We start from the raw sequence: 62,011 nt of genomic DNA on the forward strand, positions 1-62,011 counted from the left end.
GAGTAAACACATGCAAGTACTTCCTGCTGAGAGAGCAATCATACAGTACAGTATCTATCTATCTATCTATCTATCTATCTATCTATCTATCTATCTATCTATCTATCTATCTATCTATCTATACCTACCTACCTACCTACCTACCTACCTACCTACCTATCGATCTATCGATCTATCGATCTATCGATCTATCGATCTATCGATCTATCGATCTATCTATCTATCTATCTATCTATCTATCTATCTATCTATCTATCTATCTATCTATCTATCTATCTATCTATCTATTATATATAACAGTAGCAGCCAGTGATTCGGAAGTATCACATCAAGGATAAATCACCCTAATCTTCTAAGTAAACATGTCATCCTTCCTGATATTCATGAACAGGGATCCACCCCCATGTTCCCCCTCCATGTTCCCCCTCCATGTCCCCCCTCCATGTTCCCCCTCCATGTTCCCCCTCCATGTTCCCCCTCCATGTTCCCCCTCCATGTTCCTCCATGTTCCCCCTCCATGTTCCCCCTCCATGTTCCTCCTCCATGTTCCTCCTCCATGTTCCCCCTCCATGTTCCTCCTCCAAGTTCCCCCTCCATGTTCCCCCTCCATGTTCCCCCTCCATGTTCCCCCTCCATGTTCCCCCTCCATGTTCCTCCTCCATGTTCCCCCTCCATGTTCCCCCTCCATGTTCCTCCTCCATGTTCCCCCTCCATGTTCCTCCTCCATGTTCCTCCTCCATGTTCCCCCTCCATGTTCCCCCTCCATGTTCCCCCTCCATGTTCCCCCTCCATGTTCCTCCTCCATGTTCCTCCTCCATGTTCCCCCTCCATGTTCCTCCTCCATGTTCCTCCTCCATGTTCCTCCTCCATGTTCCCCCTCCATGTTCCCCCTCCATGTTCCTCCTCCATGTTCCCCCTCCATGTTCCCCCTCCATGTTCCCCCTCCATGTTCCTCCTCCATGTTCCCCCTCCATGTTCCCCCTCCATGTTCCCCCTCCTCCATGTTCCCCCTCCATGTTCCCCCTCCATGTTCCTCCTCCATGTTCCTCCTCCATGTTCCTCCTCCATGTTCCCCCTCCATGTTCCCCCTCCATGTTCCCCCTCCATGTTCCCCCTCCATGTTCCCCCTCCATGTTCCCCCTCCATGTTCCCCCTCCATGTTCCCCCTCCATGTTCCCCCTCCAGTGTTCCGCCTCCTTGCGGCAGCCATACATGAGATGTGAGGTCAGGGTTCCAAAGGGGGCAGGATCCTGTCCTTACAGTAAAAGGCGAGCAGGCTCAGCCATGTGACGCACGCTCAGCCCAGATCAGATGAAACCTTGGGCTTGAAGCCAAGAGCCCTGGGAAGCCAGGGAGGAGTAACCAGCAGCACCCTTGGAAAGGTGAGCAGATCACAAGACCCTGCGGTCATTTGAATCCAAATCCCACAATCCTCTCCTGTGCCACACAGAACCAGTTTTCCCCTCTCGAAAACAGATGGAGGATAGAGAATCGTGTTGGACTCGACTGCTTCTGTACCTCGTTAATAACACAGGTGAAGACAGATTGATCCTCCCACCGCAAAACAACATGGCAGCCTGAATTTGCTGTGGTATCAAGGCAGCTACTGTTGATGCGGCTTGGTAAAGTCCCGTGTCTAATTAAGAAATACAGTATTGCAACTTAACACAATGGCAGAATAAACTTGACTTGAAGCAACGTTCTTGTCATTTCTTGACTATGGTGATCTGCTATAGACATAAATGCATCAGTCCATTGTCTCCGTACTGTATGATGGATTCTGTACAGTATATCATGGCACTTTAAGGTTTGAAGCGCTCACTCATCACTGTATATTGTATTAATGTCAATTGGCCTGCTCTGTCAAGTTGGCTTAGACATTGGCATTTTATCTATAAGGCCATTCTCGGATGGATGGATGGATGGATGGATGGATGGATGGCCATTCTCGGCAGATATTTATCTGTCTTTCTAACCAGAAAAGTTGCAAATCATGGGTTACGGTCTCAGGAAAATATGCTTATGACTGTTCATAGTTTGGACTGAGCTGGGAAAGAGTGTAATTGTTTTAATTGAAATAGCATGATATGGTTTCCCTGCACTTTTACTGTACTATGGCACTTTTGAGTTGATCTATTGTTTTTTTAATGCGTTTACTGTATAAACAGTTTGTACTCCTGCCATTCTTGACCAAGTCACTCTTGAAAAAGAGATTCTAATCTCAATGGGAGATTTTAAACTCAATTTTAATCTCAAACCTGGTTAAATAATTCATGTAAAATTTGCCATCCAACCCAATGCCTAAGAGTTTGTTATTTTAATCTCTGAACTGATTCTGTGGGTGACATGCTGTTTGAGACTTGTCACTTACTTCACTGATACTGCCACTTCTCAGTGGCAGTAGCTCAGGAGTTAGAGCGGGTCGTCCAATGATCGTAGGGGTCAGAGGTCAGAATCCTGGCTCCTCCCGACGACATGTTGAAGTCTCCTTGGGCAAAACACTGAGGCCCAAATTGCTCCCAGTGAGCAGGCTAACACCTTGCATGGCAGCTGCCAACATTGGCGTGTGAATGTGTGTGTGTGAAAGAGAGGCTTTCATTATAAAGCGTTTTGGATAAAAGCGCTATATAAGTGTAGTCCATTTACTATTCTCAACAGATGTATTCTAGAGACACAAGCATTTGCCTCACAAACAGGAAGGAAGTGGGTATCATACTTTCCTTTGAACCAACACTTCTATGTGCCACTTTCCTGCATTCAAAACAGTGTGGATTCACCTGACTGCAACATTACATGCAGGCCCACAGTACTCAGCTACGAAGTTGCTGAGGTTTCAGACCACCAGGAATAGATTCAAACTCAGAACAGGGGTCATTCAAGAGAGAGTCAGTATCAGACTCTCTGGAGCTAATTCCAGTGATGGGGTCATTTGGGGTTGGGCCTAGCGTACTTGTTGGGGGTGAGATTTCCTTTTTTCTCCCTCCAGCACACAGTTCCTGAGTTCCTGTTGGAAATGGGAGGGTATGCTTTTCATAATGCCTTTCAGGGTGACTAAGGACACAGTGATGACCTTTGACTTGGGGAAGTGGAGCTCCATGACCAGTGATACAGTACAAACCTATCAAGGTGTGTAGGCTGAATGGCTTCCTGTATGTAATAGCCCTACTTGTAGAATTGTACTATTCAAAACACATTCATCACAGATTTGACCTGTATATAGGATGCATACAGAATTGATTAAAAAACAGAGTTTCTATACCAATGTATGGCTTCAAAATGGTGCTGTTGTTCTTGTAAAATAATTTCAATTGGAGAAGGACAAATGTAATCATTAGAACCGAGATACTCTAAGCTTGAAGTCCTGTCGGAATAAACATGACTGATACCTGAACCTGATCTCAAGAAAACGAGGGATGAGTGAGGTGTGTAATTATGAAGATGACACATATGGAAACTTTTAAAGCAGACACTTTAAATCTGTGTGTGTGTGTGTGTGTGTGTGTGTGTGTGTGTGTGTGTGTGTGTGTGTGTGCGTGTGTGTATGTGTGTGTGTGTGACAACTGATCTTAGGGTATCTCTTAAACATCATCAGTGCCAAACACTGCATTCAGTAACAATTCAGCTGTTGACTGGTGGCGAGTGGTGTGTTGCTCTTGGACACTGGCTTGGTACTATCTCACCACTGCCCCTCCACGCCACACACCCCCCCCCTCCATCTCCTCCCACACCCCCCCCCCCCCACCCCGTCAACCCAGCCCCCGAAAAGTCTAGGTGCTCCAAAAGGAATGAGCCCCTGTAACTGAGCCTGGGGGACAGATGGCGTCTATTTATAGGCCCCTGCAGAGAGGTGTGAAGTTTCTTGGGATTTCTCAGAGAGGGGCCATGGCTCCTTAAGGGGTCTGATGCAGTGTCTCTGGCCTGCTGCTCTGAGCCCTCCTGTGGCTCAGGGCAGGGATTATACAGGGCCAGGCTAAACAAAGCAGCACTCTGCCCTTTTCCTGTGTCACTGCATCCACTACGGAGAGAGAGAGAGAGAGAGAGAGAGAGAGAGGAGAGAGAGAGAGAGAGAGAGAGAGAGAGAGAGAGAGAGAGAGAGGGGGGCCTGGCGTTACCCGATACCGCTGCACTGACTGACAGCTTGTACTGTACTATCAACCTTCTCCTCCTCTTCCTCCATGACTTTACTGGTTATTGCACGGCGAAGATGAGCACTACTCCTCTGTCTATGAAGGAGGAAGGTTTGTCACTGGGGAACTGGGTTCCTATGGTGCCGCCACTGGGAGTTACCCACAATGCACTCCACAAAACGAGAGCAACCATCAAGCCTATCGGAAGGCTTCAATGTGTTTAATACTCGTGAAAATCCATGAATAGGGTAAAGCAGATTAGTAAGCACATTCAAGTCTTTACTGATAACAGTCTAATGTGGCCACAGTGTACTGAAAACGAATAGCTATATTAGAACACAGCCAGGCCAGAGCCAATCAGGGCTTGTTCATTATTCATGCCAGTACATTTCCCCCAAATCACATTATTCAAGACTCCCTTCTTATCCTGTTGATTGGGCTGAGAGCTACAGTAGCTCATGTGTGAATCAGGTTAGCTTTGATAAAGACACCCCTGCTGATCTACTATAGATAGATAGATAGATAGATAGATAGATAGATAGATAGATAGATAGATAGATAGATAGATAGATAGATAGATAGATAGATAGATAGATAGATAGATAGATAGATAGATAGATAGATAGATAGATAAACCATGAGTGGACATCTTACTTTGACCCATCCAGTCATGTTAGATCTGTGATTATTATTCAAAGAAAGGCAGGAGGAGGTGTACAGTATATTTCAAGAGTAGTCACAGAGGGCCAAGATCTTGACGGTTACACTATTCCCACTCGTTGAAAACAACTACTGTAGCTAATCTGACTACTGCCATCTAGTGCTACAGTATACTACAGTACAGTAGGCTATGTAGTTCAGTAGCACATGTCATACAAAGACTGAACATAGACCTCATACTCAAATATGGAAGAGCATAGTTTACAATGTATAAAATACATCATAATTTCCAATACTAATCATGCTATGCTATTCATCCAATACTTCCAAATGCTGATTTGTGTACTTCGCCAGCATAGTGAATAAAATGAACAGCGAATGCTGTTTGGAAGTGTTGCGGAAACAATGCAACAATAAGACATTCGTCAAAGGTGGATGTCTGGAACCAGGCCAAGGACCAGGGCTGTATTTGGAAAGCTGGCAAGTGGGGGATGGCTATTTCAGTCCCTCGTACGTGGCATGTGTCTGAAAAGTGCACTTGGGACTGCAGACAATGTGAAGTCCCCATCATCAAAACAGTCACTGGACCCTCGTTAGAACCTACACCAGCCAATCAAAGGGCTCCAGCCAGTAACTAGTCACAACCCCAGTAATAAAGGGATGCATTTCATTGCCTACGGCCTCCAATCAGCCAAACTATTTTCCATCTTATGCGCTATATTATGGTCAGCATTGCGCTGGCTGCTTTCTAGAGAAACACATCTCTGAGAATAGCAACAGCTTGAGCCCACCAGCAAGTAAAAAGGGAACCTCATTTAGCTTCATGGCACCAGCAAGGATAAAGGGAACCTCATTAGCTTCCCAGCATGCTCTGCTCTCCACTCAACAATAACCCTTTCAACCCTGCCCAGCCCGGCTGCTAGCGGCAAATCATATGTTGTAGTGTCAGAACATGTCAAATTAACAATTAAGGACTGGATTAATTGATTCCCTCTTGTTGTTTTGTGTTTGATGATTTTGTCTAGACTGTATTCCCCCCAGCTTTCTTTGCACGGGTCATCATTACAAAGAAGAAATTGTTATTAATACTGTATAAATAAAGGTTAATAACACATTTGTAAATACTTGTATTATGCATCAGCTGAGCACTGGTGCTCGATCTCAGGCTTGGTCAGACTCACACGGCAGCTGGCTGAGTCAACTCTGAAAATGACAACTGGGGGGCACCATCGCTCTACTAATAAACCTGAGGATAAAATTAGACAGAGGAAACCTGAGCCGGTGGTGGTGGAAGCCGACTATATAACTGAACGCACGCAAGAGGTCCAAACTCACCGCCCTGAGAGGACACTGGGCTCAGCGGCAGAGAGGAAGGGAGTTATGGGGCGTGAAGTATACCGTGACTCTCCTTGGTTTGAACAATTCACTCATCATCGTATACCTAATGAGTGATTGTGCAAGATATGTCAGTCAGTGATTGTGCAAGATATCTGTCATACAGTAAGTCCTTGCCAGTGCCCTGCAGAGGAGGGAGAGAAGAGGGTGTTATAGGGGTACGTTTTGACTTTCATTGGTTTGAGGAATTGACTCATCGTCAATAGCATTGATTGCCCAAGGCATCCGTACAAGACAAGACACATCCGAAATTATACAAAACACGAGGACAATAACAAATCATGATTCATGCCGTACAGTTGTGAGTCAATAGTTGGCTCCATGTCCCTCTGAACACATGGATGAGGGATTCACCCACTGTGTCTGTTTACCTTGTGGGGTCAGAGGTTATCCTGGGTCACGCGGAGCTGGTGGTGTCTATTGTGGTGCGGGTCATTGTCTAGGTGGCAGAGCGCTGGCGGTCCATCCTGACACGGGCCTGTAGGTCTCGTTACTCACGGCCTGCAGCTGACCCCGGCCCCAGACTGCTGAACCCAGCAGAGAGCCAGGCGGCCAGCCCTGGTCCCTGACCGCCCGATCCCACATTCATCAGCAAATACAGCCACCTCTTCTAATCCCACTCCAGCATGCTGGAGCCCCCTATTGTCAAGCACCAGGCGGAGAAGAAAAGACCAAAGATCAACATAAAAAGAAGTGATTGTAAACAAGCAACGGTGATTGAATATACATCAGAATATAATGTGAAGCTTATAAAATGAATTCAACTTTGAAGCTCACACTAGGGATGTGACCAGTTTTTCTCCACCTGAGGAAAATGCCATTTCTCATGTCATTTCTTTCTCTGGCTGACAATAATGTCCATGCTTGTATTACAAGCAGGCTGTATAAGATAAGATACGACTTCATCTGATTCATTATCTTATCTTATTCAGGTGAATTAGGCCTACTGGATGCTCTCCTGTCTGGAAAAAGGATATAGGTCTCACTAAGACCAGAGTAGGCTACACATTACACTGGTTTGGTTTGCCTGTGAGTTTTAGAATAGATTTTAAGATGATTGTTATTGGTCTTTAAAACTCAGTTGACCATTTAGTGCTTTTATTTTTTGTGTTTTATGTAGGCCTATTGTGTCTGCTTTTTATTGTGGTTTATTGTTTTGTTTATATCTTTATTTATTTATTGTTTTTATTAATGTGTTTCTCTTCATTCTTTTTTTCTGTGAAGCTCATTGAGTTGTGTTGTCTCTGAAATGTGGTACACAAATAAAGATGGATTTGATGAGGAGATCCAACCTTATTGCATCATGGTTGCAGGGAAAGGCAATGGTTAAAAACAGTAAAGTGAAAGTGAAAAACAAATGAAAAACAATGAAAATAATTTCAAACTCTGAAAGTGTTGCCAACTCCTCTGTAAGGGAAGTAGCTGTTGGTTCTCCCTAAAGTAGCTAGAAGTAGCTAGATGATGTAATCAGCTAATTTGCATAATATGCAATTCTGAAAGAGGCAAAATTAATAGAAAAGGTTGACCAGGTAGTTTACAAACTAACTATTTTGTCCAGGGGCCAATCCAGATGTTGGTACCACCTAAGGACACCAAAGAATATTAGTATTTTTGTCTTCCTTCATGTGTGTAGTTCATATTTTGGTATGATAACAATGCATATATGGTAGCTTAATGCTGGATCAAAACACATTTTCAGCACCCCACACCCCAGTACCTGACTTATAGTACAATAGGCACTAGCACTAAATGTTAACAAACCTTAACTCGATCCATATGTTAAAAACAGACTTTATGGAATACCACTCAATTTATGTATTTAATATCAATGTTTAATCGACTGGAATTAGGAGTAATGTGAACTACAGTAGCCAAAACACACGGTTGAAGCCCTATGAAGAATGTAACAAACTGGTCCAAGCAGCAGTGGGAGGAGTTAAGGTTGATTATGATCATTAGTTGTTAATGTAGAGAGCAAAACAACTGCAGTTTCTCATACATAAAAGGTGTTCATACCTAAAACATGTCATGAGACATCCCTGAACCCAAAGGGATGAAGCGGAGTCGATGAAGATCATAACAGGTGATCGTTAGATCAAAAAGGACGTAGAGAGGCTGGTATCTGGTTTCTGTCTTCAGAAGGGTTTGTTTGGAAGTGAACCCACAGATAGATAAACAGAACAGGGAATGGAGTTAACATGATTAATCCTTCTTTTTGGGACAGAAAGACCGATAGACAGGCAGGCAGACAGACAGGCCGACAGACAGGCAGGCAGATAGACAGGCAGACAGACAGGTAGACAGACAGGCACACATCAGTGTTTTGATACACTCACCTGTCATTTGGATGAACTCTGAGCATTTACCCTTTCAATTTCTTTCATTCACACCAAAGCTGTTTACACGCATACTTTAAACAACAGGACAATTTAGTTTAGGATAACCCAAAGTCACTCCACCTCTAGGCCACAAACTCGGGTGTTTTGGGAGTCAGATTGTTGCATGGGCCAATTTAGAACCCATTTAAATTTTGGAGTGGATCTGAATTACGGGCAGATCGAATTAAAACAAAACTTTGAGCAAAGCCAGCTCCCCATGTGGGGTCTCTAGAGGACTTGGGGGTGCGGGGGAGAGCCAGGAGAGCACCGAACTGCCCCCCCGCCAGCTCCGACCGGAGGCACCCTAACGTCATTGTACATGCTGACCACATGCATTCATGGGTGGACGCATGTGCTGCTGTGTCGCCAGATATAGGCCTAGTGGCAAAGTCGTCAAGATGGCAGCACTGAATACCGACCACGTCATTTGACATCATTTGTGGAGTTTTTTGAAAGTGTGAAAACTAGGCCCAGCTGGGAAACATGGAGGGGAGGAAAACCCCATTAATTGTAGCGTAGCCTGCAGATTTTGGAATGATACAAAGCTGATTGCTCAGGAAAGTACACCTTTAAATAACTTACTTCACTTACTATCACTTAGTATAGCTAATGAAATATCTAATAGGCTATTTAACTTTATGGACCGACGCCAGATTCGATGCCTAACCGTGTACTAACACACCCACACATCAACCAATCAAATACACGACCGACTCGGGTGCGATGAGAAAAACAACGGTGGGAAACAACCCACGTGGACTGGCTCATCTGGTGACTGTCCCATCAGGAGGAGGAAACATTGGGTCTGCTGGGACACGCACACACACAGGCTCAAAACTCATTCATTCACTGGATCTTTGTGAGTTAAATAGTAAAACGCAGATAACAGATTTCAAGTAAGATACTTTGCTCTCCCTGTCACTGTCCCAGACAGTGAAAGTCGGGTCCTAAAAGAGGAACATGCCGCATATACTGTCCGCGTCCAGCGTGGTCAGATCTCTGAAGCATGGGTTCCTCCTGCAGAGGAGATTCAGTAACTCGACCTGCTTGAGATCCTCCTCCAGACTCTTCAGCGTGAAGGTATGTGAGCGGCTTGTGGTTTTTATTTGAGAAAAACAAAGTATGTTACGAATGATCTTGATGTTGTTCGTGGTAGGTAAGGATAGTTCGTTATAAATTGCATAGTTAACTGGTTAGCTAGGTGGCTAGCTGTTAGCTAGAACTGGGAGAATCACCCGAGAGTCTTCCTCTAATAAACACCCCAGCAAACACGCCACGTCAGGGAGACGTTCAGATCACGTCTTAATAACGTCCGTCGGTCCTGAACCCCGTGTTCGTCTGCTGGACCCCTCAATATTCACACGTCTGGCTTGGACCCCTCTAAGACGTCTGTGGACGTGCAGAAGGGGTTCAATATCTGAACGTCTAAAAAAAACTTTCATTCTGGCTCCTAATTGGATGTCTTTGGACGTCCGAAAAAGATGAAGAAGACATCTAAAAGACGTCTTTCAGACGTGTCTTTGCTCAGTGGGAGAGATTATGGGATAACTTATGTAGCTGTGTATTGATACAGTCTGCCATGGTAGTAGTCCTACAACATTTTGATTTAGTTAGAGAAACATTGGACTGCAATAGGCAGTGGTATTACATCATGTGCAATTATGGCAACACATGGCAATTACATTTCTCTCTCTTTCTCTCTCTCTCTCTCTCTCTCTCTCTCTCTCTCTCTCTCTCTCTCTCTCTCTCTGTCGCACGCACGCGCACGCGCGCCAGTCCAGGATAATTGTCTGTCCTCCTCTTCCCAAATACCGTGTCATAGGTCAATAGGTCTAAACAGGGGACAAAATATGAGAAATGGTTTGAAAAAGACATAAAATACATCATTTTTATTTGTAAAATTATAAAAAAGTTTGATACTGTACTCGCAGTTTCAAGCTGCCATAGTTTTGACCATTGTAATGGGTGTGATTGCTTCCCTGTGTGTTCTGACCCGACCCCCAGGCCCAGACAGCCCACCTGGTCCTGGAGGATGGCACCCGGATGAAGGGGATCTCCTTCGGGCATGCACAGTCAGCGGCCGGGGAGATGGTCTTCAACACTGGCCTGGTGGGGTAAGATGGAGATCCAACCGCAGCATCCTAGACCAAGCGCCATGATTAGGATGTTGCTCGTTAGTGTACATGGACACCTACTGTGCCATAGGTGGTCTTGGGACTGGAACAGTTTGTGTGTGTGTGTGTTATGTGTAAGCATGTGTGTGTGTGTGTGTGAGAGAGAGAGAGAGAGAGAGAGAGAGAAACACATTATACATAGATTTATGGCACAATTGCTGTCTGAAAGCCATCCTGTGTTCAAAAACATCTCTTTTCCATAGAGAAAGTTAATCTGATGTAGATGAGACAGACACAGTCTTCCACAGTAGAAATGTAATCTTCTGTCCCGGCCCTCTCTAGGTACCCCGAAACCTTGACAGATCCCAGCTACCGAGGGCAGATTCTGACCCTGACCTACCCCATCGTGGGTAACTACGGGGTGCCCAACACCCAGGAGGTGGACGAGCTGGGTCTGAGGAAGAATGTGGAGTCAGAGCGCATCCAGGTGAGCCAGGGAGAGCTACATATACACAGATAATAACAGGATTATACAATTAGAACAGGGATTATCGCAGGATTAGAACCATTTATTTACTTCTTTTTTTTAAAGATATTTTTTAGGGCTTTTCAGCTTTAATGGTATAGGACAGTGTAGAGAGACAGGAAACGTGGGAGAGAGAGAGGGGAGGACATGCGGCACAGGACCCGAGCCGGGAATCGAACCCCGGTCTGCCGCGCGAAAGACTAGCTCCTTCATATGGTGCGCACTTTACCCAGTGAGCTACCGGTGGCGCCTTCATATGGTGCGCACTTTACCCAGTGAGCTACCGGGGTGCCCGATTAGAACCATTTAATAGCAGACTAATAGCATAAGCACAGTGTAATAGTGGTGGACTGATGTCAGGGTTTTTCCTCCATTCAAATTTGAGTCAAGCGCCTTCAAGATTTATAGAGAAATTGTTGGGAAAAACCATGCAAATTTATGCTTTTAATGCGCTAATTTAGTGGCTGTGATGGGTGAGTTACATGGCTGGTTCTACCTACGTAAAGAAAATCAACACGCTATATAGAATCCCCCCAATTATAAGAGTTCACTTTATGAATTTATCACACCATTTTTCAGCAAGAGGCTAAAGCCTAATTTATACTTTGTGAGCCGTGAGCCACATTTTTTCACAAACAAGTTGCCACCGTGTACCTATTTCCCATCAGGAATAACCCTGGATATTGTAGTAAAAGATGAATGATATATTAATTTCATGAATGAACGAAAGGCACAGATGTGATCCAGATAGCCAAGGAAGAATAGGCTGATGTTTATCAGGGCGACGGCCTGAATGTTGCACTCTAGATTACAGCAAATAAATCCATGGCTCTTTGAGCCTGACTTTACTAATGTGTGTGACGTTGGTTGTGAACGGTCCTGTGTTTACGCTGTGTCCTGTGCAGGTTTCAGGGCTCCTGGTGCAAGACTACAGTCATGAGTACAGCCACTGGAACTCCGTCAAGTCCCTGGCTCAGTGGTTGGAGGAGGAGAAGGTTGGGGGCGGGGTCTATTCCGCTTGTATTTCCATGCTTTGTAACGCACTACAGTAAATGCGCTGTAAATTTAGGCCTGTGCCATGTTTTTTTTAATAAAGAGGCAAGTCCACATTCAAGTCCTCATCATCTACTTGTCTTGAGAGCTAACAGGGGGTGTATATATCTGCGCTGAGAATGTCTGCTATTCAGAATCTTTTTGCTTGTCCTAAGGTCCCTGCGTTGTTTGGAGTGGATACCAGGATGCTGACTAAAATAATCAGAGACAGGGTCGGTCAATTTCCTCTTTTTTTCTTTTCACAGCTTAGAAATAACGTTGACTTCTGATAAGCCGCGTCCTAAAAAAATCTTGTGATTTTAAAAGTGTGTTTGATTCTCTCCCCAGGGGACGGTGTTGGGGAAAATAGAGTTCGAGGGGCAGCCTGTGGAGTTAACTGACCCCAACCAGAAGAACCTGATGGCAGAGGTGTCAACAAAGGTAACATCTAACTCCAGACACACTGCTTCACACACACACATGCGCAGACATGCATACGCACACACACACAACCCGGTATCCCTCCTGTGTCCAGTTTCGTAAATCAGCCTGATCCTTGTTTTATTTATTATTAGACCTTTATTTAACCAGGTAAGCTTATTGGGATAAAGAATCTCTTTTTCAAAAGCGACCTTGCCAAGAGGCAGCAAATTACAATACAAAAGGTTACAATACAAATAGCATACATACAATAAATAAAATAAGCTCAAGTTAGAAGTATAACAACTGATCTAAAAGCAGTGACAAACCCCAATACCTTCAAGTTCCTTATCCTTGAGAATGTCAACAAAGCTGTCAAACAGGATCAGTTCAGGCAATTTTAAGTCAGCTTGCAAGGAATTCCATGCAGAGGGAGCAGCATAGCGAAATGCCTTTTTCCCCAGTTCTGTGAACACTCGAGGGACAGTCAGTGTAAAGAAGTCAGTTGTGTTCCAGTACTGACGTGTAAAACAGCTCTATTCAACGTTTAATCAACGGGTTTATTTCAGGTTTTTGAACAACGGGTGTATTCTACGTTTAAGCGTGGCTAAAACGTGACACTGAGCCGTTTCACACAAGTGCCCCTAGTCGTCTTTAACACGTTTAGCCGCGATACCCTGCGCACACACACACACACACACACACACACACACACACAGATCAATACCGCCTACAGAACATAGTGCTAATGATGGCGACCTGTCCTTGTGTTGTGTGTCCCTAGGAAGTGAAAGTATTTGGGAAAGGCAACCCTATCAAAGTGGTGGCGGTCGACTGTGGGATCAAACACAACATCATCCGTCTGCTGGTTAAGGTGAGCGGGGGAACAACGTCTTGTTTGAAGCTTTTATGGCAAAACTCCATGAGGACACCTCTCGTCGGCTGTTTTGTTTACTATGAACTGTGTGTGTGTGTGTGTGTGTGTGTGTGCGCGTGCGCGTGCGCGCGTGTGTGTGTGTGTGTAGCGTGGTGCTGAGGTCCACCTGGTGCCCTGGGACCAGGACCTGCTGAGTCTGGAGTACGACGGCCTCTTCATCTCCAACGGCCCCGGGGACCCAGCTCTGGCGGGGGCCCTCATCCAAAACGTCCGCAAGGTAACGCCCACCCCCCCCACCCCCCCGTCCCACTCAGCATCCCGCAGGGCGACGCAGACCCCCGTCCGTGGAGGAGGAAGGAAGCGCTCTCCACAACGGCGGTCGTTCCAGGAAACAAGTGAGGCGTCGCGTCTGATTTGACGACCTCGTACGCCATTTCCGTTCGCGCACCGCCCCCCCCTTCCCCCCCACACACAAAAAAAAATCTGTATTTGTGATCACGGTGCCGGAGATTCTCTCCTTCATCTTCATGCGGATGGATACCTGTTGTGTCCAGGTTCTGGAGAGCGACCGTCCCCAACCCGTGTTTGGTATCTGCATGGGGAACCAGATCACTGCCCTGGCTGCCGGAGCCCAGTCCTACAAACTGCCCATGGGCAACAGGTACTTCCCCCCTGCTACCCCACTCTCTCCGACCCTCCCTGGAGCTGAAAATGTCTTTCCTCTCAAGTTCCTTCCTTCCTTCTTCTCTCTGACCCTCCCTGGAGCCGAAAAGGTCTTTCCTCTCAAGGTCCTTCCTTCTTTGCGCTACGCCAACATCCATCCCATCGAGTTAACGATATAAGGAAACGTTTCTATCGAATATCTGAACGCGCGTTCTCTTTAAAGCGTCTTGCCGGTGTGAATGTTTAGCGAAACGGTACCTGTAAAATCACCTATCTGAACACGGCTGTTGGTCCACAGAGGTCAGAACCAGCCGGTGCTGAACGTGACGACCGGCCAGGCCTTCATCACCGCCCAGAACCACGGCTACGGTATCGACAGCACATCGCTGCCTCCCGGCTGGAGCCCGCTGTTCGTCAACGCCAACGACGGGACCAACGAGGTTCGTCCAGCCGTCCGCTTCCTGTTTCAAACTTGCCTGCTGGATTGCGACTCTCTTTTTTGTTGTTGTTGACCTCGTCCGTTCTGTTTGCGTTTCCAGGGTATCATGCACAACAGCAAACCCGTGTTCACAGCGCAGTTCCACCCCGAAGCTAAAGGGGGCCCCACTGACACTGAGGTAAATATCAAAGTGACCATCAAACATCCGCGTGTCACGGCGGCCATTACAGTACAGAGACCTGTTAGGCCCCCAGATAGTTGAGCAGCGGAAAGACGGAGCTTTCGTTAGAAGATTGTCCGTCTGTTAGAGATCCTCAGACATAAGGTCGTAGGTGACCGCACCCCTCTTTCTGGACTGTGGTAAGTGATGAATCCACTCACGGCGTGGTGACTGTCGTTTGCAGTTCCTTTTCGATGCCTTCATCTCCATGATAAAGAGCGGGAGAAATGCCAACATCGTGTCGTTCATGCCTCAGAAACCTGCCATCCCAGCCAGAACCAAGGTGAGAAACACAATCAACCAATTATTGAGTATATCCACTGTACTGAGCGTCTGAATCAGGGAAATCATGCTCAGATTTATTAAAAGTATAATATGTAATAAATATAATATAAATATAATATATATAAATATAATAAATAAATATAATAATATATATAATATAAATATAATAAAAACAATATGCCTCCCTAAGTTGTCACTGATATTGCATGTTATTGATACGTTATTGATATTATGTTCTCGATGCGGTTCTGTCCCGAGTGCAGGTGTCCAAGGTTCTGCTGCTGGGTTCTGGAGGCCTGTCTATCGGCCAGGCGGGGGAGTTTGACTACTCTGGTTCTCAGGCTGTCAAAGCCCTGAAGGTGAGAGAAGAACCCGGACTCTTTGAGACCCAAATACATCGTTCTCATTCTAAGATAATAGGAAAAATCTATAGCAAAGAAACAAACAGGGAGATTCTAACAGTAGGTCTATGCAGTACATCTGTCTCCATGATCGTCTGCACGTCAACATCCACATTTTAATTTAATTCAAAACTTTATTTATACTCTGGGAGGTTCCGAACACCGTCATCCATACCATCTAGAAGTCTCTCCTGTCTAAGTCGCTCTCGCTGGGTTCTCCCCGTGTTCCTTCTGCAGGAGGAGAACCTGAAGACTGTCCTGATGAACCCCAACATCGCCTCGGTCCAGACCAACGAGGTGGGCAGCAAGCAGGCCGACGCCGTCTACTTCCTTCCTGTCACGCCACAGTTCGTCACTGAGGTCATCAAGACGGAGCGGCCCGATGGCATCCTGCTCTCCATGGGGGGGCAGACTGCCCTCAACTGTGGTGAGGACCTCCGTTGTGTGTGTGTGTGTGTGTGTGTGAGTGCATGCATGTGTAATCTCTGTTGTGTGTGTATGCGTGTATCCCCATGTGTGATCTCTGTTGTGTGTGTATGTGTGTGTGTGTGTCCATACTCATGGTTGTTCTGTTGTTTTTCTTTGTGTGTGTGTGAGTGTGTGTGTGTGCATGCATGCATTCATGTGTGATCTCTGTTGTGTGTGTATGCATGTATCCACATGTGTAATCTCTGTTGTTTTTCTGTGTGTGCGCGTGTGTGTGTGTGTGTGCATATATCCATGTCTGTGTGTGTGATCTCTGTTCTCTATGTTTGTGTGTGTGTGTGTGTGTGTGCATATATCCATGTATGTGTGTGTGATCTCTGTTCTCTGTGTGTGTGTGCGTGTGCGTGTGTGTGTGTGTGTGTGTGCGTGCGCGCAGGTGTGGAGCTGTTCCAGAGCGGGGTCCTGCAGAAGTATGGGGTGAAGGTGTTGGGGACGCCCGTGGAGTCCATCATGGCCACCGAGGACCGACAGCTGTTCTCCGACAAGCTGACGGAGATCAATGAGAAGATCGCCCCCAGTATCGCCGTGAAGTCGGTAGGGCTCAGACAACAACGGCGCCCAGATGGCCGCGGTCACCCTCGCCGCCGCGTCACAGCCGAGTGGGCGCTAATAACGAACCTGATGTTTGTCAGGTGTGTGTGACACCTCTAACAGTGTTTGATCTGCAGGTGGCAGATGCCCTGATGGCAGCGGAGAAGATCGGCTACCCCGTCATGCTGCGCTCCGCCTACGCTCTGGGAGGACTGGGCTCCGGGCTCTGCGCCAACAAGGAGAAGCTGGAGGAGACGGCCCGCAAGGTGGGTAGCTGGGGTGGGTACTGGTGGTGGGTAGCTGGGGGTGGGTACTGGTGGTGGGTACTGGTGGGTACTGGTGGGGGGTACAGGCTGGTGGGTACTGGTGGGGGGTACTGGTGGGGGGTACTGGTGGTGGGTACTGGTGGGGGGTACTGGTGGTGGGTACTGGTGGGGGGTACTAGTGGGTACTGGTGGTGGGTAGCTGGGGTGGGTACTGGTGGTGGGTAGCTGGGGTGGGTACTGGTGGGGGGTACTGGTGGTGGGTACTGGTGGGGGGTACTGGTGGGGGGTACTGGTGGTGGGTACTGGTGGGGGGTACTGGGGGTGGGTACTGGTGGTGGGTACTGGGGGTGGGTAGCTGGTGGGGGGTACTGGTGGGGGGTACTGGTGGTGGGTACTGGTGGTGGGTACAGGCTGGTGGGTACTGGTGGGGGGTACTGGTGGGGGGTACTGGTGGTGGGTACTGGTGGGGGGTACTGGTGGTGGGTACTGGGTGGTGGGTACTGGTGGTGGGTACTGGTGGTGGGTACTGGTGGTGGGTACTGGTGGGGGGTACTGGTGGTGGGTAGCTGGTGGGTACTGGGTGGTGGGTACTGGTGGTGGGTACAGGCTGGTGGGTACTGGTGGGGGGTACTGGTGGTGGGTAGCTGGTGGGTACTGGTGGGGGGTACTGGTGGTGGGTAGCTGGTGGGTACTGGTGGGGGGTACTGGTGGTGGGTACTGGTGGGGGGTACTGGTGGTGGGTACTGGTGGGGGGTACTGGTGGTGGGTACTGGGTGGTGGGTACTGGTGGTGGGTACAGGCTGGTGGGTACTGGTGGGGGGTACTGGTGGTGGGTACTGGTGGTGGGTACTGGTGGTGGGTACTGGTGGGGGGTACTGGTGGGGGGTACTGGTGGTGGGTACTGGTGGTGGGTACTGGTGGTGGGTACTGGTGGGGGGTACTGGTGGTGGGTACTGGTGGGGGGTACTAGTGGGTACTGGTGGTGGGTAGCTGGGGTGGGTACTGGTGGTGGGTAGCTGGGGTGGGTACTGGTGGGGGGTACTGGTGGTGGGTACTGGTGGGGGGTACTGGTGGGGGGTACTGGTGGTGGGTACTGGTGGGGGGTACTGGGGGTGGGTACTGGTGGTGGGTACTGGGGGTGGGTAGCTGGTGGGGGGTACTGGTGGGGGGTACTGGTGGTGGGTACTGGTGGTGGGTACAGGCTGGTGGGTACTGGTGGGGGGTACTGGTGGGGGGTACTGGTGGTGGGTACTGGTGGGGGGTACTGGTGGTGGGTACTGGGTGGTGGGTACTGGTGGTGGGTACTGGTGGTGGGTACTGGTGGTGGGTACTGGTGGGGGGTACTGGTGGTGGGTAGCTGGTGGGTACTGGGTGGTGGGTACTGGTGGTGGGTACAGGCTGGTGGGTACTGGTGGGGGGTACTGGTGGTGGGTAGCTGGTGGGTACTGGTGGGGGGTACTGGTGGTGGGTAGCTGGTGGGTACTGGTGGGGGGTACTGGTGGTGGGTACTGGTGGGGGGTACTGGTGGTGGGTACTGGTGGGGGGTACTGGTGGTGGGTACTGGGTGGTGGGTACTGGTGGTGGGTACAGGCTGGTGGGTACTGGTGGGGGGTACTGGTGGTGGGTACTGGTGGTGGGTACTGGTGGTGGGTACTGGTGGGGGGTACTGGTGGGGGGTACTGGTGGTGGGTACTGGTGGTGGGTACTGGTGGGGGGTACTGGTGGTGGGTAGCTGGGGTGGGTACTGGTGGGGGGTACTGGTGGGGGGTACTGGTGGGGGGTACTGGTGGTGGGTAGCTGGTGGTGGGTACAGGCTGGTGGCTTTCCAAAGTCTTAGAAGAAATCACGAAAACGCATACGGCACCTTTAATCTGTTATTACTGGCCTATAACTCCTTTAATCCATAACTGATCATGAGAAGCATCTCCCAGCTGATCTGACTGTGTGGTGCTGTGGGTTTTCAGGCCTTGGCCATGAGCACTCAGATCCTGGTGGAGAAGTCTCTGATGGGCTGGAAGGAGGTGGAGTACGAGGTGGTGAGGGACATCGCCGACAACTGCGTCACCGTCTGCAACATGGAGAACTTCGACCCCCTGGGCATCCACACCGGTAGACCCCTGCTTGACCCCGGAGAGTCCGGGAAAGGCTTTTTTTAGGGATTTAATTTCGGGAAAGAATAGCACGATGTTGACTGGAGCCGATACCTCTCCGACCCCATTTTGAACCTTTCTTCCTTCAACTTTCTCTGATCTCTCTCTCCTCCCTCCCTCCCTCCCTCCCTCCTTCCTTCCCTCCCAGGGGACTCGATCGTGGTGGCGCCCAGCCAGACCCTGTCCAACGAGGAGTACCACATGCTGCGGGAGACAGCCATCAAGGTTGTGCGCCACCTGGGCATCGTGGGCGAGTGCAACATCCAGTACGCCCTCCACCCCTCCTCCCTGGAGTACTGCATCATCGAGGTCAACGCCCGCCTCTCCCGAAGCTCCGCCCTCGCCTCCAAGGCTACGGGGTAAGACACGCCCACACTGGCCTTTCCTCGCAGAACGAGGAATTTAAAGGAGAATGTTGTTTTTCGACAACCTGGACCTTATTTACGGCATATTATATAACATATTATGACGTTTGACTCACCGAGATAACTTTGGTGTAATTCGGAGGCCTGTAGAATAAATGTAAAATCCAGCGCCAGCCAAGTATATCCATGTAATGGTGGCGGACGGGGCACTGAGAATGCAGCTTCTAAAAATCTATTTTCTGCCGCGAAACGGTTGTTTTCATCAATCTTACTGCTCCGCACATTAGAAGGAAAGGAAGGACTCTAAACATTCTTATCGACTGTCACCTCAGTGCCCCCTAGTGGCTGCTTTACCGCCTGATTGCAATTTGGGTAACGAAAACATCTGCATCCGCGTGAGAGACCCTCACCCTCCCTCCACGTTTGAAGTCCGTAGCGTCCGCCCCGCCCCCAGCTCATTACCTAGACGAGGTGACTGTTCTCACGTCACGCCCCCTCTCCCCCAGCTACCCCCTGGCGTTCGTGGCCGCCAAGCTGGCGCTGGGCATCCCCCTGCCGGAGATCAGGAACGCGGTGTCGGAGAAGACCACGGCGTGCTTCGAGCCCAGCCTGGACTACATCGTCACCAAGATCCCCCGCTGGGACCTGGACCGCTTCCAGGGCATGTCCCACGAGATCGGCAGCTCCATGAAGAGCGTGGGAGAGGTCAGCGCGCGCCACACACACACACACACACACACACACACACGCACACGCAGATACATGTTCACACATGCATACGCACGCACAAGCACGCTGCGTGTCCCTGCCTATGTATTTCCTGAAAGTGAATTGAAAAAAAGGCGTCCCGTCCTCTGTGGGCGTGGCCAGGTGATGGCGGTGGGCCGGACCTTCGAGGAGAGCGTCCAGAAGGCTCTGAGGATGTGCCACCCCTCGGTGGACGGCTTCATGCCCCGCCTGCCCCTGAAGAGGGCCTGGGAGGAGAAGCAGGACCTGCAGCAGGAGCTGGCTGTGCCCTCCAGCACCCGGATCTTCTCCCTGGCCAAGGTACCGGAGGAGGAGGAGGTGGAGGAGGAGGAGAAGGGAGGAGGAGGGAGGACATGGAGGAGGAGGAAGGAGGTAGAGGAGGAGGAAGGAGGTGGAGGGAGGAGGAGGAGGAAGGAGAAGGTGGAGGAGGAGGAAGTAGGAGGTGGAGGAAGAGGAGGGAGGTGGAGGGAGGACATGGAGGAGGAGGAAGGAGGTAGAGGAGGAGGAAGGAGGTGGAGGGAGGAGGAGGAGGAAGGAGAAGGTGGAGGAGGAGGAAGTAGGAGGTGGAGGAAGAGGAGGGAGGTGGATGGAGGACATGGAGGAGGAGGAAGGAGGTAGAGGAGGAGGAAGGAGGTGGAGGGAGGAGGAGGACGAGGGAGAAGGTGGAGGAGGAGGAAGTAGGAGGTGGAGCAATGGAGGGCTGTGTTGAGGGCTGGGATTAGGACAGATTAACATTACGTAGGAAGATTAAGACTGGTCCAGGATTAAGAAGAAGCTTGGTGCAGTTTCATGTTAATCTGGTCTCTGACATGTTTGATCATCTAGAACTAGTTTTAATGGTCTTAATTTAATGGTTAATCTGGTCTCCATTGACCTGTTTGATAAACAGGGACTACTTGGTTAGCCTGGAAGCCAGACTCACAAAATAAAGAAAGTTTTAGCAAGTAAGTCTGTCTTCCAGGCTTCTAGTCGGTTGTGTGTTTTGGGAAACGGGACCTTAGACTTTGGACAGTTTTAGTGAAAGTCACCTCATTTGTCTGACATTCTCACCCGCGCTGTTATAGATTTTAAAGACATGCTTATGACCCTGTGAATGTAGATGTGGGCTTGAGTCACTGAGGCTGGCGGCTTTATTAAGAAGTAATGGGCCATGTTGTATCAAGCTATGGAACATCAATACCTCTCAACGTTGTCCATGCAGCACATTGAGCCAGTAATGTCACTAGCTCCCCCTTCTGGTCTATGGTGGCTACTACAGTCTGGACTGATAAAGGAGCAACTATACAGCCAAAAAACGCTTAACTCAGTGAAATACTGAATGACTTGGGGGTACACACAGAGAAGCACATCAGTCCTGGTCTATAGTTCAACATTTTGTTGTAAAAGTGCTATTTGTAGTATATAAATGTGTCTGGTTGTCATTGATGTGTCTCTGTCTGGTCTCCTCCAGGCGCTCCACAGTGGGGTGGGCGTGGACCAGATCCACCAGCTCACCGCCATCGACAAGTGGTTTCTGCACAAGCTGCGACGCATCACAGAGCTGGAGAAGCACCTGGAACAGTACAACAGGTTAGGCACACACACGCACACACACACACACACACACACACACACACACATGCATAAACACACACACATGTACACAGACACACACACACACAACCACACACGTACACACACACGCACACACACACACGTGCATAAACACACACACACGTGCATAAACACACACATGTACACAGACACACACACACACACACAACCACACACACACACACGTGCATAAACACACATGTGCACAGACACACACACACACACATATGTACACACACACGCACACACACACACGTGCATAAACACACACACAAGTGCACAGACACACACACACACACACACATATGTACACACACACGCACACACACACGTGCATAAACGCACACACATGTACACACACACACACACACAACCACACACACATGTACACACACACACACACGCATGCACACCTTCACACCTGGCTCATTGTCAGGAGCGCTAATGAGACTGATAGAGTGCAGTGAAGACTTCATCCACTTGGTGGCGCTAGGAGAACATGCAATTTCCTATCAAGCTCCTGTCAGAAAAGCCAACTTATGCCATTAGTACTGTAAGTCTCACACAGATGCTTTTTAAAGTAGTGTCTTAAAGCTGCTGGCACTAAGAGTAGCTCCTAGGCAGGGATGGGCAGTATTTCTATTACTTGTATTTGAAATACGTATTTCAATTACTTTGGAGTATTTTCTAATTTGTATTTGATAAGGCCGATAAAACATCTAATGTAATTTGTAACAAAATATTTCAGAGTGGAGTAATTTTGTATTTAAAATACTCAAAATACTTTGTCCACGAATAAAAAAACAAAAATAATACATATTCTTATAATATTGGATGTGACAATAAATAATGTTTTAGGGCACATGTCCCTAGGCTTTTTTCCCCTTTTCTCACCCTCTCACACTGTGGTTTCTGAAACTGCAGCAGGACAAAGTACAGGTGTGTGTGTGTGTGTGTGCGTGCGTGCGTGCGTGCGTGCGTGCGTGCGTGCGTGCGTGCGTCGTGCGTGCGTGCGTGCGTGCGTGTGTGTCTGTGTGTGTGCATAAGTGCGCGTCTTACAATCTTGTCAGAGCAAAACCACCAGTCAGAAGGGGACAGAAACACCAACCCAGCTCTCTACTGCCCCATAGTTGCTCTCCGTTACAACTGCACACTGTTTCAGCAGAACGCCCTGTTCACTCTGTCCACCTCTTAACCCAGAATCTTATAAGTTAATATTCCCCAGATAGAATCTTATATTATATTATATTATATTATATTATATTATATTATATTATATTATATTATATTATATTATATTATATTATATTATATTATATTATATTATATTATATCATATTATATTATATTATTAGGAACCAAATTTCCTCCAAATTTCCCTTCTCTTCCACTTTTCTCGAGAAGTTTACCAGGAGTGAATCACCGGGAATCATTGACTTTTCAGATTCAGCCCGAGTGCCTCACCATCAACCCCCCCTCTCCCTGGGCACTAGGGCCATCATGTCATCAGGTTTTTTGTGTCCTGCTACAGAGTAGGCTAATGGAAAAAAGGCCCCCAAACTGCTTTCAACACTACAGATAAACAGGCAGCCTAAAAAAGAAATGATAATCTCTTTTTTCTTCACAAAATGTGCCATGAAATGAAATAAAAAAGTAGCCTTCATCTGTCTATCTATCTATCTATCTATCTATCTATCTATCTATCTGTCTGTCTGTCTGTCTGTCTGTCTGTCTGTCTGTCTGTCTGTCTGTCTGTCTGTCTGTCTGTCTGTCTGTCTGTCTGTCTGTCTGTCTGTCTGTCTCTCTGTCTGTCTGTCTGTCTGTCTGTCTGTCACCCACCCACCCACCCACCCACCCACCCTAGTTTTAATGGATTGTCATGGAACTCTGCCCTGGTGGTTGCTGCCCCACCTTCCTCCTGACCTCTCTGTGGAGGTCAGGGGTCATTAATGAATGATACCATCGCGGGCTCCGGCCCCCGACCCCAGGTTTGACCCCACCAAACCCCCCCAGGCCCTTTTTGTATCAACTTTGCATGGTACACTCTCACCACGTGTAGGTGTGCATACACACACACACACATACTGTGCACACACTACTCACACACACACACACTAACACATACTGCGCACACACTGCTCACACACACACACACACACACACACTAACACATACTGTGCACACACTGCTCACACACACACACACACTGCTCACACACACACACACACACACACTAACACATACTGTGCACACACACACCGCACGCATCAAAACACGGCACACAGAGCTGAGTGTCTGTAATTGGCGTGTGGTTGTTGTGGCGTTTAGACGAGGAGTCCGGCCTGATTACCATTCTTCAGATCAGTTCTATCAGGGCCCCCCGCTGGGCTGGTTCCTCACGGCGTCTCTCAAACACCCTGTGATTCCAGCGTCTGTCTGGGAGATCTTCCTCACGTACACCTTCTCATGTACACCAAATGCAGTGGGTGGTAAAACACTTTTTTTTTCAATATTGTCATGGCACAAGCTCTTAAATACTGTATTCTTATTTTTATAAGAATGGGGCAGCATTGAGTAGCCAATGCAATTTTTCCTTTTTCCTTCTTTTTTTTACTAGCCCCACACACCTCCTCACATAAAACCTTTAATTGATTGAGTGAGTGATAAACAGCCTCGCCTGCTGACCTGCCACCTCGGTTGACCGGCTGGTTTGTTGCAGTTTTATTGATGTTTTATTGACGTTTTGTTGATGTTTTATTGATGTTTTGTTGATGTTTTGTTGATGTTTTATTGATGTTCTGTTGATGTTTTATTGATGTTTTATTGATGTTTTGTTGATGTTTTGTTGATGTTTTATTGATGTTTTATAGATGTTCTGTTGATGTTTTGTTGATGTTTTATTGATGTTTTGTTGATGTTTTATTGATGTTTTGTTGATGTTTTGTTGATGTTTTATTGATGTTTTATTGATCGCCCAGCGTTCCCGGCTGCTCGTTCTGGATGAGTCAGCCTCCCCTCGCCCCAACTGTGGCGTTGACCTTCAACCTTTAGAGTCATCCAGGTGTTCTCTTAACGTTCCGTGGCTCCTCCCACAGCGCGACGGTCCCGGCGGATCTCCTCCTGAAGGTCAAGCAGGACGGGTTCTGTGACCGGCAGGTGGGCCAGGCCCTGGGCACCAGCGAGGACAACGCCAGAGCCCTGAGGCTGAGTCGCAACATCAGGCCCTGGGTCAAACAGGTGAGCGCTGCTCGGGGGGGAGGGGGCGGAGCCTCTTCACCCAGGACTACGTCCCTCTCTCAGGGTTAGAGGGACTCTCTGGTGGATACCGGACGTGGGTTCCTCCTAGCCTCGTGAGACCATCCTGATCAGTCTGAACCTCCTCCTATCTCCAACGATTTCTCAAATTTACGTTTTGACCGGGCGAATCAGGGGCTGTGTTCTGACTGCTGTTCTGCCCCCCCCCCCCCCCCCCCCCCCCCCCCCCCCCCCCCCAGTAGAACGTATCCCCTGATTGGTTCCCGTGGCAAACAGTCTCCCGAAGCAACGAGCAGTAACATTAATGTTAGTAGAATAAACACAGCCATAAGTGCAGTACTGCAATATATAGACTATATAGATATAGATATATAGAAATAGACTCTATAATAACAATTCAACAAGAACAAGAGAAGGCTATGCACTGAGTTTCTCGGAGGAAAAGATGTTTTCACCGTTTTTTCTGACTGGATTTGGCAAATGTTTTGTTATGCAGATTGTCTGAAGGAGGTAGTCTGTCAAGGCAAGTAGTCCCGTCCATAATAATCTGTGATGGGAGGAATGCCAGACTGATCCGTGGAGGGGAACTGACTGTGAGCTCGCTAGATCAGGATGGTCTCACGAGGCCATGTTCCTTCCATCTCCCCATCCTAGTATTTTAATAAGTCCTGCAGAAGCACGAGAAGCTGAATAAGAAATACAGGCAAAACCCTATTGCCTAACTATATTATTACCCTGGTCAGTCGAAGCTGTTTCTTAAGCTACCGCCAGCTTTGCAGGACGTCTGAGGTGCTACTAACTCATGAGGAAGACTGTATGGCAGAGACATGTGATACTGATACAGAGACATGTGATACTGATACAGAGACATGTGATACTGATACAGAGACATGTGATACTGATACAGAGACATGTGATACTGATACAGAGACATGTGATACTGATACAGAGACATGTGATACTGATACAGAGACATGTGATACTGATACAGAGACATGTGATACTGATACAGAGACATGTGATACTGATACAGAGACATGTGATACTGATACAGAGACATGTGATACTGATTTTGTTGTACATGATTTACCACTAAAAGTCTTTCTAATGGATTTCAGAGTTTTCCCTCAGTGACTAACTGACCACTGTTGTTCTCTTGGTCAGATTGACACCCTGGCTGCAGAGTACCCAACGGTGACCAACTACCTTTACTGCACCTATCATGGCCAGGTGAGACATACAGAAGACGTCAGTGTCCTCAGAGAGGCTGAGTATGTAAAAAAAAATAAAAATAAACTCATTGAAATGAACTGAATATCCCGGTCTGAGCAAGATATGCCTAACATTTACCAGGAACACGATCTGGACTTCAAAGACCAGGGCATCATGGTTCTTGGATGCGGGCCCTATCACATAGGTGAGATTCTGTTGATCGTTCGACATTGATGACTTGAAGGAGATTTTTAAGGGCCATCTAATTGTGCTTCGTTTGTATTGATGTTGCTGTTGATCCTCCCGTCCACCAGGGAGCAGTGTTGAGTTTGACTGGTGCGCCGTGTCCAGTATCCGGGCCCTGAGGCAGATGGGGAAACGAACGGTTGTGGTCAACCACAACCCGGAGACGGTCAGTACGGACTTTGACGAGTGCGACCGGCTGTACTTCGAGGAGCTGACTCTGGAGCGCATCCTGGACATCACCCAGCAAGAGGTCAGGGGTCAGCAGCATGACATTCATAGAACATGAGAGCACTCAGACCTTACCTCTGAACCAGAGATTACATTACATTAGTCATTTGGCAGATGCTTTTATCCAACAATCTAACAATAATTGCATTTAATGTAGGAAAAACCAATGTACTACTACTTGCCAGAACTCACAAGTGCATCTGACTAAGAGCATAATCTAGTGCTGAAGGCAAAGTTCATGAAAAGCAATCTAAAATACAATAGGTGCTAAAGAGCGAGGATCGTACTTCTTGAAGAGATGAGTTTTGAGTTTGTGACAAAAGATGGGCAAGATGTCCTGACGTCAGTGGACAGTTCGGAGATAAATGATTAAAACGCACACATTAACGCAAACACACACACATGCATTCATGCACACCTACACACACACACACACACACACACACAGTCTCTCTCTCTCCCACACACACACACACACTCATGCACGCACATTCACGCACGACACACACACTGTAAGGCTTTTTGAACAAGACTCATTACCTTAGGGATTGATGCCGAGAGCATTAACCTCACTTTGCCATGCAAGACATTTAATAATGCATCTGCTCAACAATGAGACAATCGCTCTTGAAATGGAAGCCACTTATTTTTCCTGCTTCTTCAACTTTTTGAAGAGAATAAACTGAAAAATAACCCCGGGGGAAATTGATTCACATCTCACTCCCAGGACGAATGAGATGTGAATAGAATGGATGCAACTTCTCAGTGAGTTTTGCTGGAGGTAGGCCAGCATCTATTCATCTCGCGGGGGAAATGAACTCACTGTTTGGCGGTGTCCGCTCTTGCGTGGATAAAGCATCTCTGGCCAGATTCAACTCATTGGTTGACTCACGTTTAGCGATCACACGCGCTGACCGCCTATGCAAGCCTATGTATCAAAGAAAGTAAGAGTCCGCACACTGTAGCTCCCATTAAGATTATTTATGGACAAAAAATATGAGTGATGTTTTGAGCGACAACGCTCTTCCTCAGTCGGTCAGACAAGGTTGTCTGAGGAAGAGCGTTGTCGCTCGAAACGTCACTCATATTTTTTGTCCATAAACAATCTTAATGGGAGCTACTTTCTTTGATACATATGCTTTTTTAGTCCAGCACCTGCCTTATTAATTATTTTGGGATGTGCGCGACCCACTTCTGACCGCCTACGCAAGCCTCCCTTTTTTCCCCCTCATTTTTTATTTCCCCAAGTTCGCACTCTTAAAAAAAGTATCGGGCAAGACGTCCTCCCTGCTCTCTGCTGACCTCTCTAGCTCGGAGATTAAAGTCAAAACACGTCAACGGACGTTAATGACCTTTTTTTTTTGTTGACAAGCCAGCGAGTCGTAGGAGCTTGTTATGCGTGCGACGTGCAGTCGAGTCTATGGGAGTTTGGTGCGGATGGGCTGGGTTTGTTATTTGCTTGCCAGTGGTTTTATGAACACTACAGGACACCCGCCAGCCCTGGCCTGCTCCCTAATTAAGTCCCAGACTCTCTCAAATTGAGTTCTCTAGTAAGTGCTTTATCAAAGACTCATTATTGATGTAGGCTATTCCCGAGAGCTGTCAAAACAAGAGCTGGTCATGCTGAGGGGAGAGGAGAGGAGGGGTGGGGCGCAGCGGAGAGTGGATTCTTTAAAATCTCCCCACTCTGTTCGCCGCCGCCTGGGCCGTACGAGTGCCGGGCTCTTGTTATCTGACCCCCGAGGGTCCGCGCTCGTCTCCGGAGGGCCCCCCCCCCCCTCCGAATGAGCCCCGGAAGCCCCTAAACAAAACCCCAGCCCCGCCCGAGACCTCGTTGTTTTCATATCGCATCGCGCGCCTCGATACCCATCGGCCTCTCCTTCCAGAGCGGTTGTAATCCAGTGGAAGTGGTGATGGGATCTGGGGGGAGATTAAGTGTTTGTTTACTCTGGAGTCAGTTATCGGAGTTACACCCCCCCCCCCCTGCGGTGCGTGGGTAATTATAACAGCCCTAGAGCGGGGGCCAGCCAGCCAGGTAGGCAGGTACTGCCTGGACTGCAACAACAACACAGAGGCGACGGAAAGAGCCATGAATAATGAAGAGACTACCAGACCTGGCGTTGCCGTGGAAACGTGACCCCTCCCCCCCCCCCCCCCCCCGGAGATAAACAATGCCACGGCACGCCCGAGGCCTGGGCGTGGACACTTTAAGTGGCTCACCTTCCCTATTTCTGAGTGTCTAATCTGCACTCCCATTAGTTTGAAGTGGGTCCATGTTTGCAGGTGGGAAATTAGAGTTTTTACACGAGGCGTAGAATACACGACCGGCGCGGCCGCGCGGCGATGCGCAGCCAATCTGTTCAATCCGAGTCGGATGAGCTGGCGACGTCAGGAGTTCAATTTGTCCGCGAACGATTTGTTTTGTCTCGACGTTATCCGATTAGTCATTCGCGCCTCGCGCTCACAGTCTGTCACGCCGTGCTGGCTCCGCGCCAAAACCTGGTTAGCCTGACGGTGTCTGTCTCCTCTCCGCTCCGCGCAGGGCTGCACCGGGAGCATCGTGTCGGTGGGCGGCCAGATCCCCAACAACCTGGCCATGCCCCTGCACCTCCACGGGGTGAACATCCTGGGCACCAGCCCCCTGCAGATCGACAGGGCCGAGGAGAGGTCCGTCTTCTCCACCATCCTGGACGAGCTGGGCGTGGCACAGGCGCCGTGGAGGGCGCTCAGCTCGCTGGTACGCACCGGGGGGGTGGGGTGGGGAGGGGGGGGAGGGAGGGGTGGATGGAAGGAAGGAGTGAGGGAGGGAGGGAGTGATGAGCCAGGAGTGGCACAGGCTCTATGGAGGGCACTGGGCTCCCTGGTACACACTGAGAAGGAGAGAGAGAGATGGAGGGAAGGATGGAGGGATGGGCGTGGCACAGGCCCCACGGAGGGGCACCGGGCGGTAGAAAGAAGGCACAGCCGGATGGACGACAGGAATAAAGTTAGACAGCGCCATGACCGAGTTAACTGAATAACAGGCTGTATTATGTCCAGTTCGTCTAAAAAAAAAACCAACAACCTCACAAGCTTTTAAGGGAGGCTCTCGAGAGATTTCGCCCGTTCCTCTCGTCCCCGGACCAGTGACCCCTCACAGCGTAGCCATGTCGCGTCAGAGGGGAGCCGGCCCCCGAACGCCCAGAGTGCCGAAACATGTCGACAGGAAGTGCTGGAAGATGTCTGCTCCATTAGGGCCGCCCCTGTTCCTGGGTTGGCGGGGGGGGGGGGGGGGGGGGTTATAGGACACGTTTATTTAATTTATTTATTTAATAGTTTAAAATTCAGAGAGAGTGCACATTAAGGAACATTTCTGTAAACATGCCGGTTTAGACAAATTGGCTGATTTCCAACCATAGTCTCTGGGGCAGATGGCATGAGCACTATAATAATTAAAATACATTAAAATACATAATAACAAATAATACATAATTACGTTCATGTCCTCCTTTTGGAACACGCAAAATGTCTCTCTCTCTCTCTCTCTCTCTCTCTCTACCTCTGAATATTCAGTCCGTCTCACTTGGAAGAGAGGGAGGGGGGGGGGGAGCTTTTACAGCAGGCGCAGCGTCCTCATGTCTGCAGACTGGGACACCGACAGGGTTTCGCGCGACGCAGGGCAGAGAGAGACGGCCCTTCCTGAAGACCCCGCCCACCCCAGCCAGGGCAGAGAGAGACGGCCCTTCCTGAAGACTCCGCCCACCCCAGCCAGGGGCCACAGGCCGCCGCCGCCATCGCGCGTTTTTAATTGCGCCCAGCTGAGCGAGAGTCGCTCGAGAAAGCCGGCCCCTCGGAGAGAGAGGTCCGCCGCGTCTCGCGGCCCCCTGGCGACCCCGTCGTCTAATGACAGACACACACTCGAGGATGGAGAGATGAAGGAGGAAGAGGAGGAGGAGGAGGAAGAGTCGATCCAATGATGTAGCCCGCCATTCCACCACACCACTCATCTCCGCTCATTTCCGGAAGCCTCTTTCCCGTAAACACCTTCCTTTGAACTCCCTCGCAGATCCCTCCCTCCTGTAATAAGGACATGGATGAACCTGCTAGGCCCTATTTTCCCTCTAACTAACTTCTAGTCTCATCCTATTGATGACTGTTCGGCGGTTGGATTTTATTTGGGGTTTTCCGTCCTGTCCTCTTTGAAGCGAAGCAGCCCTGCTAGCTGATTGCCGTTCTGGACGCGAGGGGGAACTTTTAGGCCTCATCAGGGAGGCTGAGTCGCCTAATGGTGTCTTCTGGAAGGAGCTTCTTAAAAAGGGAAAGTCCCAGAGTAATAAGCCCACTAGCTCAGTATACACTTGAATAGCACACACTTGAATAGCACACACACACTTGAATAGCACACACACACTTGAAAAGCACACACACACTTGAAAAGCACACACACTTTCTGAAACAAACGTCTTGAAACGCACACGCACGGAAATTAAGTATTGTCATGGTAATGCTAATGAAAAGCTTCTAAACAATTCAATACACACAATACCTTCTTGTCCCAGGGAGGTATTGTGAAATACCTGATTGTTGAAATGATGAGGCCCTGCTGTTAAAGGCCTTCATCTTACACACACACACACACACACACACACACACACACACACACACAATCTGGTCCCTCAGCCCCACCTCAACTCGCCACTCGCTCGCAAACAAGTCAACATTATGCGCACCCACTCATCTAATACCTGGAGAGACGCCGACGCACGCGTTCCTGCAGACGAACATGACGTCTGCCCACGGCCTCCGGCGACGCCGTCACATGACCTCCCAAAACCAGGAAACAAACAGCTTCCAGAACAAGTGTTGATTTTCAATCACCCTGGGATACCGGAGGGAAAGATTGGCTTCTCCACCCTCCCCCCCCCCCCCCCTCGTCTGCCCTGTCGACTGTACCTGTGCACTGTAACACCCACCCCTCTCTCCCTCTTGTCTCCCTCTCTCCCTCTCGTCTCCCTCTCTCCCTCTCGTCTCCCTCTTGTCTGTCTCAGGAGGAAGCTTTTGCCTTCGCTAACAAGGTGGGCTACCCTTGTCTCCTCAGACCCTCGTATGTCCTAAGGTAAGGGTATAGACACTCTCACTCCCTCCCTCTCCCTCCCTCTCTCTCTCTCCCTCTCTCTCTCTCTCTCTCTCTCTCTCTCTATCACACACGCATGCTATCTTTCACACATTCTCTCTCTCTTTTTCTCGCTCTCTCCATCTCCTATTTTTCTCTCTCGCCCTCTCTCTCCCCCACACTCTCTCTCTCTTTGTCTCTCTCCCCTCTATCTCTCTTTCCTCTGTCTCCGGGTTGCCAGAGCGATGAGACAGTCTGCATTACCCTGCAATTGTTTGCAGCGATGGTTCCTTATTGAAAACCTCCCAGGGATAAGTGCCGCAGTCGGCGCAAAGCGGCGCGTGAACAGGGGGCCTTGTTAGCTAGAGCGGAGGTACGATTACACTTCTCCTCTTTTTGTCTCGTCTGCTCGTCAACCTCGAGAACAGAGTAGAAATACACCAGTGAAAACACAACTAGTCAGGGTTGGCGTGCATTTGAGGTGCGAGTGACCTAAATTGCTCATTTAGCACGTACTGTATAGTCAAACCACAGCAGGCCGTGTGTAGGAAGGCACATTGGGGGGGGCCCTGGAGGAGCTCTGGGGGCCCCCTGGAGGAGGCGTGTCAAGACGCGGCCGTTACAGCTCTCGCCTATGTTGGGCCCCCTGGGGGCCGGCATGGGGGGCTCTGTAATATCTGGTTTGTGCTCAGAACCTCTCAGGTCGGGTTCTGGTTTTGGAACTGGCATGTTGTTATTTTTGATCAAACACAAAAAAGTAGGCAGCTAGCGGGGTGGTCTGGGGTGGTCCAAATCTGCTGGTCCATCATCCACTCATCTTAATTACTTAAGATTGTAAACATGTAGCGACTTATTGTAAGAATTAGGATAATTAGGCTTCTTGTGCGTTTTAGCCCACCCAGTCTCTAAAAAGCTATTAATATTTAAAACCATACATTCCTGACTGAACAGAACTTTTGAATCATTAGACCTCATTTATTATTTTGGACAGACTGGATTTAAATGAGTAGTCGGCCGTTGGGCCAGCAGCAGGCGCTCATGGGAAGCTCTGTTCATCAAAGCTTTTGAGAAAGAGAGGGAAAGAGAGCTAGAGAGGGAGAGAGAGAGAGCTAGAGAGAGAGAGAGAGCTAGAGAGAGAGAGAGCTAGAGAGAGAGAGAGAGAGAGAGCTAGAGAGAGAGAGAGAGAGAGAGCTAGAGAGAGAGAGCTAGAGAGAGAGAGAGAGAGAGAGAGAGCTAGAGAGAGAGAGAGAGAGAGAGAGAGAGCTAGAGAGAGAGAGCTAGAGAGAGAGAGAGAGAGAGGGGTTATGACAGGCTCTTCACAGGCTGTAAATAGTGTCATATCTCTGGATATCCGACCCAACCCGAAACCGCAGATAATGACTGATGTACAATCGGAGGTACAGACCTCGCTGATTGTGACTGTGTAGTTTAGGGTACTCTGTTTTCCAGTTAGCCTGTGTAGAGCCTGGCCTCCTCTGACACGCCCCCTCTGACACGCCCCCTCTTTGGCGTTATTGTCTTGTTTGTTGGCACTGAAGAAGAGCCTGTCTTACTCCTCCACCCTGTCTTCCTCCTCCTCTCCTCCTCCTCCTCCTCCTCCTCTATTCTGTATGGCTAGTGGCCCCAAGGAAATCGGCCTCTTGCAGGTGGAACACATTCTGTCTGTCTGTCTGTCTACCTGCCTGGTAGATGTAACTGGGAGATATTAACCGTTGAACAGGCAACATTCAAGTTAAGATTTTCTTTCTTTCCTTCTCTCTCTCTCTCCCTCCATCCATATCCCTTGTCCTGTATCTCTCCCCCCCCCCTTCTCTCTCATCATTCTCTCTTCTTCTTCCTCTCTCTGTCCTTCCTTTCTCTTCCTCTCTCTCTCTATCTCTCTCTCTCTCTCCCTTTCTCCACCTCCCCTCTCTCATCATCCCCTCCCTCTCCCAGTGGCTCGGCGATGAACGTGGCGCATGGCGAGGAGGAGATGAAGCGTTTCCTGGAGGAGGCCAGTCAGGTGTCCCAGGTGAGCCCCGCCCCCTCACACACACACACACACACACACACACACACACACACACACACACACACACACACACACACTCTCAGTCAAGTCAACATATGCACACTCACACCTAACAATGCGAACGCACCTCTGAGACGAACATGACCTGCATCTGCAGCACACCCTGCTGTGATGATCTCTTGAGACACGCAGAACAGCGTGTGGAAGTGAAATTAAATAATCGTGCGCACGCACACACACACACACACACACACACACACACACACACACAATCTGCTTTGTAACCCTCCATAGTTTTCTGGCCAGACAGCCACAGGGCTAAACCTCCCTTAAAAGAACAACACAATCCAACTCTCTGGTCTGCTGCTAATGGTCTGCTCACCTCCACTCAGACCTTTCTGTAGCCCCGGGGGGCTATTGATTTTACCTCCTCTTTCCCTCCTTCCCCTCCTCCTTCCCCTCTCTCTCTCCTCCCCTTCTCTCCCTCCCCTTCTCTCCTCCCCCTCTCTCCCTCCTTTCCCTCCTCCCCCTCTCTCCCTCCTCCCCATCTCTCCCTCCCCTCTCTCCCTCCTTCCCCTCCTCCCCCTCTCTCCCTCCTTCCCCTCCTCCCCCTCTCTCCCTCCTTCCCCTCCTCCCCCTCTCTCCCTCCTTCCCCTCTCTCTCTCCTCCCCTTCTCTCCCTCCCCTCCTCCCCTTCTCTCCTCCCCCTCTCTCCCTCCTTCCCCTCCTCCTTCCTCCCCCCCTCTCCTTCCCCTCTCTCCCTCCTCCCCCTCTCTCCTTCCTCCCCCCCTCTCCTTCCCCTCCTTCCTCCTTCCCCTCTCTCCCTCCTCTCCTTCCCCTCTCTCCCTCCCCTCCTCCCCCTCTCTCCTTCCCCTCCTCCCTCCTCCTCCCCCTCTCTCCCTCCTCCCCCTCTCTCCTTCCTCCCCCTCTCTCCCTCCTCCCCCTCTCTCCCTCCTTCCCCTCCTCCCCCTCTCTCCCTCCTCCCCCTCTCTCCTTCCCCTCCTCCTCCCTCCTTCCCCTCTCTCCCTCCTCCCCCTCTCTCCTTCCCCTCCTCCTCCCTCCTTCCCCTCTCTCCCTCCTCCCCCTCTCTCCTTCCCCTCCTCCTCCCTCCTTCCCCTCCTCCCTCCTCTCCCTCCGTCCTGAGCTGGCCATTTTTGGGGGATGTCCGTGCCAGGTTTCAGCGAACCGGCGTTCCCCCGGAAACCGGTTTGGCGTCTGTCAGACATCCCATCGCTCCATCCGTGCGCAGCAGCATCATCAACAACAACAACAATAACATCAACACGACCGCTCTCCTCAGAATGCTGAAGAGCGCATCGTTAGCATCGTTAGCATCGTTAGCCGCCGCTACACCACATTCCCCAGGATACGTTTTACCATCGGCGACCCTCGTGGCGATGCGACATCTTTGATTAGCTTCGAATCGATGCCTGGCGTCTTAGCGAGTTGAGGAGATCAAGCCAGTCACACACACACTCTGCGATATGTTCCTAGCGAATGTGCAGGATACCCTTCATCTGCCCTTATTGGGGTCACTTCATAAATACACACCAAAACAAATTTGCATACGGCTGTAAACACACACTCCCCGCGGTCGTCTGTGCTCGGTCGACTCACGCTACGGGCCGGCGTGGCTCGGGGGCAGTGCTTGTTTTGTTTGTCTGTCCTCCCCCTCTGGGTGGCACTGGTCCACCTGGCCCCACAACGTGGCCCCGCCCAGGGCTGACCGGACAGATGGCCTCGGCAGACCTCCACCGCCGCACACTCCACACACACACACACACACACACACACACACACACACACACACACACACACACACACACACACACAACCAGACAAACAACCAGACAAACAGCATCTCTTAGAAGAGGACAGGCCCAGTGGGATACTCATGTGTGTGTGTGTGTGCGTCTGGGTGTGCACGTGTGTGCGTGCGTGTGTGTGCGTGACCCTACTGACGGCACGTAGCGTCAGACCCTCGGGGGCCGTCAGACAACACACACACACACACACACATCAAGAGCTTCCGTCTCCCTCCCAGGCTCACTGTTCTAGATACACTCGCTGTCCTCTCACCCCCCCGAGACTCACAGCGCCGATCTGCCCGGCTTGGGAAATCACTCGCTTTTAATGGCGTGATAACTCCTTCCCGACAGGAAGCAAACAGGGACATTTGTGCTCACAGACCCCCCACCCCCCCCCGCGTTGAAACTCCTGAGACGTTCGATGTCCCTCAGTGACATATGTTGCATGTTTGGGTTTTTTCTTTTTTCTAACTCCCGGATGACACCCACATTCTGGGTCGATCGGAGACTTCCCTCTTCTCTACTCCTCTCCCCTACTCCTCCAATGCACTCTTCTGATGTTATGTTCTGCCTGCTGTCTCCTCTTCCTCCTCCTCCCCCCCCCCCCCCCCCCACAGGAACACCCCGTGGTCATCACCAAGTTCATCCGCGGGGCGCGAGAGGTGGAGGTGGACGCTGTGGCGAAGTCGGGCAAGGTGAGGCCGTGACCGCGCCCTCCGAGGCTCCAGAACCCGTCTGGGACTCCCATCTTAACACTTAGTCCAGTAGGAAGGTGGGGTCCGCTTGGACCTGCTTGGGGTTTTCTAACTGCGTTTTTTGTAATGCTCAGGGTGTCTGGTAAACCGATTTGGATGTTCCCAACTCGAAATGGTGTCCCTTCGGTCTGCTTGGTGGCCATCCTGGATTTCCGCCGAAAGTTGAAAATTACTTTTGAACTAGACATCACACTGACAAATGACCCCAATTTCTGTGTAATTTTGACATGAACAGTTGATTGAGATGGTTATTGTCATGATTTTAACACGTTTGGTAAATTAAAACTCTAAAAGAAATCTAGAATTTACAAGAAGTCGCAGGAAGTAGAGCAAGAAAGCCTATTATTTACGTTTTACCACGTTTCATAAATACATTTCTTTTACAGTTTTGGTTTATTATGGAGATCGCACAGTATGAGTAATTGTACATCTGATCGCTGATCAATGGAGTCAGGAATATCCCCGGCTTGATGCTTGTTGTGTACAGAATGATAACTGAACAATGGCTGCCATTGCTGATGACGTTGGGGGCGTGGTCTTCCTCTGGTGCGTGGAGCAAACTTGAAAAGACCCCGAGAGTTAGGGGCGGCGGTATAGCTCAGGAGGTAGAGCGGGTCGTTCAGTGATCGTAGGGTCGAATCCCAGCTCCTCCTGACTATCTGTCGAAGTGTCCTTGGGCAAGACACTGAACCCCAAAATTGCTCCCAATGAGCTCTCCGGGCCAGTGTAACAACTGGATGGGGAGCGCGTTACAAATGCAGTACCTATACCTATACCTCAACACTGTCCAGAATGGCCTCGTCATGGGGTGGATTTATCACAGGCTCAATGCAACCTAACACCTTCACTCAGACTACATGACTGGGTGGTTCTTTAATCACCCCACCAGCCTCCAGGTGGAACATAAAGGTGTCAGCTAGATCTAACACTGACTCCGCCTCCACCTCCTTCAGGTGATGCATGGAAGTATCTCTGAGATTTACTAAGGGCCTCTCCTGTACTTACTTCCTTTAAGTGAGCCATAAACGTATCTGCCAACCAGGCCAAGGGCTCCCGCACCGACGGAAGCTACATCGACAGGGGACTGTGCCCGCACGCGCTTCTGGACTCGCGCCATCAAGACCTCGGGGAGCTAGCATGACCAAGCATACCGAGGCCATTCGGGCAGCATGCTGGCTCAGTGGTTAGCACTGTCGCCTCACAGCAAGAAGGTCCTGGGTTCGAATCCCGGTCGTTCCAGGTCCTTTCTGTGTGGATTTTGCATGTTCTCCACGTGCCTGCGTGGGTTCCCTCCGGGTACTCCGACTTCCCCCACCATCATTAAGACATGCAACGTATGAATGTGAATGAATGTTGGTGGTGGTTGGAGGGGCCGTAGGCGCTGATTGGCAGCCACGCTTCTGTCAGTTCGACCAGCTCACAGAACACTACAAGTTACATGAGGACGTTGTTCTGACCCACCACCATTATCTCTCTGGCACTCCTTTGACTTTGGCTCGATTAACAACCACCCGTTTCACCGATTATTGTACATGTTTTTCTTTTTCAAGCTTTAATATACCAGACTTATTAAAATTATGAAAATATTCATCTTAATCAACTCCTCATGCCGAAATTATGCAGAAAAATTGGGTCATTTGTTTATGTCTAGTTCCTGTTCGTTGGAAATCCAAGATGGCCGCTGAATGGACCAATGGGAAAATATTTAAGAACATGAAAATTTGTGTACAAGAGGATTACAAAAACGGTTAGAAAAATATATCAATGGCGTTCAAGGGGGATGGGCTGGACTTGGTATGGTTAACTACCACCAGTTCCATTGTACAGACTTTCCCCCCTTATTTTTCAAGTTTTGATATAGCCTACCAGCTTAAAAAACCATGACATTAACCCTCTCACTCAATTCCTCATGCCACAATTATATAGAAAATGGGGTCATTTGTCACTGCATGATGTCTAGTTCAAAAATTATTATGATTTTCAATTTTTGCCAAAAACCGCGGTAGTCGTTCAGTAGCAGATTCGGTCGGGGCAACGAGATTGACGTGACACCGCGCGTTAAGAATATTCAGTGGAATTGGGGTTCTTACATTTAGCCTACAGTACTTCAGCTTGGGATTTCACGCCACACATCTCACAGATGCCAGGACTGTGAAGGAGCAGTACTAGAGTGTATCGTTGTGTAACGGCAGCCTGTGGAAGCCGGGATCAGACATGGCGGAGCCGCGGGTGATCAACACAGCCGGTGGAAGACGTTAAAGCAGCGATGGGACGGCTGGCTGGTCGGGATCAGGGAGAATAGAATACATTACACTGAAAGCTGGAGGAAGTGAAAAGTAGAACGCTCAGCTTTCATAACAAGCATCTCAGACTGCAGTAGATGGTAGTTTTCTACTGTCAGAGTCAAGTTGTTTTCTTCCCAGGCATGTTTTGCTGCTCTTTGAATTGTTTTCAAAGGCAATTCTCCTTTCTCCAGTTTTTTGTGACCATGGTATATGCATATGATCTTGTGTGTGTGTGTGTGTGTGTGTGTGTGTGTGTGTGTGTGTGAAGCATTAAGTGCTGTCAGGATTCAGTGACCCTGGAAAGCCTGTGGTCAACACTTTCATGTACAGTAACTGCAGCATCAGAAAAAATGATCCCGCCATGTAGGCCTACTGTACAAATTAGCCAAAACGTATATAATTAAAAATCCAGCTCTGATATGAATGCTGCCTAGACAACATGTCTGAGGAAAATGTGCCAGTTAGTGATTTCAAATTCATACCTGTTTTCTAACTTGTCACTACGCCTACGGTTTTTAAGCTTCTGTGCTTACATTTATACTTCTTGAGATGGTGTCAAACCGGCCATGCTTTCCTCGTGCTCTAGTGTGCAACGGTATTGGTACGGAAGAGCATTAGGGCCAACAACTGACTTTATTATTTTTTTAAGCTTCTGAGTTTAAAGTCAGAATTTCTGAGATTAAAGTCAGAATTTCTGAGATTAAAGTCAGAATTTCTGAGAAAAAAGTCAGAAATTACTTATGAGAAAAAAGTCAGAATTTCTTAAAAATGCTAAAAATAAAATAAAACCCAGCTTTTGGCCCTAATGCTCTTCCGTAGTATTAGTGACTCCCGGGTTGCGATTTGTGGAGGAAAAAAAAAAGTGACTCTATCTTCAGAGTGCACCATTGTCTAAGGCCTTTTCTATTGCCTCCCTCTCCCTCATCTGAATTGGATTTCCACTGATTGACACTTCCTACTGATCATTACTGGATCAAGATCCGGACTCCCTTCAGACTGGAGAATAAGCTGCGCTGAGTGAGAACGCGTGAAGAGCAGACAGATTCTGTCGGGAGGAGGTGAATGGGAGTCGGGAGGAGGTGAATGGGAGTCGGGAGGAGGTGAATGGGAGTCGGGAGGAGGTGGGAGGAGGTGAATGGGAGTCGGGAGGAGGTGAATGGGAGTCGGGAGGAGGTGAATGGGAGTCGGGAGGAGGTGAATGGGAGTCGAGAGGAGGTGAATGGGAGTCGGGAGGAGGTGAATGGGAGTCGAGAGGAGGTGAATGGGAGTCGGGAGGAGGTGAATGGGAGTCGGGAGGAGGTGAATGGGAGTCGGGAGGAGGTGAATGGGAGTCGGGAGGAGGTGAATGGGAGTCGGGAGGAGGTGAATGGGAGTCGGGAGGAGGTGAAAGGGAGTCGGGAGGAGGTGCATGGGAGTCGGGAGGAGGTGCATGGGAGTCGGGAGGAGGTGCATGGGAGTCGGGAGGAGGTGCATGGGAGTCGGGAGGAGGTGAATGGGAGTCGGGAGGAGGTGAACGCGTGACGGCGCTTTCAGCATGTTGATCTATTGTGAAGTAATTGTGCCATCTGTGGGCGATTTAGAGAAATCGATGTATTCAGTCTTAAGTCTGTTACAGACTAACCCCCCCCCCCCCCCTAATGAATGATCAGAGAGGAGGAAATCAAAAGCCGAGATATGGAAATCCCCCTCATCCCTCCTGACAAATTGATCGCTGGTGACTCCTGATTGGTCTTAATCACATCTTACGAATGGACACACACACGGGCACACATGTCATGTATAGAAGCAGCTGCACCGCTTAAAAAGGTGTAATAGGAAATTCAAATCTGTTTATTCTCTGACCAAGACATTGCCATGGGAAATATTGATTTTGTTTCACACTACACTAGGTCAGCTGTCTCCATGTTTGTTTGTTTGTTTGTTTACTTGCTCTGATGCCCACTTGAAAGGTTGTATGGCAGGAGACCCCTCATCACAGCTCTCTTCATGGTTTAGTATTGGTCCAGCTGTCTTGGTTCTGGTTCTGAGATAAATCAGTGAAACAATAGTCTCCACTCAATGTTTGAACACGCGCTTCCCTTGTCTAACCCATGGATGTATTAATAGAACTAAGGTCTAACCTATTTCATGACGTAATAGTGTTTTTGGCCAATCACCGCTAATGTCCTCTCTTCATGACAACTTCCTGTCTGAGTTAGTTTAAAATCATGTCTAGAGCTGTGTTCGGAATCGCTCCCTATTCACTATATAGTGCACTATATAGGGCGTCAGCCATTTTGTTTGTAGTGTCCGAATTCTCCACGGAATGTTCGTTCCCTATATAGACCACTATTTATTACCCACAATTCACCTTGATTTCCAGGGAACAGCGCATGTACCCTACATTTTCTCCGTTCCCTAGGTAGTTCACTACATGGTGAACCCTATATAGGGAATAGGGAGTGAGGGAACGATTCCGAACACAGCTTATGACTGTATTTGGTTGCTCTTGGCGGAAATTGTTTCCTATCAGAGAGCCCGACTTTGCAAACTCATAGTAACCAGTAACAAACAAAACAAACAAACAAAAGTAACCAGATTTGGACTTAGAAAGGTGAACCTCTGCATTTCGACTACTCATCCTTTAATGAATAGAATCATTCCCAGAACAAAGGCACAACCATTTACATAGTCTATTTACATCACATGACTATCTAGTCACCTGTCTGGCCCGAGGTTCTGACTGATTCCGTGCTTTGCGGTTCATAAGCCATTGGGCCATGCTGAATAGATAATCAGAATAAAACGCCCTTGAAGTGTTATGAGATCATTTAACTGAAACGCTCCCTCCATTCATCCCAGTTTCATACTTCTGTAACAATTCCCCCACTCTTTCTCTCTCTCTCTCTCTCTCTCTCTCTCTCTCTCTCATTCTCTCTCTCTCTCCCTCCCCCCCCCTCCTCTTCCACCCCCCCCCATGTGATCCATCCATTGCCGCGATGCCAAACAGGGTTGAATATTCATGTTCACCAGTGGGAGCAGTCAGGTTGCCGTGCGCCTTCCCGCCCCCATATTAATTACAGGCTTCATCAGACAACCGCTAATGAACGCTGCAGTTAGCGCCTGTTTAAACACGCTAATGACACCGCACCTCATTGAAGCACTACACCCCCTCACTGGAGAGAGAGCGAGCGCGGGAGTTCATCTGTTATTACTGCCGAGAGCAGAGCGCGTTTACCTCACAGGGGCCGGGCTGGGGAGAGAGCGCCGGCCCCCGTCTCATCGTTCTCACTCATTAATACTCTTTTAGGACGCAGATTCAGCACAATGGTCCCAGTGATGGCTTTATTAGTTTGTGAATGTAGGAATTAGACCCGGAAAACACTGTGAAAAATTCGAGTCCAACAAATAAAGGCCGGGTTCAGTTAGAAGCCGGGTCTACATGAGTTGTTTATCTGGTTGCCATTGATGCTGCAAAGCGGGTTTTATTTTATTTGACTTTTTTTTGTGTTTTTAAGAAATAAACGTTCATTCAAATATTTGCCGATCGCCATGACCGCACAGAGAAAAAAGTACCACAGGAAATTTGAACAACTCATTATACTGTTCAGCCTTCGGCCTACGGTACGATCTGCCTCGCATACCAATAGGCTCTGTGTTGATTCAGGCCCCTATTCATTAGGATGGGGTAGCAGCTTGCTAAACAATGCAAAGCAAATACGGTACGGTACATAAGGCATTCAGCAATGTATTGTTGTGGAGACTGTAACACATCCCGATGATTTAAGAGGCCGTGTTTCTCGGAGCAATGATTCATAATTGATATGTTATTCGATTAGCCTCATTTTTATACATGTAATATTCATACTGGTTTAAATAAACAATTTGATAGTGCTGATATTTCCCATCTAGAGTTTTGGTCGAAAGGAGTTATAGGCTGGTTGAGTTCAGAGTTCAGAGTTCAAATAAAAGCCCAGGCTATTAATTGAAGTTTCGCGGTCTCAGTCAAACCTAGTGTATCTTCTCAACTCGTGACCCCTGTCAGTGTGAAACCCAGTGTGTAGCCTAGCGCTAACCTCTGACCTGCGTTGCCAGGTGCTGGTCCACGCCATCACGGAGCACGTGGAGGACGCTGGGGTCCACTCTGGAGACGCCACCCTCATGCTGCCCACCCAGTCCATCAGCCAGGGCGCCCTGGAGAAGGTACGCACTCCCGCACTGGGAACCACACACACACACACACACACACACACCCAGTCCATCAGCCAGGGCGCCCTGGAGAAGGTACTGCTGCACTGGGCTGGTCTATCAGGAACCACACACACACACACACACACACACACACACACACAGGCGCACAGAGACACACACACACAGGCGCACAGACACACACACACACAGGCGCACAGACAGACACACACACAGGCGCACAGACAGACACACACACACACACAGGCAGACGCACACAGAGGCGCACAGACACACACAAACACACAGGCGCACAGACAGACACACACACACACACAGACAGGCGCACACACACACACACACACACACACACAGGCGCACAGACACACACACACACACACACACACAGGCGCACAGACAGACACAACACACACAGGCGCACAGACAGACACACACACACACACACACCCTTCTTTATTATCACCTCATATAATATCATCATTAAAACTACCATTAACCACCTGAAACTGCTCAAAGCCACCCGTTTGACCCCTGGACTGACCTCAGCACCACGTCACTCTGGCTGTGCGCACCGTAGTATTACAGCCACTTAGAGCTTTCTGCAGACCAGCGGTTTGAGAGGCGGTAGGTGGCGGCCGGTATCCACCAGGCGTAAGCACACCTACCGACAGCCCGTACATCACGCTGATCTATGCCGTGATCGAACCCTGGGCAGCGCCGGAGATTTTCATACGGGGAGAAAAGTTTCTCTCCGACAGCCTTCCTATTAATTTTGTGCGTCATTCTTCCATTCCCCCCCCCCCCCCAGGTGAAGAACGCCACTCGGAAAATTGCCAGGGCGTTTGAGATTTCAGGGCCGTTTAACACTCAGTTCCTGGTGAAAGGCAATGATGTAATGGTAAGAAATGTTTCCCGGCCAGGGCATGGCCTAAATGATGAATCGACAGAGTTGTTGGAAATGCAATTTGGTCTTCAACTGAAATAACTGGTCACAAATGTGAGTTTCAGAGGGGGATAGAATTGGATGTGTTCGGTTGAATGGAAACTCTCTAACAGGCACTTAATGTTTGCCCTGAACTGTAGTTAATGTATATCCAACAAATTTAGCAAAAGTACATTTAGTCAGTCAACACTTTGTCATAATAATAAGCCCCTTATCATACCGGGGTCCTCACCTCATCTTCCTCCACCTCCGCCTCCTCTCCTCTCTTCTCCTCCTCCTCCACCTCCTCCTCCTCCTCCTCCACCTCCTCCACCTCCACCTCCTCCTCTTCCTCCTCATCCACCTCCTCCACCCCCTCCTCCACCTCCACCTCCTCCTCCTCCTCAGGTGATCGAGTGTAACCTGCGGGCATCGCGTTCATTCCCCTTCGTGTCCAAGACCATCGGAGTGGACTTCATCGACGTGGCCACCAGGGTGATGGTGGGCGAGTCCCTGGACGAGGCCTCGCTGCCCTCCCTGGAGAACCCCATCATACCCGTGGACTACGTGGGCATCAAGGTGAACACGCCGGAACAGGTCCATCTGAGGACTGCGAGCGGGGGGGAACGGGCCCTTTTTTTGTTGCCCGTACAACGCGTGCTAGCCAAATAGCGGCAACCGTTTTGAACTTGAGGCGCACAGAGCGCCCCACACAAAAATGCTAACCGTCGGATGTATTGAAGATGGGGTTCAAATGGTAAATGGACTGCACTTACTGTATACGGCGCTTTTCCACCTTAGCGGCACTCAAAGCGCTTTACAACGGCCTCTCAATCACCCATTCACACACCAATGGCGGTAGCTGCCATGCAAGGTGCTAACCTGCTCATTGGGAGCAATTTGGGGTTAGGTGTCTTGCTCAAGGACACTTCGACATGTGGACAGTCGGAGCTGGGATTCGAACCGCTGACCCTTCGATCACTGAACGACCCGCTCTACCAACTGAGCTACAGCCGCCCCTGGGTTCAAGTCAACCCAGAGCTGCTTATACTGCGAAGCTTCCGCTATCTTCCGGAAGCCACCCGTTAGGGCGGTAGTGTGCCCAGCAGCGCGATGGTAGGACACTACTCAACCTGGCAACCCGCTAACTTTAGGTTATTACAGTCTCCAAAACGAGCCTATGAGGACAGAGGCACCATCCAAATACTGTAATGTTGGGTTGGGTTGAGCCCTTTGTCTCTGCATAGATAAGACTAAAGTTGGTGGCTGGTGGATTATATAATTAAAACTCTGAGACTAATGACTGTAATAGCAACCTGCTCACCTGTCAATTCCACCTATTGTGCCCCTCACACACACACACTGGTCCTAAAGACTGAACTACCTTCCTGACTGCCGTAACGCTGATGGCATAGAGGACTTCAGCCCACACACACTCCACACCAGAAGTGCCAGACGTGTAATATAATAACACACATTAAAGCCTACTGTATATCGGCTACATACTGTATTAAAACCTTTCCAGCCGACATGACGGGGGGGGAAAGGTAGCAATTACGACCGAACGCGTACCTCCGGCACCTTCCGGAACGCCGAGGCCCCTTAAGCGTTCCGGCGTTTCACTAACTTCCCGGCAGGTGGAATCGGAGCGCCGAGTGCGCGGGCGCCGGGTGCTGCGTGATTGCGCCGGGCTCCGTTCTCCCAAAGTAATCTCCTGTATAAATAACGACGGCGCCGCGGACGCCCCCAGCTCCCCCCCGCGCTGCCGTCGGCGACGCTCCGGCCTCCGGAACGCCGTGGAGCGGAATATTAAATGTGCCGGCGAATCCCCCCGGCGGGGCCCCCGTCTGGAAAGACTGCATCGTTTACCTGCAGTCAATGATATCGACTTGAGAAGTGCAGGTGGAGAGAGGGAGAGAACTGGAGAGAGAGAGAGAGAACTAGAGAAAGAGAGAGAGAGAGAGAACTAGAGAAAGAGAGAGAGAGAGAGAACTAAAGAGAGAGAGAGAACTAGAGAGAGAGAGAGAACTAGAGAGAGAGAACTAGAGAGAGAGATAGAGAGAGCTGAAGAGAGAGAGAGAACTGTAGAGAGAGATAGAGAGAACTAGAGAGAGAGAGAACTAGAGAGAGAGATAGAGAGAACTGGAGAGAGAGATAGAGAGAGAGGAAAGAGGAAGGGCAGCACCACTCTGGTCCCTCTCTGTGGTCATTTCCTGTGTGGTTGAGCGTCAGGCTGCTCATTTCACCTGCAGGCAGTCAGTCCATCTGTAACTGCACCCACCCCCTCCCCGCTCCTCCCACCCCCTCCCCGCTCCTCCCACCCCCTCCCCGCTCCTCCCTCCCCCTCCCCGCTCCTCCCACCCACCCCCTCCCCGCTCCTCCAACCCCCTCCCTGCTCCTCCAACCCCCTCCCCGCTCCTCCCACCCCCTCCCACCCCCTCCCCGCTCCTCCCACCCACCCCCTCCCCGCTCCTCCAACCCCCTCCCTGCTCCTCCAACCCCCTCCCCGCTCCTCCCACCCCCTCCCCGCTCCTCCCTCCCCCTCCCCGCTCCTCCCACCCACCCCCTCCCCGCTCCTCCAACCCCCTCCCTGCTCCTCCAACCCCCTCCCCGCTCCTCCAACCCAGCGGTCCCAGCGAAAGCGCTTCACCCCCCTGTGCCTGTGGGCGGAGTCACGGACATTGAACTCACAGTCTGAGACGACCGGTCTGGACCCGTCCCTTAACCTCTCGACCCAGCGGGGCGTAGTGTGTCCCTGCCGAGTCACCGCCTCCTCTACCGGTCACTGTACCCCCCCCCCCCCCAACAAGCTGTTAACACTGAGTGTGTGCTCCTGATTCCAAAGGTTTCATGAGTGACGCACACACACACACACACACACACACACACACGGCCTCTAGTCATCTGTAGACAGTCCCTCTCCTCCCTCTTTCCCACTAATAAGACGGCAACAGCCCCCCTACGACCTCCTCGTCCTCCCAGAGAGACCAGCAGATTGTGTTTTATCATCCTCAACTCCCTCACGTTCACCAGCAGGTTTTTTTTTCTCCTTGGCCTAACAAGTCCCCTGTTGTGTCATTTCCACACTCCGTCTCCACATCATCATTGTGACCAGCATCACAACAGCACTAGAGAGAGAGAGAGAGGGAGGGAGGGGGAGAGAGGGAGGGGGAGAGAGAGAGAGAGAGAGAGAGAGAGAGAGAGAGAGAGAGAGAGAGAGAGAGAAGTGTTTGGCGCCAGAGGGCCGGTGTCGTACCCAGCCTGAGGGAGCGGCGAGGCCCGACGGTCCACGTTTGCGGCGGTGGGGCGAGCGGGGCCACGTTTCCCGCCCGGCGCGTCGTACAGGTGTAGCGCTCGCGTCTCGAAACCCAAGACGGGTGGGGGTGGGGGGCTGGTTACCATGACAACCGCCGTGCGACGAGAGCACTACGATCTCGCACACCGACGGGCTCACGGCCGACGCCTCGTCCTCCCAGGAGAGGCCCCGGGGTGGGGGGTCATGGCGGGTCGTCCGTCCGTGCAAATCCTCTGGTCCAACCGGTCGGCCCTCACATACCAGAAGACTGACCGCTACCCCTCCTGTAGCTAGGCCCGTGAAGGAGGAGGATGGAACGATCAGTGCTTTCCCATGAGCTCGACAGTCACATGGCGCGCACACACACACACACACACACACAGACACACACACACACACACACAAACACACACACACATACACACAGGGGTTCTCTGGGGCGAAGAAGCATCAATAAGCAGATGAATCAGCCGCCGTCTCGGCATCAGTCTCTGCCTCTTAACCGTTGGCATGCTAACGCCAGAGCAGCACTCATCCACAGCTGATGAGCTGGAAGAGGATGAATCCTTGAAGCTGGCGCGTGTGCATGACCGTCGTCCAAACAAACGGCACGCTGCCCGGCTTCCTAACCACACCCCCGTCTCCTCTACTCCCTTTCTCCCTCCTCTATCTCTCCTTCCCTCTTTCTCTACCCCTCCGCCCGCCTCCTCCCTCCCTCCCTGTGCAGGGTAATAGGAGCTGTCTGCTTCTAATTGGGGAGATAAGAAAGGCTTTCCACACCGGGCAAATCACTCCAATATCTCTCTTAACACAGCGAGAAGGAGCCGGAGAAACGCCGCCCTCCCCTGTCCTCCTCCGTCGCTTGTCCTCTCCTCCCCCCTCCTCCCCTGTCCCGCCCCCGCCGCCCCCCCGCCCCACACACACACACCCAACACACACACACACACCTCACTGCTTCCACACGGCTCACTGATGGCAGCCTGTCAACGCCACTGAATATAAAACAGGCCGAGACCTCAGAGTCTGTGTCTGTGGCCTCACTCTTTCTTTCTCTCTCTCTTTCTTTCTCCCTCTCTTTCTCTCTGTCTCACTCTCTTTCTCTGTCACCGCCCCCCCCATCTATCTTTCACCCAACCCCCCCCCCCCCCCCCTCTCTGTCTACCTCTCTTTCTCTGTAAGCCCGCTCTCTCTACCTGTATTTCACTCAACATCCCTTTCTCTCTCTCTCTCTTTCTCTCTCCCCCTCTTTGTCTCAGCTAGCTCTCTCTACCTATCTTTCACTCTCCACCCCTCTCTCTCTCTCTCTCTCTCTCTCTCCCTCTCTTTCTCTGTCCGCCCGCTCTCTCTACCCATCTTTCGCTCAGCACCCCCCTCTCTCTCTCTCTAAGAAGTAGAAGGCTTTATTTGTCACGATGACATGGCCGACACGATACACACAAACATGCAGTAGGACGCCGCCGATTAAATGTCCCCTGCTCTCATCCCTGCTCTCATCCCATCCCGTCGTCCTTCCCCCAAGGGCAGACGAGGCATGAGTCGTGCCCAGGGGCCAATCCAAGGGCCCCTGTCCGTCTTCGCCGGGGACGGGCAGCTTTAGCGATCCGTTCTCCTCCATTGGAGGGAACCCTTGCGAACACACGTGGAGAACATGGAGAACATACCTGGAGAACTCCTCCCAGAAAGGCCCGGAGACCTTCTCGCCATGAGGCGACAGTACTAGGTACCGCGCCACCGTGCCGCACATGAGCGATTTGGGGGTTCAGCGTCTGGCTCAAGGACACTTCGGCACAACGCTGGGACCTTGGATCGAACCGGGGACCTTGGATCGAACGCTGGGACCTTGGATCGAACCGGGGACCTTTCTCTCATCGCCAGGGAGTGTTAAATTGAAAATAGCTGAGACAATCTATCCCCAGTGAAAATAGAGGAGACCTCTCTCAACCTCCCTCTCTTTACTGTGTGTGTGTGTGTGTGTGTGTGTGTGTGTGTGTGTGTGTGTGTGTGTGTGTGTGTGTGTGTTGTGTGTCTCTCTCTTCACTCTCTCTCTCTCTCACTCTCTCTTTCCCAAGGCAAAACAGATATGAGTGGATATGTGTATGGAGTTTAAACTTGCAGCTTGGTGTACCCAGGAGGTTTTTGGGTGTGGTGTGGAGTATTTGCCACCCGTAGGTGGCAGCCTTGTACTCAAATGGATTTCTTCTGAAACGTACCCTTGCACCCTACATCGTCTACTGTATCTCTGACCACACAGGGTTATTCATTGGTTCCTACATACCTGACCTATGTATATATACTGCATGTTTGATATTGAATACGAAAAACTATTTAAAAGGGAAACATTATGCGTTGGGAAATTCCCCAAAAGATCTGAACTTTGACCTTCGCATGAACAAGGTTCCCCAGCACCCTCTGCATTGACATGTTCTTTAGCACCGTTAGCTCTGTTGATCTGCCGTATTTCACACATTTCCTGGTCACCGGGCGACTCAGGACTGAATCCTGCTCTCAGGCGACCTGATACTAATGGCGCGTTCCAGGCAACCCGTAACTCGTGTTTTTCCCGACCTCCTACACGTGAAAATGCTCTGGAATGGCAGTCAAACCCGTAACTTCCCACCCGGCAACTGGGAGTACATCGATCTGTACTAGTTCACGGGTGGGAAGTTACGGGTTTGACTGCCATTCCAGAGCATTTTCACGTGTAGGAGGTCGGAAAAACACGAGTTACTGGTTGCCTGGAACGCGCCATTACAGTACTGGTCGAGAAAGCTCCGCCCATTCTGTGTAGACGGTTCCGTGGTCAACGTTGACGACGTCTCTTCCTGGTCATGTTCTCCGACAGGCTCCCATGTTCTCCTGGCCTCGTCTGCGTGACGCCGACCCGGTTCTACGCTGCGAGATGGCGTCCACTGGAGAGGTATGTACACACACACACACACTTATACACACAGACACACAGTCACACACACTTACAGTATGCATACATATGCACACAGGCATTCGCACACACTCACAAACACATATATACACAGGCACTTGCATGTGCGCACACACACACACACACTTATACAGTACACGCACATATACACACACAGGCACTCGCGCTCACACACACATACAATGGAAAAACACACAAACACTCACGGAGAGACACAAAGACACATGTGCACCAACGGACCAAGGCGAACAGGAGTTATTGTTTTTCCTCTGTGTCTCCAGGTGGCTTGTTTTGGACCAAACATCTATTCAGCCTTCCTGAAAGCCATGCTGTCCACGGGCTTCAAGCTCCCACAGAAGGGCATTCTGATCGGGATCCAGGTAAGGGAGGAAGTCAACCGCCCGCGAGTGTAGCCGTCGCGCGCGAGGAAGAGGATAGCCTTTTCCGCGCAATCGTCCTTGATCACACCGAACCTACTGAAGGCCTGCAATCTGTCAATAACGCTTCCCGAAAGCCGTTCCCAATGAATATAAAACACGCGAGCCTCTGATACCGTCCGCGGACAGACAGCCAATCGAAGGCCACACACTGTGATGAAGTGTCTCCCCGAAATAAAAGATGCATGATTTTGCAGGGCCACGCCAGGCGATGAAAAGGCGTCTGAAAAAGGTCGGTCAAAAAAACTGCCGCGCACGCACTGCTGCCCGGATGAATGGGCCGGCCCCATGTGCGACGTGTAGCGGTCTAATTACACAGTATATGATTGGCCCCGGGCTCCCAGCCACACTGCGGCTCTCTGAAGTGGAGGCCGACGCCATCCCCGTCATAAATTGTAATCGATCAGAGGCTCCAGTGGCTGGCTTCAAGAGTAGGGAGATGTTGAGTTACGCTGTCGTCGTGGGTGGGCTCGATTTACGTGCGTGTGTGTGTGTGTGTCCGTGTGTGTGTGTGTGTGTGTGTGTGTGTCCGTGTGGGCGCGTTTGGAGGCCCAAGAGAAAGGTAAGTGAGAAAAGGCTGTGCAGGGTCGTTGGTCTCTCTAGGTCTCTCTTTTCATCACACGCTCTCTTATAACACGCTCTGTAGGCTGCCAGAGCTCTCTGTCACTCATGACTTTATTCATTCCCATATATCCCTTTTCTTCTTTGTTGTTCTCCCTCTCTCTCTCTTATCCTCTCCTCCTCTCTCCACCTCTCACTTTCTCCATCACCCACCCCCTCCCAGCCCACCCCCCTCTCTCTCTCTCTTTCTGACTCGCCATCTCTCTCTGTGGCGGGCGGCATGTTGTGTCCTGTGAAGCGCAGATGGGAGCTGACAGCGGTTTATTTCTCTCCCGATGGGCCTCCACATGTCACTAGCGCTCAGCGAAACAGACGGGAGATCCTCGCACCGTAACCAAGCCTGGGAGGTGTGGTGCTGCTTAGTGGTCTGGTAGTCTGCCAATGCTGTCATATCAAAGAGAGAAATCGGAGAGATCTGGGAAACATGTCGTCCGCTTTGGGGTTGCACAAGGTTGCGGCCTCCGTCCGAGCCCCTTTCGGTCCTGTTAGGTACGGCCAACATAACGTTGGACGAGCTACCGTTCTCCGTATGTACAGTCCCTTTACCCACCATAGGAAAAAACCCTTAACCCTTTTAGTACAGTCAGTACAGTGCCAACATTTCGAATATTAATTGGATTGTCTCTATATTACTAGAAAGCGCAGTTTCTCAGCTTCCAGGTTGGAATGTTTGAATTTGTTAGATTATTTTGATATTTTTACAATTTTGCTGGTGACGTGGGTGTATTCAAATTGTTAATTAGGTCTCTGCCTAGTAGGCAATGAAAAGCTCGCCTAATTGGTGCCGCAGAGAAATTGTAAAGGTACTTACAGTTGCGCGAGGGTTTCAGGAACACGGCGGGTGGGTTTTGAAAGCTTGCCGTTGCTAATAAATGTAATAAAAAAATTACTTAAACATTTTTGGTGGTAACCAAAAAAATGTCTGGACTTCTGCATTTTTATGCCATGGATGGCCAATCACAGCACTTGAAATGGCATACAAATTAATTTAGATTTAGTTTTTAACCTTCATAGGTGACTAATCCACTGAGAAATGAACCTCCACTTTCCGCAGTCACGGATGTGCAGGAGATGAGCCAGCTTCGGTGAAAAAAATTATTAGTTCCACTTGACAGATTTTTGGTCCAAAATGGTCACAAACTGAATAATAACTGTCTTGATATTTTCTATTATTTTTATCAAGTGGGTTTATCTTCCATCTTATTTTACATTAACTATGGCACTCTATCCCTGATTTTATATTCATTTTATGTATATTTTTATGTGAAGCATAAATCAAGACAGCTTTTTCTTCCCACCCCCCATCGGACAATGTTATTTTTCTTCCCTCTTGAAACTCCTCGAATTTATTTCCATGTGAGGCTGTTTGTCATTCATTTCCAGCTCTTCATCTCCAGGTCTGGAGATGTGCTGTGCTCCAGGGTTTGTGCTCTATGATACAACTGCTGTGTTCTGTTCTAAATCTCCGGTAGGACAGGCGGCCTGAAACCTCCATTGGAACCCCCCCCCCCCTCACAGCCCCCTAACGGCAGGCCTAGCCGCGGTTGAGAATCCGACACGCGTCCGTCGTGGTTAAGTCAACGTGGCCGGGGAGCGCCCCTATTTATTAGTCAGGGGGCGGAGTCCGGGGCAGCACTGTCTGAGATACGGCCCCGCCTCCTGTGGGGGGCGTCACCTCCAATGCTCTCTGAACGTGGTTTTTGATGTATCCCAGGTCACTCTCCCTCTTCCCTGACCCACATCCTCTGTCCGTCTCTCTGTCCCACAGCATTCCTTCAGGCCCAACTTCCTGGCCACTGCACACCAGTTGAACGAAGAGGGCTTCAAGGTGAGAACTGATCTCTCTCTCTCGCTCCCCCTCTCTCTCTCTCTCCCCCTTCCCTGGGTGCGCTCGATTAAAGCTCTCCTGGCCCAGCGGACGAGCGCGGCTCACACTCTTTTTGAGGTGACTCGCATCAATCCCAGCGCACGGAGAAAGCTCGGATCAAGTGCACGTCGGTGTCACTCTTTGAGCGTTTGTGGAGGTCCGCTGAACCTTGCCCTCTGTCTCTCCCCTAGCTGTATGCCACTGAGGCTACATCCGCCTGGCTCACCGCCAACGACGTGCCCGCCACCCCGGTGGCCTGGCCCAGCCAGGAGGGAGGAGATGCCAGTCTGCCCAGCATCAACAGGTGAGCAAAAGCCAACCAGAGAGATTCACCATGTACTGCAGAAGACCTGACCTTGTCTGTAGAAGACCTGACCTTGTCTGCAGAAGAGCTGACCTTGTCTGTAGAAGACATGACCGTGTCTGTAGAAGAGCTGACCTTGTCTGTAGAAGAGCTGACCTTGTCTGTGGAAGACCTGACCTTGTCTGCAGAAGACCTGACCTTGTCTGTAGAAGACATGACCGTGTCTGTAGAAGACCTGACCTTGTCTGCAGAAGAGCTGACCTTGTCTGTGGAAGACCTATAACTGTAGATGACCTGACTGTGTACACTAGAAGACCAACTGTAAATGTCCATTTCTGGAAAGGTGCTTTATCTGGGGGTGGTACTGTACTGTAGGTAAGTCCAGTGGCATCTGACCGGTGAATGAAAGGTTGCTGGTTCATGACCTGGCCACTTTACAATCACTGCCTACCCTTGAGCAAGGTCACTAGCTCTGACTGTCTGGCTGACTGCCAAAGGTACTTAACCCCAACACTAGCTCTGTCTGACTGACTGCCAAAGGTGTTTAACCCCAACACTAGCTCAGCCTGTCTGACTGTCTGCCAAAGGTACTTAACCCCAACACTAGCTGTGTCTGACTGACTGCCAAAGGTGTTTAACCCCAACACTAGCTCTGACTGTCTGCCAAAGGTACTTAACCGCAACACTAGCTCAGCCTGTCTGTCTGACTGCCAAAGGTACTTAACCCCAACACTAGCTGTGACTGGCTGCCAAAGGTACTTACCCCAACACTAGCTCAGCCTGTCTGACTGACTGCCAAAGGTACTTACCCCAACACTAGCTGTGACTGGCTGCCAAAGGTACTTACCCCAACACTAGCTTAGCCTGTCTGACTGACTGCCAAAGGTACTTACCCCAACACTAGCTCAGCCTGTCTGACTGGCTGCCAAAGGTACTTAACCCCAACACTAGCTGTGACTGGCTGCCAAAGGTACTTACCCCAACACTAGCTCAGCCTGTCTGACTGACTGCCAAAGGTACTTAACCCCAACACCAGCTGTGACTGTTTGTCTGACTGCCAACAGGTTTCACATGGAAAGTGTGACACAGACACACGCAGACAGGGAGGGATTGTTTCCCAGGCTGTAAGTCTAGCTAGCGTCCTGGTATGACCACTGTGCTACAGTATGCTTAATTCTCCTGTGTGTGTGTGTGTGTGTTTGTGTGTGCGCGTGCATGTGTGTGTGTGTGTGTATGTGCGCAGGCTGATCAACGAAGGCCACATTGACCTAGTGGTGAACCTGCCAAACAACAACACCAAGTTCCTCCGAGACAACTTCCTGATCCGCAGGATGGCGGTGGACCACGGCGTGGCCCTCATCACCAACCACCAGGTCTGGACCGCTCTGTCTGTCTGTCCAGACCGCTCTGTCTGTCTGTCTGGACCACTCTGTCTGTCTAGACCGCTCTGTCTGTCTGGTCTGGACTGCTCTGTCTGTCTGCCTGGACCGCTCCTGTCTGTCTGCCTGGACCACTCTGTCTGTCTGTCTGGAACTCTCTTTTTGTAAGTCTGGACCGCTCTGTCTGTCTGAAATTTGGCATTGCTGCCATTTTGAAGACATGTTATCTTGTTCCAGCTGAGAATGTTCTATGTGTTGTGACTAATATAGCTGTGACTCAATATAAAGAGACAAAACACGGCTGATGAGTTGTGATAAATACCCTGGCTCTCTCTGCTCCACCACAGGTGGTGAAACTGTTTGCGGAGGCCATTAAATATGCCAGTGATCTGGACACCACCAGCCTGTTCCACTACCGCCAAACGGAGGACATCCAGCGACAGAAGGAAAGCAGGGAGGCCACCCAGCAGGCCAAGGAGGCGATGCAGCAGGGCTAGATGGAGCCTCAAGCCTGGATCCACATACCCCTCGCTCCTCCCTAAAACACTACACACTTGGGGCGGGAGGGGGGTGGGGCATTTGAATCAACGCAAAAAAAAGGACTAAGATCCTCATTGTGGTCTTTCACTGGGTCAAATGTAACTCCTGGGGTCCACAAATATCCACATAGCCTTTGCCACATCCAAGATGAGACGGTTCGTAGCAGAAGCTTCCTTAAGTGGTACGGTACTCTGTACGATGACTGCTACTCGTCTTGGGTCCTCTGTGACGGTCCAGTTTTGGAGGGGAGTCGTAGCCTGTTTCTAGCTGCCTGGGATAACGCACTCTGATACCAGGCACGAAAGGGAAAACGCCATTTCCCTGAAACTCATAAAACCAGAGACGTCGCTTGATATCTGGGGAGAAGAAAGAGAGCTCATGTTGCTTTTGAAATTTTGATGAAAGCGCACCTAAGGGCTGTGTTCTTATTTACACTCAAGTGCATTGTTTCCTTTACTATGTCCTCTTTTTGGTACCATAAGTTTATTTGACTGAAAGTTGGCTATTTTATGTGAAATGTGTAATTTCCAAGACCTTTGGTTGCTCTGGCCAGTTCCAAAGCATATCTTTCTGTTTATTATTTTTAAGAGCAATGCATTTGCATCACTTTTTTTACTCAAGGTGTTGTAATAATAGCACTGCTAAGGTGAACTGAAGGTGATCTGACATCTATGGTTAACCAGTAGGTGAATAATAATAGACATTTTGGGAAATTCACCCCTCTGCTTGTTAACACCAGCTTGGTCAGTGGCCGATCCTTTACCCAGAATGCATCACTCATGCACCTGGTTTGGGACTAAAGGACTTAAAGGAGAATGCTCGTTTTTGACAACCTGGACCTTATTTACGGCATATTATAAGACGTTTGACTCACCGAGATAACTATGTCTTTATGAATCGCTAGTTGTGCTTACATAGAGCGAGGGCTTGTTGTGGTTTTTCACATGCCTCTGTAATATGATCTTTAGAAACGTATTTAGAAACGAAATAGCTTCCCCACTTGCTCCAGCACGCATGTGCACAGCGTGCTGGAGCAACGCTTGCGCGCTGTGCGCATGCGTGCTGGAGCAAGTGGAGAAGCTATTTTGTTTCTAAAGACGTTTCTAAAGATCATATTACAGAGGCATCTGAAAAACCACAACAAGCCCTTGCTCTATGTAAGCACAACTAGCGATTCATAAAGACAGATTGATGAAAACAACCGTTTCGCGGCAGAAAATAGATTTTTTAGAAGCTGCATTCTCAGTGCCCCGTCCGCCGCCATTACATGGATATACTTGGCTCGCGCTGGATTTTAAATTTCTTCTACAGGCCTCCGAATTACACCAAAGTTATCTCGGTGAGTGAAAGTCTTATAATATGCCGTAAATAAGGTCCAGGTTGTCAAAAACGAGCATTCTCCTTTAATACGGTGTTTTGGACTCTTAGGTACGTGTGTCCTGAATGTGTGTAATACTGTATTATTTGCAACGTCATGGAACCAAGTTTCTCCCAAGAGCTGCTGTCTAGAAGTCAGATGGGTGTACTATTGTCTGTTGACGATGCTAATTTTCCATCAAGCAGCTGATGAATTCTCTTTCTCTAGATGTAGCCTATTACTGTATATTTGGAAACCCATGCTTGTACTTCAAACTGCTCTCCCATTTCAAACATCTGGCACCGTAAACAAATTCTGCATTGAAATCCAATAAAGCTCAGTATTCACCATTAGTATTCAGTTGTTTCAATGTTCATCATTATTTTATATGATTTTATCCCTGCATATGCTCGGTATGGTAAGGCCAGTCCTTGGAGATATCAGCCCTGTGGCTGAGTGTGTTCAATATTGCGATATATTATGAAGCAGCAGGTGTTCCTCCTCCCACGCCTGCGGGCTCAGCCTCTGTTCTGGGAGAGAGAGAGAGGCGGAGTGTGGCTGTATTGGAACGTGAGCTGCGGTTGCGTGTTTGTGTGCTGCTACCACCGTGAGCACCAGCCTCTGCTCCAGGGCACAGCCCACGCTGAGGGATCGAGGGGCCAACTAGCCTCCCTGCCAGTCCAGCCCTCGTTAGCCTCCATCCATCAAGTCTTTCTAACCTCTCCTCCAGACCTCTCATCCATAGTCTGTTCTCTCTTCTCCAGACCTCTCATCCATGAAGTCTCTGCTCTCTCTTCTCCAGACCTCCCATCCATACTGTAGTCTCTGTTCTCTCTCTTCCAGACCTCCATCCATCCAGTCACTGCTCTCTCTCTCCTCCAGACCTCTCATCCATAGTCTGTTCTCTCTTCTCCAGACCTCCATCCAGTCTCTGTTCTCTCTTCTCCAGACCTCCATCCATCCAGTCTCTAATCTCCCCTCCAGACCTCCTCCCCTCATCCAATCTCTGTTCTCTCTCCTCCTCCCCTCCATCCATCTAGTCTGTTCTCTTCTCCAGTCCTCCATCCATCTAGTCTTGCCCAGTCTGTCCTCTGTCCCCCCACGCGTCCACCCTCGTCCTCTCTTCCCGCGTTCTTCCCAGACACCCAGTCTGATTGTAAGTCTTTGCTGTGTCCCCTGTCTGCTGGTCCCTCCGTGCTGCCTAGCCCTATATCATCTACAGCCATGTTTACAGTGACTGAAGTACAGAGGTATTGAACAGCACATGGCTACAGTAGCTAGGCAACAAGGAACAGCAAGCTAAGTTTTTTATGTCTGCGAAGGGAGATAATTGCCTGTAGCCTGACCACCTGAACACAGCGGCTACAAATCCCTCTTTGATTAAAGTGCGGGGCTGTTAATGTAAGTTTGACATTTGAAGTTGAATGTTTGAAGTTGGAATCTTTCAAATTGGCCTCAAATGCTCTTGTTTAGTTCCTGAACTAAATATATTCTCAATGTCAAGCAGTGTACCTGTTATGCTTGTAAAGAAAGGCAAAACCAATCTCTTGGTTACCAATGACAGCTTCATTCCCAAGACAGAATTTTTAAATTGTAGTTGTATAATGAAAAATGATGGGCTGTACTAAGTTTGAGAAATGAGGTTAAATGAATCTCTTTCATTAGGCTACCGATGACAAGTCCATAGAGTGACTTTGTCCCCCAATAGGCAAGCACTCGTGGTAAAAACAGGTTTGAAATAGAATTTGGGGCACGGTACATAACTGAGAAGACTTGTCTGTCTGTTTCACTTAGGACCAGCAGGAGGAGCTGTAGACACACGCTGTACACTAAAATGAGTGGACTTGCCAGCCTAGCTGTGTGTGCGTGTGTATGTGTGTTTGTGTGTGTGTGTGTGTGTGTGTGTGTGTGTGTGTGTGTGTGTGTGTGTTTGTGTGCGTGTCTGGACATGTTTGTAGAATGGATATCCTGCTGGCTATCTCCACCCCAGTGCTTAGCCCTGCTCCACACACACACACACACACACACACACACACACACGCACGGTTTCTGCCCATCAGTCACCTCGGGGTGAAACGGGGGACAGTTGAGAGAGGGTGAGAGGACTGTGTCTCTGTCCCTTCACAGCTCTGAGGACGGGCATCAAATGGACACTTCCCCGGTCGGAGGGATGGTCTGGTCACTACGGCAACGCCGCTGCCAGCCTGATGACTGAGTCAGCCAGAGATTGACAAATGCAAACAACCGATGGAGAAGACGCCAGAGAACACAAAATGCAGAAAACAACGGTTATTTACTGTGATGAAAAAATGCAGCAATGTTGACAAACAAAAAAACTAACTCCGGGCAGTTTATACAGATGGTCACTCATCACAGATGGCCACTCATCACAGATGGCCTCCCAGACCCATCAAGGTCCACTTAGAGAGTGGTGGTGAGGGGGGCGGGTTGAGTCTCATCCAGGAATGTCAGAGCGGGCTCGGCCTGGCTGGCTGGTGTGTTAGGTAGGGTGTGTCATTGTAAGGTTGTGGGGGGAGATTCAAGGGCCCCAGCTTGGATGTTGGGAAGCCCTGCTGGGCCATTCGAGGAGGCTGTCCCCAGATGACTCCTCCCCGCAGCTGTGATTGGCAGACGGGCGGCCGTGGGGGCCCAGCTCAGGCTGGAGCGGCGCCCTCAGCCTGCGGGGCACCAGGGGACAGTTGGACACCCTAAAGGGATTGTGGGAATTTGCATGCAGCCCGGAGAGAGCTGTCAGACGTGGTTGATCCATGCGTTTTTTACCTGTGTGTGTGTGTGTGTGTGTGTGTGTGTGTGTGTGTGTGTGTGTGTGTGTGTGTGTGTGTGTGTGTGTGTGAGTGAGTGAGAGGCAGAGAGAGAGAGAGAGGGGGACCAAAGCGAGGGACAGGGACCAAAGAAATGAGGGGGAAAGGAGAGAAAGAGAGAGCACGGCGTGCAAGAGAACGGTGGGCGTGGATAGAGTGAGTGTGTCCATTAGCGTAGCAGCGTGTGTAATGCGCAAGCGCAAGTGCTATTTCACGCCAACCGATAGGGGCGCTGACGCAAGGCAGCAAGGTGCGCTCAGAGTAAACAAAACACTAGCGTGGAGCGAGGCCAGCATTCTGACCCCCTGGAAGAGCGCATGCGTAGCTCTCACCAAGACACACTCAGACACTCAACCGTTAATTACAACCTACACAACAACACAGCAGCAGGACAATCCCCTAACATGCAATGTTCCTGTAGCTCCTGTAATTACGCCCAATATAACACTCGTTAGACTCTTAGTAAATACCTATGCTGGCTGTGAGGCGCTCCCCATTAGCTCTAATGCTTTCTCCCAGCAATGATGATTACACAGCTTAATTGTTTCCCTAGCCGTCGTGGGGTTAGCGTTAACATCAGCTACCTGTGTAGCGGCGGAGTCACCACATGTCCATGTCCTCTGGACTGGTTCAACACCTGTTGTCACCCCCCCCCCCTATTTGAAATAATTTCTGTTACTTATCTGTGCTTGATTGTTCTTGTCTAATTGGTCCTTCCCCAACATGCAAACCCCGCCCTCCTCCAGGCAGACTCAAGCAAGCATAAAGCAATTGAAAGGTTTTTTTGTGCGTGTTACCACAAGAGGCAGTGGTCCCAGAACCTGCAGTTCTATGTTGCTACCACAAGAGGCAGTGGTCCCAGAACCTGCAGTTCTATGCTGCTACCACAAGAGGCAGTGGTCCCAGAACCTGCAGTTCTATGTTGCTACCACAAGAGCATTTACCGTTTTTGGCCACAGGAGGGCAGCAACAGGCTTAGATAGACAGTGGCCGTGTCCGAAATGCCTGCTACCTGCTATATAGCATAGCGGGGCAGAGCGAAGGAGTTTTTAAATGTAAGTATTGACTTAATTTGTCGATGAAAAAAATATTTTTTCTGTCCGATATCTTAGTTATAACGACACAGAGCTACAAATGCAGTTTTGTGTTTATATGTGGGGTTGAAATTGATTTCAAGAACTCACGATTTTGTAGCTAACTAGCCATGGAAACGCAACGTTACCGGCTAAGTTAGCCAGCCAGTGGCTATTTAGTTTATTTGTGTGAGTATTTCTGTTAGTTAAACATTATATTTCTTTATTATTTCAGAGACCACATACCCACAGTCTAGAGTCTACAGTCTAGAGACACACTTGTTTAAAAAGGTATTTTAACCCTGGTATGAATTTGTGATAGAGAAAACGACAACTGTGGACAATGACTTCTTGAAATTGTATGAATTCAAGAGACAAGATATTTGATACAGTATGCCTGGACTATTTTGTTCTTTCCATCATATCCTGCTGTTTCAAAATAGCATTGAATAGAATAGAAGTAGGCCTACTGTATTTTTCCCAGAGGGAACTTCAAGATGTGGCATTCGGATAAGAACATACAGGAAGTGGCCTATAATGATGATGACATGTACAGAGTCCACTGGAGTACATACAGGAACACATACAGTAACAATATGCAGTACTATAACAATAATAAGCTTATTAATATCAAGCACGGACGTACAAGCGTGAGAGAAATTCAGCCTCGTTTTTCTGTACCGCTGTGTCTCGCACACAGTCGACAATAGGGAACATTCAAACCTGATAGGTTTATTTCCCTCTCTCACAACCCAATCCCTACGTTCCCCACCCCTCCTCCTCCTCCTCCTCCTCCTCAAGGAGAGATGAGCTATTGAGATGGGTGGAATCAGCTGTGTGTTTTCAACATGTCTCCCAAGCAGCAAAGCACCACCCAGATCCATAATACACACGTAGTCTTCCTTAATTACCCGTGTGTCGCATCGAAAGCACCACATCCCCCAGCATTACGGCCCTTTTCGTTTATGTACAGTTCTAATTAAGAACACTTATGTGAGAGGAGATCCATGAAGAGAAGTAATTTTCTTTTTGTGTTGTTTCCCCAAGTTTCAATGGGGCTGGAGATGGGGGAATTAAACAGGGGCCTCATGTACAATTGTGCATTTTGCAATTAGCGGTGGGTCCTGTCAACTCCCTTATTGTGTCTGAAGAAAAGGTCCAATCACACATGATAGAGAAACCTGCTGTGGCATTCAGATGGTGGGAGAAAGAGAGAGAGAGAGAGAGAGAGAGAGAGAGAGAGGGAGAAAGAGAGAGAGAGGGATAGAGAGAGAGAGGGAGAGAGAGAGAGGGGGGCGAGAGACAGCGAGCTGTACAAGGCTTTACCTCAGCCCATGGAGGAGCTGGAATGTTAAGGCTGTGTTAACAGGTGTGTGTGTGTGTGTGTGTGTGTGTGTGTGTGTGTGTGTGTGTGTGTGTGTGTGTGTGTGTGTGTGGAAGGAACTGTGCTTTAGAGCATGTTCTAGTCTGGTAAAACTGCAGTAAGTCACCGGAAAGCCCTGAAACACACAGTAGGGGAGGTTATACTCGTCTATAAATATTCAAGCGCTGTTCAAGACGAACAAAGCGTGGAGGTTGGAAGGACAATACCATTTTGATGGTTCGAAGTTAAATCTTACAAAACAAACTGAGCTCTATTGTGGAGGAAGATGAATGCAGATGAGCGGTTTGAAAGAAAGCCTCACTCTCTGGTGCACTCATG

General features: G+C 49.7%; 1 protein-coding gene across 1 annotated transcript; it reads left to right on the forward strand.

Moving 5' to 3' along the window:
* Positions 1 to 9,520: 9,520 nt before the first annotated feature.
* Positions 9,521 to 55,014, forward strand: cps1 (carbamoyl-phosphate synthase 1, mitochondrial; the record flags this gene model as incomplete). The annotated part of the gene is made up of 38 exons (XM_084452097.1): positions 9,521 to 9,640; positions 10,565 to 10,674; positions 11,017 to 11,161; positions 12,106 to 12,195; positions 12,409 to 12,465; positions 12,581 to 12,673; positions 13,437 to 13,526; positions 13,678 to 13,806; positions 14,084 to 14,190; positions 14,491 to 14,632; positions 14,732 to 14,809; positions 15,036 to 15,134; positions 15,400 to 15,495; positions 15,775 to 15,964; positions 16,400 to 16,557; positions 16,692 to 16,820; positions 18,785 to 18,929; positions 19,119 to 19,329; positions 19,842 to 20,040; positions 20,206 to 20,382; positions 21,533 to 21,651; positions 24,771 to 24,912; positions 26,095 to 26,160; positions 26,284 to 26,347; positions 26,457 to 26,638; positions 29,159 to 29,353; positions 31,644 to 31,711; positions 33,644 to 33,719; positions 36,144 to 36,221; positions 42,641 to 42,748; positions 43,563 to 43,652; positions 44,085 to 44,255; positions 49,814 to 49,888; positions 50,191 to 50,289; positions 52,736 to 52,795; positions 53,026 to 53,138; positions 54,382 to 54,511; positions 54,865 to 55,014. The coding sequence occupies 38 exons, from the start codon at positions 9,521 to 9,523 to the stop codon at positions 55,012 to 55,014; spliced, it is 4,551 nt and encodes a 1,516-aa protein (XP_084308223.1).
* Between the last annotated feature and the right edge of the window lie 6,997 nt (positions 55,015 to 62,011).

This window comes from Borostomias antarcticus (assembly GCF_949987555.1).
Source record: "Borostomias antarcticus genome assembly, chromosome: 17".
In the NCBI taxonomy this organism is placed as follows: Eukaryota; Metazoa; Chordata; class Actinopteri; order Stomiiformes; family Stomiidae; genus Borostomias; species Borostomias antarcticus.